The sequence below is a fragment of the Rhinichthys klamathensis genome, unplaced genomic scaffold (genome assembly GCF_029890125.1).
Source record: "Rhinichthys klamathensis goyatoka isolate OS25496 unplaced genomic scaffold, OSU_Roscu_1.1 h1tg000207l_1, whole genome shotgun sequence".
Lineage (NCBI taxonomy): Eukaryota > Metazoa > Chordata > Actinopteri > Cypriniformes > Leuciscidae > Rhinichthys > Rhinichthys klamathensis.
In genome coordinates this window covers 242,436-314,524 of record NW_026606732.1, presented here as the reverse complement: position 1 = coordinate 314,524, position 72,089 = coordinate 242,436, and the positions used below count along the sequence as shown (strand labels likewise).

The following is a 72,089-nucleotide window of genomic DNA, read 5'->3' as shown; positions in this document are numbered from 1 at the left end:
ATCATCCTATACACTGCAATATCATCCTATACACTGCAACATCCTCCTATACACTGCAACATCATCCTATACACTGCAATATCATCCTATACACTGCAACATCATCCTATACACTGCAACATCATCCTATACACTGCAACATCATCCTATACACTGCAACATCATTCTATACACTGCAATATCATCCTATACACTGCAATATCATCCTATACACTGCAACATCATCCTATACACTGCAACATCATCCTATACACTGCAACATCATTCTATACACTGCAACATCATCCTATACACTGCAACATCATCCTATACACTGCAACATCATCCTATACACTGCAACATCATCCTTGACACTGCAACATCATCCTATACACTGCAACATCATCCTATACACTGCAACATCATCCTATACACTGCAACATCATCCTTGACACTGCAACATCATCCTATACACTGCAACATCATCCTATACACTGCAACATCATCCTATACACTGCAACATCATCCTATACACTGCAACATCATCCTATACACTGCAATATCATCCTATACACTGCAACATCATCCTATACACTGCAATATCATCCTATACACTGCAATATAATCCTATACACTGCAACATCATCCTATACACTGCAACATCATCCTATACACTGCAAAATCATCCTTGACACTGCAACATCATCCTATACACTGCAACATCACCCTATACACTGCAACATCATCCTATACACTGTAACATCATCCTATACACTGCAGCATCATCCTATGCACTGTAACATCATCCTAGACACTGCAACATTCTCCTATACACTGCAACATCATCCTATACACTGCAACATCATCCTATACACTGCAACATCATCCTATACACTGCAACATCATCCTATACACTGCAAAATCATCCTTGACACTGCAACATCATCCTATACACTGCAACATCATCCTATACACTGCAAAATCATCCTTGACACTGCAACATCATCCTATACACTGCAACATCATCCTATACACTGCAACATCATCCTATACACTGCAACATCATCCTATACACTGCAACATCATCCTATACACTGCAATATCATCCTATACACTGTAACATCCTCCTATACACTGCAATATCATCCTATACACTGCAATATCATCCTATACACTGCAACATCATCCTATACACTGCAACATCATCCTATACACTGCAACATCATCCTATACACTGCAAAATCATCCTTGACACTGCAACATCATCCTATACACTGCAACATCATTCTATACACTGCAACATCATCCTATACACTGCAACATCATCCTATACACTGCAACATCATAACATCATCCTATACACTGCAACATCATCCTATACACTGCAATATCATCCTATACTCTGCAACATCATCCTATACACTGCAACATCATCCTATACACTGCAACATCATCATATACACTGCAACATCATCCTATACACTGCAACATCATCCTATACACTGCAACATCATCCTATACACTGCAAAATCTTCCTTGACACTGCAACATCATCCTATACACTGCAACATCATCCTATACACTGCAACATCATCCTATACACTGCAACATCATCCTGTACACTGCAACATCATCCTACATCCTATACACTGCAACATCATCCTGTACACTGCAACATCATCCTATACACTGCAACATCATCCTATACACTGCAAAATCTTCCTTGACACTGCAACATCATCCTATACACTGCAACATCATCCTATACACTGCAACATCATCCTATACACTGCAACATCATCCTATACACTGCAACATCATCCTATACACTGCAACATCATCCTATACACTGCAATATCATCCTATACACTGCAACATCATCCTATACACTGCAACATCATCCTATACCCTGCAACATCATCCTATACACTGCAACATCATCCTATACACTGCAACATCATCCTATACACTGCAACATCATCCTATACACTGCAACATCATCCTATACACTGCAACATCATCCTATACACTGCAACATCATCCTATACACTGCAACATCATCCTATACACTGCAAAATCATCCTATACACTGCAACATCATCCTATACACTGCAAAATCATCCTTGACACTGCAACATCATCCTATACACTGCAACATCATCCTATACACTGCAACATCATCCTATACACTGCAACATCATCCTATACACTGCAACATCATTCTATACACTGTAACATCATCCTATACACTGCAACATCATCCTATACACTGCAACATCATCCCATACACTGCAACATCATCCTATACACTGCAACATCATCCTATACACTGCAACATCATCCTATACACTGCAACATCATCCTATACACTGTAACATCATTATATACACTGCAACATCATCCTATACACTGCAACATCATCCTTGACACTGCAACATCATCCTATACACTGCAACATCATCCTATACACTGCAACATCATCCTATACACTGCAACATCATCCTATACACTGCAACATCATTCTATACACTGCAACATCATCCTATACACTGCAACATCATCCTATACACTGCAACATCATCCTTGACACTGCAACATCATCCTATACACTGCAACATCATCCTATACACTGCAACATCATCCTATACACTGCAACATCATCCTTGACACTGCAACATCATCCTATACACTGCAACATCATCCTATACACTGCAACATCATCCTATACACTGCAACATCATCCTATACACTGCAACATCATCCTATACACTGCAACATCATCCTATACACTGCAACATTATTCTATACACTGCAACATCATCCTATACACTGCAACATCATCCTAATCCTATACACTGCAATATCATCCTATACACTGCAACATCATCCTATACACTGCAATATCATCCTATACACTACAACATCATCCTATACACTGCAACATCATCCTATACACTGCAACATCATCCTATACACTGCAACATCATCCTATACACTCCTATACACTGCAACATCATCCTATACACTGCAACATCATCCTATACACTGCAACATCATCCTATACACTGCAATATCATCCTATACACTGCAACATCATCCTATACACTGCAACATCATCCTATACACTGCAACATCATCCTATACACTGCAACATCATCCTATACACTGCAACATCATTCTATACACTGCAATATCATCCTATACACTGCAACATCATCCTATACACTGCAACATCATCCTATACACTGCAACATCATTCTATACACTGCAACATCATCCTATACACTGCAACATCATCCTATACACTGCAACATCATCCTATACACTGCAACATCATCCTATACACTGCAACATCATCCTTGACACTGCAACATCATCCTATACACTGCAACATCATCCTATACACTGCAACATCATCCTATACACTGCAACATCATCCTATACACTGCAACATCATCCTATACACTGCAACATCATCCTATACACTGCAACATTATTCTATACACTGCAACATCATCCTTGACACTGCAACATCATCCTATACACTGCAACATCATCCTAATCCTATACACTGCAATATCATCCTATACACTGCAACATCATCCTATACACTGCAATATCATCCTATACACTGCAACATCATCCTATACACTGCAACATCATCCTATACACTGCAACATCATCCTATACACTGCAACATCATCCTATACACTGCAACATCATCCTATACACTGCAACATCATTCTATACACTGCAACATCATCCTATACACTGCAACATCATCCTATACACTGCAACATCATCCTTGACACTGCAACATCATCCTATACACTGCAACATCATCCTATACACTGCAACATCATCCTATACACTGCAACATCATCCTATACACTGCAACATCATCCTATACACTGCAACATCATCCTATACACTGCAACATCATCCTATACACTGCAACATCATCCTATACACTGCAATATCATCCTATACACTGCAACATCATCCTATACACTGCAATATCATCCTATACACTGCAACATCATCCTATACACTGCAACATCATCCTATACACTGCAATATCATCCTATACACTGCAACATCATCCTATACACTGCAACATCATCCTATACACTGCAACATCATCCTATACACTGCAACATCATCCTATTCACTGCAACATCATTCTATACACTGCAATATCATCCTATACACTGCAATATCATCCTATACACTGCAACATCATCCTATACACTGCAACATCATCCTATACACTGCAACATCATCCTATACACTGCAACATCATCCTATACACTGCAACATCATTCTATACACTGCAACATCATCCTATACACTGCAACATCATCCTATACACTGCAACATCATCCTATACACTGCAACATCATCCTATACACTGCAACATTATTCTATACACTGCAACATCATCCTTGACACTGCAACATCATCCTATACACTGCAACATCATCCTAATCCTATACACTGCAATATCATCCTATACACTGCAACATCATCCTTGACACTGCAACCAAGTGGCAAGTGTGTGTCGATTTTTCCCCCATCCAAACCAAGATGGCCAATGTTCAGTCAGAAATGCCAAGTTGCTCCGGAATACTATGATATATAATATTGCAGCATCAAGCAATATCTAATGAGTCATGTCACAGTTAAATTTTCCAAGTTTTGATTTTAGATTGGGAGAAAAATCTGATTAATCACCTATTCTGTCAACTATAGTGGACCTCATGCATCAATGGCTATATTTCATGTACAATTCATACTTGTACTGTGAATATTGTTTTTGAAAATACTTAATTTGCAGTAACTTTTTTTTTACTGTAAATAAATGTATTTGTAATATTAGAATGTAATTTCCATTGACATAAAAAAAAGTAATGTGATTACATAATGTATGTGATTTGTAATGCGTTTTTTTACTCGTAACATCAAAAAGTAATCTGATTACGTAATGCATGTTACTTGTAATAAATTTTACTCGTAACATAAAAAAAAAACTGATTACGTAATGCACGTAACTTGTAACATCAAAAAAGTAATCTGGTTACCCAACACTGCTCATTTCAGATGATACACCTGATCGCTAGGTTTTCTCAGAGGAAGGCTATGCCAGAAGTGTGTCCATCTCTAACATAATCAGAATGATCAGCTAATAAGGGTAATTGGCATCCTCTGGTACACTGAGCATCTGAGTGGTTTCCACAGTTGTATATTGACAGAAAACAGAAATTTCTGATGAAATCGTGTCCTCATGTACTGATATCAAAGATAAGCGAAGTTCAACTTGTATGAAGTTAAATTGCCTTTGCAATATTTCACATTTATATTTTTTGTATATATTTTATAGTTTTCATATGATTTGATATAATTGTATTAATTAGTTTGTTAAATACACCCACTTATCTGTTTGATTATTGTATTATGTTTAACACAGTATCTCTTCAGTTTAAACCATAAACGCAAGTGCACATCTGAAAATCTCTATGAAAAATGTGTAATAAATAAATAAATAAAATCTTGTTTTTTATGCACTAAGAGCAATAAAAACAGGGAAAAATCCTGACTGAGGTTATCATAATTCATGCATGAAAGGGTTAAAGCAAACGTTTTTCAATAATGGAAGAATATGTAAAAGTATGGTATTTGGGGCGAAAGACAATAATTAACATGATAATAAACAGCTGACTGACTTTTACATTTCATGACATGGTTATGCAGATGGGAAATATCATCAAGACTTAGAGATAATCACCGTATTTAAAATGAAACCATCATATTTAGAAATATGATATTAATCATATCATATAATCAAATATCATTTGTTGTCACTAAAGTAGTTTGTCATAATTATATATTAAATTATTATGGCATATCATTCAATCCTTTCAGAATCTTTAATTCTTATAATTCTTACAGTAATAATTTTGTTTCTGTATTTTTTTAAATGAACATTTGAATGACAGTATAGCCTATTTATTGAACAAAAATTAACAAAATAAAGAAAAAAGTACAAACTTTGCTAAAGTGATTGTTTTGAACAAGTATTAACTTAGACATTTTATAAAAACACATTATTTTAGTATTTGTGTCTTTTGCCCCGTGTGTCTGTGGGCTAAAAGACCTCGACGCCTCAAATGCAATGCACAAGCTGGTTGATTTTTTAAATTTATTTTTTATTTTTGTTCAGAATTATACATTAAATAATACAGTAGCTACAAACGTTTCTCATATAATGTTCTCCCAAGCTAGTTGATGTCAAGCATGTTTGTGTCAGGCATCCGCTTCAGCAAAAGATTTATAGTGGGAGAGCGCCACCAAGTGGTGACATTCATTTAATTTCTCAATCAATGGTTAATGGGTTACTACAATTATGATGCTAATAAAAAACATATTTTTAAACATTACATTTCACGTGACGCCCGGACTTTTGCCTTCTTGATTGGAGCAGTTTGCATTTGAAATAAATTATAAAAAACAAAGAGTCTGCGATTAATGTATTTGTGCTCATATTTCTTATTTTGTGGGTATGTGTTGTTATTGTTGTTTTAGTTCAGTAAAGTAACCCTAACCCAGTGTGGGAAATGAATGAAATGAAATAGGTTAAGTATAACAGGTCACACTAGGGGACAGTCATTGTAATGTTTATATAAATTTCAAATAATTTTTTGATTTGAAATTAACCCCCCCCCCCCCCCCCAGCTCTCTCTCTCTCTCTCTCTCTCTCTCTCTCTCTCTCTCTCTCTCTCTCTCTCTCTCTCTCTCTCTCTCTCTCTCTCTCTCTCTCTCTCTCTCTCTCTCTCTCTCTCTCGCTCTCTCTCTCTCTAACGTTGCTAGTTGTGTTGTAGTGTCAGGTTGTAATTTATTCAGGAAACATGGGTTGAAACCTATTCAATGCTACAATAGCTCTCAAAGTTTTTCCCACGGTGGCCACAAGAGGATCCTCGCTGTCCCAAACCATACAAACAGTTAAAGAGGAAGACTTTGTTGAATTGAAGTAAGTAGCATAAAACAAAGAACAATTCCTAAACACTGAGTTAAATACTAGGATTAGTTAAGCTCTCTTAATACTGCATTAGTATTCTTACACTAGCCTTTTCACATCAAGACATTTGAGTTGCATATTTTGCTCCAATACGTGTTAGTGTTTCCCTTACACAAACGCCCACACACACACACACACACACACACACACACACACACACACACACACGGTGGTAGGCTGTGATCACGCGCGCGCATGCGCAGTGGACTCGCCTCTGCAGCGCAGAGCATCTAGCGACGCTTCCAAGGCAACGCGCGCGTGCATCTCCTCCGCGTCCGTCGCTCTACACACAGCGTGATGATGATGAGGATGATGAGGATGATGATGCGCGTCAACGCCATGTAACGGTGAACAGCTCTTCGGAAACCACGACCGCGTAACAGAAGACCTACCCAACTACAATAGGTAAGTAAATGCCAATTACGCGTGTGTTTTCACACATTCTTGTGTCATAATGACTTGAAGGCAAGACTCGTAGATGTTACGGTGCTCTAATATGGGCTTTAGAATATGCTGACAGATCGAAAATAATAATGACCGCAGCAATTTCATTCATGTCCCTTATAAATTCACCTGTTATCGCATCACATGCCAGCACAGTGCTCTGGGGGATGACGTCATGCGCGACACCGTGTTATGGAGGATGAGTGACGTCATGGCAATCAACAGCCACTCTATTGAGAGTCAATAGATCATGGAATTCTCGTGGAATTCTAAACTTTGAAATTCTCTCTGCCAAAATGAACATTTAAAACAGCCACAAATGACATGGAGCTAAAACGAATAGAGCTCGGGTTGCTTGATGAGAAATCAAACAACTTGAGCTTCTTATTGATATCTTGAGCATATTTTAATTTAGACATAGTTGAGTCACTGAAATTTGTCTTATTTCAAGCTGAAAACACACAACGTCAAAGCTTTGTGAAGCAGTCATGTGATGTCAGACTGATGCGTATACACTTATTAATGACTAATTGTTTGTTGAAATGTGATCCAGTATAAAAAATTACTAAACCCTGCTTGATTGATTCACTCCTGAACTGATGAGCATCTGAGAGCACTCAATAGTCAGTTTAAATAGCACTATTATCATTATTAAATGCCAGTGTGTGAAAAGACATCAGTGAAGAGTGCACAGAATCTTCATCGTCTTTGATTTTATTGATAAACAACGGTTTTTTTTTTGCCTGGGATTTGGAAATGAGGTATAATGTGGCATTTCCTTCTTTTCTAGAAGATGCCTTTATCCCGAGCCTTAACCCTGCCCTGTTCCCACAGATCTGAGATGGGAACGCTGAGCTTGATTACGTAACCGTGTGTTTCCACCAGTATAGCTGAGGCGTTGCCATGGTTTCCTCTCACAGGACTATAGAGGCGGGCTGAGAAATGATTCAGCTGCGCACACACATCACTTTGGGTTTTTAAGTCTCCAGTAACAAATCCTGTTTTATTTCACATTCTAGAACGCAGATATGATGCAATACGTAATGCAACACTTTATTCTATATTCGGTTTTCAATTTGATTCACGCATTTCTTAACAGTTTAATTTATTTATTTCATTGTATATTCAGTTATGCATCTGTGACTCTCTGTCGGGTCTGTTTGCACTGTGGGACGACACCGCATCACTGTGTATGAATGAATGTGACACTTTATATGAGCCTCGAAACACTTACCAGATCATTTTCCTAAATCCTAATAGGATTTTATGATGTGCTAATTAAAACCTCGTTCTCGTAAATGGAAGAATAAATGACCTGGATGATTTTGAGATGTAACTTGAAATCTGGGCTGCATCCAAAATCATAAACTTCTCTATAGAGTAGGGGTGTAACGGTACATGTATTTGTCCCGAACCGTCACGGTTTGTAACGAGCTCCACAAACTTTACAGAAAGGAATCCTGTTTGTTTCCTTTACTTTACAGAAGCACAATGTTTTGTATTTTTTTATGTGAGTGAGTGTAAGAAATAAAAATAGACCCTTTACAGTTTCGAACGATGTCTTACTCTTATCGGTATGACCATGAATGACGGAGTATTTTAAGTTGTTTCCGCTGTTTTAATGGGGGGGGGGGGTGACATCATCCAGATGTGCCAATCACCAAAGATAGGCGGAAAACAGGAGTGCAAAAACTAGTTGTTAAAGTTTTATTTTTCATTATTCTATTTATTGTGTACCGCTACATCCCAAATATACAGTAGGCGAAAAACAGTATGTGACAAAAGAAGTATATCATAATTTACAGCACTCATCATAAAAGAGGATGACCTATTACTTCCGGTGGGATTCTGAAGTGTGAAAACCATAGATAGCCATAATAAAGGCTAGATATCTGGAGGTCGACGTCCACACTGGCGGCCATCTTGCCACAGGCAGCTCGCTCACTCGTAACATTGTGTTTTAATGGTGCATGTACTTTTTAAATAACCATAACTTGCTCAATTTTCTACCGATTTTCAAACGGTTTGGTTTGTTATAAACGTCAGATGTAGTTATGACACTGCACACGTATGAATAATAAGTGTATCAATAAATAATCATCCAGAATTATAGCCACGTGAATAACGTTTGTAAGAAACCAAACCATTTGTAAATCCGTCAAGATTTCAACGAGATAAGAGTATTTGTGTTCGTGCTGATCACTCATCTTACATCAGGCACCACAGAGCCCGCCAGAACGCTTGCCTGTGACAAGATGGCCGCCGGTGATGACGATAGAGACTCCGCCGTGAGACATCTAGCCTTTATTATGGACATCTATGGTGCAAACGATGGACACGTTACTGTCCCATGAGGCCACGGGAGAGGATGACAGCACGAACACAAATACGCTTTGGATAAAAGCGTCAGCTAAATGAATAAATGTAAAATGTAAATGTAAATGACACTGACACTGGTTGATCACATGATAATGAGAGCATGGCGGATGTAGTACGTCCAGATTACATTCATACTGTATAGAACATACTTATTTAGCGGTCGTGAAGTAATTACTTATTCAAAAGAACCCAGCAAACATCCCAGCAAGCAATTTTGCATCTAAAATACGTCTAATAGCCGTCCAAACGCAGCCTAGACGTCTAAAACAAGGCAAAATTTGGGCTGTCAGCGAAAATTTAATAGACGTCTAAACCACATCCCAAGAATAGACTAGTTGCTTAATTTCATTTCTTTATTATCTAATTGATAACTAGTCTATTCTTGGGATATGGTTTAAACATCTATTAAATTTTCGCTGACAGCCCAAATTTTGCCTTGTTTTAGACGTCTGGGCTGCGTTTGGACGGCTATTAGACGTCTTTTAGACGCAAAATTTGGGCAAAGATTTTCTGGGAAGTATCTACTCAGGAGAGTATGTGATTTCGGACGCAGGCCTAGTGTCCGTCAGGCTTAAAACTCTCCATGGCAGCAAGGTTGGATAAAACATTGATATAAACAGAGAAATACACGCAGAGGAAAGATCTCAGTTGTGGAGTAATCGCCTTTGACTCTAATTACTTTGACTTGAAATTAATGTGAAGTGCGTCGAATTTCATTATTGGGGGGGGGGGGGGGGGGTGCGACGTTGTTTGAGAAACTTGTGAGTTTAGTATCTGGATGATGCAAACACTTTTTATGACATAATTCTAGACTGAATATTGTTCGAATACCAATAGCAAATTCTTCTTTGAGGAGAGTTGTGGGCTCCTCACACAAACAGATGTGTGTTTGGTTGGAAAGGGCTTCGTTGAATGCGATCACAGTGTGATGAGCGCCACAGATCGAGGTTCCCCTTCAGGGTGTTTATGTGCACATCTTGTTGGATGATTATCACAATAGCTTGTTTTCATATGACGTCACGCCACTGCGTTGCCATGGCGCGAAATGCAAATGGAGGGCAGGAAGTGATTTGCTGTATTTAGAAAGCACTATAACAAACTCAAAATGCCTATGTTTTGCGTTGTTTATGGTTACTTAAATCGATCAAACCACGAGGAGTTTTTATCGTGTACCAAAAGTTGTTGTTCATAAAGGGAGGAAATGCAAGAAATTGACCGAAAAACTCCGGAAAAACGGCTTGCAAACCTACGTCTGCGGTCGGGAGGAGCCGAATGGGAAAATGCCCGTTTGTGCAGTGATCACTTCGTCAATGGTGAGTTAATACAACTTAAGTGGCTATGTTTGTGTAACGTGTAACATTTACGAACTTTGTAAAGTCAAAGTATGTCTGTAAGACGAGGTAGTTGCTGATATCTACCACCTCGATGGCAGGAAAATCTTTCAATTCAGTTGAAAATCGCTTCTCTTCATAACGTAAGGATCACGTCCAACATATGTTTGATTTTTTGTTTATATCTTTCTCTTGTAATAGCGTGTAAAGTAGTACAGTACGGACTTTCCTCCATCTCGTCCATTGCGCTCTTCACTCCCCTGCCCTCCATCTGAATTTCGCGCGTCATCATAATCACGTGACTGAAACCCAGCTATTACAACAGCTGCAAAAGAGGGTTCACAGCCTCAGGGAGCATTGTGCCCTATTTAAAACAAATACAATTATTATTATTTTAAAATTTTTTTGGGGGGGTGGCAAAACAGAAGAAAGCTGAGCCTGAAAATAGAGTTTGCGTTCAGAGTTGCATTACAAAGAGATTGTCTCTGACTAACAGACGAAGCTCTCGCACTCACCGGAGCATGAGAGGGGCCTCGGATGGTTGTCATGGAAATGGCCATAGGCTTCAAGGCAAACTGTCTGTCTGAGTGAACCCATAAGACATGAAGTGGCTATATGTATTGCTTATACATATTTAGAAATGGATTTTCATATGGAATTATATTTTACACACATTTGCATAAAATGAATGCATACATTTGCATTTAAATCTATAATGTATTTTGATATTGGAAGTGTGCTTTCTTACTTTTTGTAATCTATTTGTAATTTTGAACCATTAATTTTACAATGTTTCAAATGTACACTCCTGGTAAAAAAAAAAATTGTTTTAAACCCTAAGGATTGGTCATGAAATTAGCAATATTTAAGCAAATGCACTACGTAAAGATCCATTGCAGTCTCAGAAAAACATCAAAGATATAATTAAGTTTTTGGCAGATTTTGCGAAGTTGCATGGTGATCGCTGCCGTTATTATTGATGATGCTGCTGCTCTGATTGCTGCTGCTGCTGCTGCTGCTGTATTTGCTGCTGCTGCTGTTATTGCTGCTGCTGCTGCTGTTGTTATTGCTGCTGCTGCTGCTGCTGTTTTTGCTGCTGCTGCTGTTATTGCTGCTGCTGTTATTGCTGCTGCTGCTGTTATTGCTGCTGCTGCTGCTGCTGTTATTGCTGCTGCTGCTGCTGTTATTGCTGCTGCTGCTGCTGTTATTGCTGCTGCTGCTGTTATTGCTGCTGCTGCTGCTGCTGTTATTGCTGCTGCTGCTGTTATTGCTGCTGCTGCTGCTGCTGTTATTGCTGCTGCTGCTGTTATTGCTGCTGCTGCTGTTATTGCTGCTGCTACTGTTATTGCTGCTGTTATTGCTGCTGCTGTTATTGTTGCTGCTGCTCTTATTGCTGTTGCTGCTGTTATTGCTGGTGCTACTGCTGCTGCTGCTGTTATTGCTGCTGCTGCTGCTGTTATTGCTGCTGCTGCTGCTGCTGCTGCTGCTGGTATTGCTGCTACTGCTGCTGCTGTTATTGCTGCTGCTGCTGTTTTTGCTGCTTCTGCTGCTGTTTTTGCTGCTTCTGCTGCTGTTATTGCTGCTGCTACTGCTGCTGCTGTTATTGCTGCTGCTGCTGCTCTTATTGCTGTTGCTGCTGTTATTGCTGGTGCTACTGCTGCTGCTGCTGTTATTGCTGCTGCTGCTGCTGCTGCTGTTATTGCTGCTGCTGCTGCTGCTGTTATTGCTGCTACTGCTGCTGCTGTTATTGCTGCTGCTGCTGTTTTTGCTGCTTCTGCTGCTGTTATTGCTGCTGCTACTGCTGCTGCTGTTATTGCTGCTCTTATTGCTGCTGCTGCTGCTGTTATTGCTGCTGCTACTGCTACTGCTGCTGTTATTGCTGCTGCTACTGCTGCTACTGCTGTTATTGCTGCTGCTACTGCTGCTGTTATTGCTGGTGCTACTGCTGCTGCTGCTGTTATTGCTGCTGCTGTTATTGCTGCTGCTGCTGCTGCTGCTGCTGTTATTGCTGCTGCTGCTGCTACTGCTGGTACTACTGCTGCTGTTATTGCTGCTACTACTGCTGCTACTGCTGTTATTGCTGCTGCTGCTACTGCTGCTGTTATTGCTGGTGCTACTGCTGCTGCTGCTGTTATTGCTGCTGCTGCTGCTGCTGTTATTGCTGCTGCTGCTGTTATTGCTGCTGCTGCTGTTATTGCTCCTGCTACTGCTGCTGCTGCTGTTATTGCTGCTGCTGCTGTTATTGCTGCTGCTGCTGCTGCTGTTATTGCTGCTGCTACTGCTGCTGCTGTTATTGCTGCTCTTATTGCTGCTGCTGCTGTTATTGCTGCTGCTACTGCTACTGCTGGTACTACTGCTGCTGTTATTGCTGCTGCTACTGCTGCTACTGCTGCTGTTATTGCTGCTGCTTCTGTTATTGCTGCTGTTGCTGCTGATGTTATTGCTGCTGCTGTTATTGCTGCTGTTGCTGCTGATGTTATTGCTGCTGCTGCTGCTGTTATTTCTGCTGTTGCTGCTGTTATTGCTCCTGCTGTTGCTGCTGTTATTGCTGCTGCTGTTGCTGCTGTTATTGCTGCTGCTGCTGCTGCTGCTGCTGCTGTTATTGCTGCTGCTGCTGTTGCTGCTGTTATTGCTGCTGTTATTGCTGCTGCTGCTGCTGTTATTGCTGCTGCTGCTGTTATTGCTGCTGTTGCTGCTGCTGCTGTTATTGCTGCTGCTGCTGCTGCTGCTGTTATTGCTGCTGCTGCTGTTATTGCTGCTGTTGCTGCTGCTGTTATTGCTGCTGCTGCTGCTGTTATTGCTGCTGCTGCTGCTGTTATTGCTGCTGCTGCTGTTATTGCTGCTGTTGCTGTTATTGCTGCTGCTGCTGTTATTGCTGCTGCTGCTGCTGCTGCTGTTATTGCTGCTGCTGCTGTTATTGCTGCTGTTGCTGCTGCTGTTATTGCTGCTGCTGCTGCTGTTATTGCTGCTGCTGTTATTGCTGCTGTTGCTGCTGCTGTTATTGCTCCTGCTGTTGCTGCTGTTATTGCTGCTACTGTTGCTGCTGTTATTGCTGCTGCTGCTGTTGCTGCTGTTGCTGCTGTTATTGCTGCTGCTGCTGTTATTGCTGCTGATTGCATGCATGTGCTTGCAAGCAGATTGAGTTAAGGACCTTTCAGCCTGTGCCATCTAGATTTTCATGACAGAACTTTGTAACTCTACCACAGTAAAGTATGGAGGCCTTTTTAGCTGCTGGTATTGGTGAGCTGCTTCACTGTGAAAAGTAATTTAATCCTTTGGTGTACAGGGGAATATTGCAGAATGGCTTGCTTCCAAATGAAAAGTTGTTATCTAAAGAGGAATGATCAGATGTTATTTTTCAACGAGACAATGTTCCTGCACACACTGCAAAAACAACCAAGGAGTGGCTTGAGAACAAGTCCATTGGGCTCATGTTTTGGCCTGGTGGTCAGAGTCCAGATTTAAACCCTATAGTGAATATTTGGTCTCACATTAAACTCAAACGACCTGGGAGACATTTTTTTAACTACTCGTGAACTGTTTGAAGCTATTAGCATTGAGTGGAACAACACTGTCTGCAAGTTGTCAGGCTATTCCGTGCTAAGTTACTTTATCTACAGTATTTGTGCAATTCTTGCTAATTTCCTGACCAGTGATTTGTGATTAAAATGGTTAAGACCATTAAAAGGCCACTCAGACAATATCTTGTGATTCTTATTAACTCAATAATTAATGTAGTGTTGTTTTTCTATTTATTTGTACAGTCATGCCGTATTTAATCTTCTTATTGTTGTGTATTCTTACAATCCCAATCCAAATTTAAATTATTGAGCCAGTAAATGTAAAGCCTGATGTATGTTTGCCAATACTCACCTATAGTGCAAGTTGTCTCTCCATTTACAATTATGACTCTAAACATATTTTGGAAAATTAATCATGAATCATGGCAAAAATATTTGGCTGAATTTATTTATTGGCTGTAAATAATGGCTGAGAAATTTCATGAATAAATAAGATATGGTAAATATATATACTTTATATCAAAGGATATCAGTATACTACTTTAAAGCACAACAAAAGATAAGTAAAACATAATTATTAAAAATGTAATTTAAAGTAAAAATTTAATTTGACATTATTACAAAGTGCACTTTTAAAAAGGTGTCATGAAAGTGTTGTCTTTAAGGACAATTAAGTGGCCTTTGATTTTGTTAATATTGTCTGCAATTAAGTTTTTTAAAATAAGCTTTTTAAGATTTGAAGTGCACATTCAATACAGTTAAGCTTTTCTTTTGCACAAGTGACATACAATTATTTTTGTTTGATGGCAACTCAGTTTTTGACTATCAAAAACACTCACAAACATTTAGAAAAACGTTTTAGGAAATGCAAGAGCAACATAATCAATCCTGGGGAACTGGCATCTGTGGGAAGAAAACTGTAGGCAGTGCAATAAATGACAATCTATATTAATATTGTAAGGGTTTTTGTTTAGTTTCATTGTGTTTTAGTTTGGTTTTCCCAGTTCTCATTCAGTGTTTGTTGCCATGGTTACTGATTGCTTTGTGCACCTGTTTCTTGTTCAGTTCGTTTTCTCCTGTGTATTAAGGGTACGTTTACAAGACACGTTGATAACACTAAAAACAGAAACGTTTTATATTTGTGTTTTTCGCTTAGAGACGACAACATTGTCAAAACAATCGAAAACTAAACTAAAAACGCTGTATTATTTATGCCAGGCCAGTGGTTGGCAATGTCACTTTGTAAAGAAACACTACGTGCGTATAGACTGAACATGTAATACGCATGCACATGATGTCACCGTTTTCACAAATTCGCTTTTTTGTAGTTTACACAGAGATAATAACCGTATTGTTTTCAAAAACATCTGCCATCTTTGATTGCTACTTAGAAGCAGTGTTGTGCCTGCGAACGCGTTCAATGAACGATAGTTCATGAACTCGTTCATATTTTGGGCGAACGTGAACTGAACGTATTGGATTACTGCCTGATGAACGTTACTGTGAACGCACGCGCTCTCAGTTTAACTTCGGGTGCCAGATTTATATAGAGCCTTCCAGGCAAAAACCCGGCTAAAACACACGTAAACAGGCCTTAACATGTAGCGAAAAAAACACCCAATCTGGCAACACCAGCCACCAGTGTCGCACGCACCGCCACATGCGTCATCAAAACAAAAAGCAGCATGTAGTCAACAAAGCATCGAGGAGGCGTCGTATGGTCATTTAAACGAGTTTTATGACAAGGTCGGTGAGGATGGAAAAAATCTTTCATTTCTGTGCAAACTTTGCCCGTCGATAAAATAATTGCTGTCTGTGGTTGTATATTGGCTGTGGCAATAATATATATATATTTTTAAACTCTATGAACTAGTTAATTTTTTTAAGTATGAACTATGAACTGAACTAGTTCATTTTTAAATTTGTGAACTGAACTTTGAACTAGTTCATGTAGAAAATGAACTTTCCCAACACTACTTAGAAGGCATCTTGAGTAAAACATCCCTATATTTAACAAAGCACAAAAGACCAGGGGCCTCATTTATAACCGTTGCGTACGCACAAAACAGGCCCTGAAAGAGGCGTACGCCACTTCCGACGCATAAGATGTGATTTATAAAAACAAACTTGACGGGAGAATGTGCGCACCTGCACGCAAACTCTGACCCATGCGTACGAACGTTTTGGAGACGGAGCAGTTTGGCGACACCGATGGTGAGCTGTAGTTAAATGTCTTTTTGGTCACTTTTAGACAGAAAATCTAAAGAAAATTATACATAGGCTATACAGAAAGATAATACAAATATAATTCCACTCACTAAGCATATCACTTGAGGCAAATATTCATCCCTTCTTAAATGTCCGCGCCAGCGAGCGCGTTGGGCCGTTTAGTGAAACTAACGCCTATCTAACGACAGAGTCCTAATCATAAAAACTGTGCATGTTCACAACAGTTTAAATAAATAAAAGAATGATTTAAACTGTTTTACTTCTGATATAAACATTTAGATTAAATATGCCATTGTCATTGATGGAGTTAAACACTTAAACATGAAACCATTACTGAGAAGTTACAACATTTTTTATATTCAATAAATATAAATATTTGTTGTGGATGCAATGCTTTTGAACACTTTTCCTCTGGCATGCTGTGTTTTAATGTTTTAACTAAAGAGATAATTGCTTATCATGATAATAGCAGATTGTCTGAGAAAATAGTTTCGTGCAAATAATGCACAACAGTCTATCTGTTTCCATTAAAAATATAAATCAATTAAAAATAGGCTATTTGGTCAGTGGAAAAGATTGTGAAAACTTTCTCTGAAATGTATTTTACACTATTTGATTTATTTATATTTAAAAACAAGGCAAGGATAGGCTACTAAATTATTTTTATTAATGTAATGTGACGGCACATCCGTATTAGGCTATTTCATATTTTCCTAATGTCTTGTACCGTTAAACATGTTATCACGTGGATGAATAATCATATGCAAATGATATGCAGATGAGGATATGCATAGTAAAACTAGGCGTTGTAAGCTCCATATATGGTTATTTCGGGGAGGAGACGCATGTGCGCACAATCTTCCGCTGACTGAGATTTATCGGGATTTATAAAGTGAATTCTGCGCAGGTTCTGGCGTACGCACGGTTTTATAAATCTGAAAAAAAATTTGCGTATGCCATTTTTGGCTTTCGGGCGCACGTACACTTTTAGTAAGTATCCTACGCATAGTTTTATAAATGAGGCCCCAGAACTGGAAGAGATGCGACCTGTTTACAAGTTAAGTCCTCAGCATTTCATCATTGTCCTGTGAGTACATTTAAACAAATGAAGGACACTGTATAGTGTGAGACTGGATGTTTTACTGTTTGTATATGAATAATTCAGGACATTTTCTCTCAGGACAGAATACAAAATGACTGTTGACAAACTGATCCAGTTGTTCTCAGCTCTGGGTTGGTGTGTGAAGGGGAGCATCATTTATACTGTCAGTAAGGTTGATTCAGCAGTTTAAATGGTTATTCACCGCTGGCTAAATGGGCTTTTAATGAAGCTTGGCTAGTGTAGAAAGGCTCAAACTAATTTGAAATCAGTGCTACCTGAAAAAAACAGAGGGAAAAGGCTGTTGTCTTCCCTTTCGCCAAATAGGTAGGAAAACTTCAACACCCATAATGCACTGGGCTTGTGCTGTCCAAGGCCACGCCCACCAGTCTGTTATTGATACGCTTACAAGAGTCAAACACCGCCTTGCTTTAGTAGGAAATACTTCTTAGCAAACTTTTAGTCATAATGATATCGACTTGTATTGTTTGAGTAAACATTTAGCGGGAGTGAGTTACTTTCGCTTTCCGGTGTCGTTTCAAGAATCGTTATATATAGAGAAGGCTGCGACGGACAATCTGAAGGCGAACCTATTCATGAATTACGATTTCTGTGTGAAAACGTTTGTACATAGATTTTATATGAAAATATGCATGTATTGGCGGTTAGTGAATGAGACCCAGTGTTGTGTGTGTTCCCACGACTGATATAGTTAATATGTAATCCGACACTGACCTTAGTTAGATTATTTTGATTTGACTAATGTGTAGTGTGAAAAAATATAGTGATCAGTTGTTTATTTTAGTCTCCCTGTGGTGAAAATCCAGCTTTTAATATTGTTTATATGTCCATGTGGTGTTTTTAATACGCTTTAAGACAAATCATGTGTAAGTTCATAAGTCGACAGCATTGCTGAGTATTTTCTGCTTAAAACTGCAGTGAACCAAAGACAGTCTCAAAAACACGGTTTGAAATCGCTGGTGTTTCTGACGTCACAAACGACCTTGTAACCAATCAGATCAACGTGTGATCGTCAACCAGTGGATCTCTGAGCCGAGTGAGTGAGTGGAGGCGGGGCTCATTTGCATATTCATAGAGCCGCGCATACTAAATGAGGCAAGGGTGTCGGGTTACATTCAAGATATTTTAAGGCATGAAGAATTGTTTTTGAAGGAAAAAAATGTTTAAATATGTAATTTTGGTGATCAAAGATGAGTTTTAAGGGATTAAATGATCGACTACAGCGGGACTTTAAGTACTTTGAAAGACTGTAGGATTGGAGGTGGAAGTCTAAACATTATCTAGAGTTTGCTATCTCAGACCATGTTGTGTAAAATCACTTGTGTGTCCTCACAGGTCAGTGTTTGTAGTCGAGGACAGCCATGCCTCTTGTGAAGAGGACCATCGAGCCCAAGCACCTGTGTCGGGGCGCGCTGCCTGACGGGGTGACCAACGAGCTGGAGTGCGTCACGAACAGCACACTGGCGGCCATTATCAAACAGCTGGGAGGACTCAGTACGTTTCTCACTTCTACTGTTGACCCACAGTCATTTTAACCCTTCAGTTATCAAATCATAAAGGTCTGTGATTGAATTAAATAAATATGCACTGTGAAGAGCTGCTCAATCCACAGTAAATGCTGCTCCACACAAACTTCATCTGAGATTGAGTCGTTTTAATGTATATTTGTGAATGCAATATGCGCCAACAATCTTCATATACTTGTAATGAGAATCTCTCCCTGTGGTTTTCTGTCAAAATAGCAATTTCATTGTTCAGCATTTGAAACAGCCATACATATTAGTATTGTAATTTTACTGTTATGATGTATAAAGTGATTTCCGGAGGGGATATTTGTTTTTAATGACCTTACAAAACATGAGGTAATTTTTTTTATATATATATATATTTTAAATATGAAGAACAAAACACTATACTTGGTTAAGGTATTTATCTGATCTGACAAAATTATTTGGTAAAAAAAAAGAAAGGGGAAAGAAACTACAGCTACAGGTTTTATTTTACAATGCAAAAAAATGCATAGAAAAACAAAAAGCTGATGGGGCAAAGAATACATATCAGTTATTAATATTTCATTTGTTTCTCTCTTGTTTTTGCATGTTCTTTTCTTTGTATTGCAGCCTGGCCAAAATTATGGCATGTTTCATTGCGTTACTATAACAAATAAAACAATCGACTCCAAACACAACTACATAATATGACTACAAAATCTGTAATCTTTAATAATTTTTTTATAATATTGGAATTAAGAGTAAAGATGTCAATTTTACTAGGCCGGACATCACTTTTGACTACTGTATATATATATTATATTATATATTTTGAAATAAATGCTCAATATTTATTTTTAATTTTATTTTAAGGTAAAATGTTAAAATAGTTTTACAAATATTATAATCTTATTTTGTTTTATAGTTTTATTGAATAATAATAGTAATAATAATACAGTTTTATTAATAATTATTATAATAATATGTTATTATAACAATGCATTATTATAATATATTATTATTATAGCCATATTGATGTATAATCACAACTTTACAGCTAAACAATGCAGTCCTACATGCAAACTCAGAAAACCTGGAATTCCTTTTAAAATCACTTTTTAAATCGCAATCATTATTAGAAAAATTACAATTCGCTTTTCTCCCTAAATCGTGCAGCCCTATTTTTTTGCTTGTTCTTATTTATTTATTTTTAAGGATCTTTAACATTTCCCACTCCAACATATTGATCATTTTTATAGTCACATTCAAGTCTTTTTAAAAGAAACGACATTAGAACAAGACAGAAAAAATGCAAGTCGATTTCTCTGCATTGGGTCTCTTATTAATAAATGATGTTGTATATAAATTCCTGTGTTTGCCTATATGTGTGTGTGTGTATTCAGGTCGACACGCAGAGGACATCTTCGGCGAGCTGTTTAATGAGGCCAACAGCTTCTGCGTGCGCATGAACGGTTTGCAGGAGCGTGTGGACCTGCTGGCGGTGAAGGTCACGCAACTGGACTCCACCGTGGAGGAGGGTGCGTAAGAGTGAGCGTGCATTAGCAGAAACTGACCCACCGCTGACCCCATCCTGGAGAACAGCACAATGCAAACACAGGGCTGTTGTCAGGCACAGGTACTCAGTGTAATAGAGAGAGATGAGAGCGCAGTCCTGCATGTCAGTGTAGCCTAGAAGTCGTCTATTCACAAACTAACTAATGCATTTTGTCAGAATGAGTGCATTTATAAGTTAAGATTTTTTACCTTAAAATAATGTTTCCAAAATGGTTTCAGTGGTTCATTAAGTCGTAACAGGGTGAAAGGCACTTCTGGATTCGCTTTGCGGTCCTATATCTGCTATAACCACGCTGTGTAAGATTGCCAGATCGGGTCGCGTTTCTGTAGTTCTAATGTGACAAAAGAAAACTACAAATTTGACTTGCTTTACGGCAAGCGTTACAATAGTCATTATTTAGTTTTTCTTCATTTCTGATGTCGCAATACATCATACAGTCATGAAATCATGCATCATACTCTACCTTGTCTGTGCACATCGTTCATTCCAAAGCTGGCGCTGGATAAATAGCGAGTGTGTGTGCGACAGTAGGCAATATTATTTACGACAGCGGTAATGGACAATTCCACTTCCAACCTGTAGGGCGACCGCAGAGGAAAAGCTACTTGGTGTTGCTTTATGAGCGTTCATTGTACACTGTAAAAAGCGACAAAACCGTATCATTCATTTAAAGTGCATTTTTATATTGGTCTAGCTGAAAATCATGGATTAAACCTTCAGAACAGAATTTCCAATTTTAAAAAAAAAATTAAGTGAAACAATTTCGTTTGAATAGACATTTGAAGAGAATATTCCTGTCTTTATTTACAGTAAGTACACTAAATTGAACATTGACTAACACAATGTTTTTAGTTTTATCTTAAAGGGACACTGTAACTTTTATTGTTAAAAATTAACACGCTTTTGTTTCAAATGAACACAAAGTCCTTCATGTTGCACTGATGTCGAGACACTAGCTGAGTTATTGAACAGCACAGTGAAATAAGAGGCAGTTGACGAGGAAACATAATTAATAGAGTGGTAAAGTAATGCTGCCTTAAAAGCTTAAAGACTGTATGATGTAATGTGCTTCGTTGTCTAATATGAAATGTGTGATCGTCAACCAGTGGATCTCTGAGCTGAGTGAGTGAGTGGAGGCGGGGCTCATTTGCATATTCATAGAACCATGCATACTAAATGAGGCAATGGTATCGAGTTACATTCAAGCTATTTTTTAAGGCATGAAGACATTTTTTGAAGATACCAAAAATTTTGGTGAGTTTTAAGGGATAAAATGATTGACTACAGGGGGACTTTAAGAGATATAATCAGTTTAGATGGAAAGGATCTCAAGCTGACTAACTGTAGACGTGACTGTAGCTTTACCCAATAATAGACACGGTACTTCCTTAAAAAAAAAAAACTCCAGCACAGCGTTACAACAACCATAATTAAATAATCTTCACAATAGATAATGCTTACATGAAGATCTGTTAGAGAGATACATATATGACAGTGTATCTGTTCAATAAAACACTTTACTCTCATGTTGAGTAAAAAAACACCATCATCTCCGCGTCGCTTTACAACGCTTCAAATCCCTCAGTTCTTCATCCCCTAAACACAAGCTGATGTTGATTCTTGGTTTATTACAAGCTCGGTCTCGTTCTCTTTTCTCCAGCAGACGCTCCTCTGTTCAGCGTTGGGTTATACGGGGGATTTCCCGGAGGTTGAAGATTTAGCGGCTCAATGGCAATCTTTCTCTGTCGTTGTGACAACTAACCTACGCCACTGCCCTAAACACACACACACACACACACACACTAGACATGCGGCAAAGCAGCCGGAGAAACTTTACTCTATTTATTGATTTATTGATATGACGAGACACACGGGCGAGTGCCATCCCGACAGGTTTCATTTATAAACACTTATAGGCTTACAGTGTTTTATCTACAGTGTACCTTTACGTACCTTTAACACTTGTGTTAGTCAATGTTCAATTTAGTTTACTTGCTTTAAATAAAAACAGGAATATTCTCTTCAAATGTCTATTCAAACGAAATTGTTTCATTTCATATTTTTTTTTCAATGGGGAATTCTGTTCTGAAGGTTTAATCCATGATTTTCAGCTAGACCAATATAAAAATGCACTTTAAATGTGGTTTTGACGCTTTTTGACGGTGTATAATGAACGTTCATGTGTGTCTAACTTATAAATGCATTCATTCTGACAAAAAACATTAGTTCGTGAATAGACAACTACCGGATAAAGTCTGATTCACTGGTGCAGCCAAAAACTTCAACAGGAAAACACAATCAACGGAGTTCATTTAGTTTTTATGTCTCTTATATCCCAGTAATAAATTGGTGCTGGTGTTTGATGGTGTTTGATGGGTCTGTCTGCTTGCTCTTCAGTTTCCTTACAGGACATCAACATGCGAAAAGCCTTCAAGAGTTCCACTATCCAGGACCAGCAGGTGGTGTCCCGAAACTCCATCCCGAACCCTGTGATGGAGGTGTACCAACGCTCCGACAAACCCCCCCCCCTCAACATCCTCACGCCATACAGGTCAGTGCACGCTCCAGCCGGGGACATGCACACAAACTGCACATCCGGATCAAAAACAAGTCATTTTCAGATCATATTCACCTCAAAGTCAAACTTTTTTACAGGTGAAACTGGAAAAATTTGAATATCGTGCAAAAGTTCATTTATTTCAGTAATTCAACTTAAAAGGTAAAACTAATATAATATATAGACTCATTACATGCAAAGTGAGATATTTCAAGGCTTTATTTGTTATATTTTTGATGATTATGGATTACAGATATGAAAACCTTTTCACAATATTCTAATTTTGAATTTGGGGTTTTCATATCTGTACGCCATAATCATCAAAATTATAATAAATAAAGGCTTGAAATATCTCACTTTGCATGTAATGAGTCTATATAATATATTAGTTTCACCTTTTAAGTTGAATTACTATAATAAATCAACTTTTGCCCGATATTCTCATTTTTTGAGTTTCACCTGTATTTCTATATTTGTAGGACCTAATAGCCTACAGTATATATCAATCTTATATATCATAAAGTACAGTATTGATTGTACAATCATGATAGTATCTGTTGTAGTACATTTCAGTTAAGCTTAATTAGATGAAATTCTAATTAATGGTTAAAAACATGCATTACCGTTACGTTACTAACCAAGCTCTCAGTACGATAGCCACTACTATTGCACAGAAAGTATTACTTTTCCATTTGAACATAAAATTATCATTTTGGTGAACAGAATATAAAGTCATGTGTTCATTGTCACTTCTCTCTTGTCATTATTAGCATATGACCTTTGATAATCCAGAAGTCACTTTGGTAACCCTTTACTTAAAGCCCTTATGTATTACGCATTATTAAAGGTATTCATGATAATGTATATTATAATGCATTAAATCTTTTCATAAATAATTGTAACCAAAGTTAAAATGCATAATATTTGCAGATTCCTTTTTACATCTGAAATTGGATGTTCGTCATGTGTTTTAATGCATTATACATTTATATTTGCATTATACTATTATATACAGTATATATATACTTATAATGCATTATATGATGGCATAAACATTTGTAAAAAAAAATACAATTGTTCATGCCATCATATAATGCATTTTAAGGTGCATTACAAGGCATAATTAATGCATTAAATCACTTTTATAATGCATTATACATAAAGGCTTGAAGTGTTACCGTAACTTTATCTATTAAGTTAAATTTCGGTTAATTTCTTAGTTTATTAAAAAATATATAAATAAAAAAGTGCATGAAAGTGCCCTCCCATCTCAGCTCTTTAGTAATGGTAATTGGTGGTTGAGCGAAAAAACATAATGGCTGTTAAAATAGACTTCATTCCCTTCATGCTAAATAATTACAAATAAAATTGATTATAAAAACTAATGTTAAACAAAAGGATTTAATATCTAAGCGTCGTGTTGTGTTGCCTTACAGGGATGACAAAAAAGACGGGCTCAAATTCTACACAGATCCATCCTACTTTTTTAATCTTTGGAAGGAAAAGATGCTGCAAGCTACAGAAAATAAGAGGAAGGAGAAACGCCGGCAGAAGGTGTGTGTGTGTCTGTGTGTGTGGCCAGAAAAATACTTTATATACTGTATAAGTACACTAACACAGTCTTAATCCCTCGCCCAACACATAACTAAACTAAAAGTCCAAATAACAAAAGTCATTCTTCATACAGTTCCAAAATCACACCTGTTATGAAATAAAGTCGTCAATCCCAAACACTGACTGAGGGAACTTTACTGCTCAAATATCCCGCATTTCTACCAATCCCAAACACTGGCTGAGGGAACTCTACTGCTCAAATATCCCTCATTTCTACCAATACCAAACACTGACTGAGGGAACTCTACTGCTCAAATATCCCTCATTTCTACCGATCCCAAACACTGACTGAGGGAACTCTACTGCTCAAATATCCCTTATTTCTACCAATCCCAAACACTGACTGAGGGAACTCTACTGCTCAAATATCCCTCATTTCTACCAATACCAAACACTGACTGAGGGAACTCTACTGCTCAAATATCCCTCATTTCTACCAATACCAAACACTGACTGAGGGAACTCTACTGCTCAAATATCCCACATTTCTACCAATCCCAAACACTGACTGAGGGAACTCTACTGCTCAAATATCCCTCATTTCTACCAATCCCAAACACTGACTGAGGGAACTTTACTGCTCAAATATCCCGCATTTCTACCAATCCCAAACACTGACTAAGGGAACTCTACTGCTCAAATATCCCTCATTTCTACCAATCCCAAACACTGATTGAGGGAACTTTACTGTTCAAATATCCCTCATTTCTACCAATCCCAAACTCTGACTGAGGGAACTCTACTGCTCAAATATCCCTCATTTCTACCAATCCCAAACACTGACTGAGGGAACTTTACTGCTCAAATATCCCTCATTTCTACCAATCCCAAACTCTGACTGAGGGAACTCTACTGCTCAAATATCCCTCATTTCTACCAATCCCAAACACTGACTGAGGGAACTCCACTGCTCAAATATCCCACATTTCTACCAATCCCAAACACTGACTGAGGGAACTCCACTGCTCAAATATCCCTCATTTCTACCAATCCCAAACACTGACTGAGGGAACTCTACTGCTCAAATATCCCTAATTTCTACCAATCCCAAACTCTGACTGAGGGAACTCTACTGCTCAAATATTCCACATTTCTACCAATCCCAAACACTGACGGAGGGAACTCTACTGCTCAAATATCCCTCATTTCTACCAATCCCAAACACTGACTGAGGGAACTCTACTGCTCAAATATCCCTCATTTCTACCAATCCCAAACTCTGACTGAGGGAACTTTACTGCTCAAATATCCCACATTTCTACCAATCCCAAACACTGACGGAGGGAACTCTACTGCTCAAATATCCCTCATTTCTACCAATCCCAAACACTGACTGAGGGAACTCTACTGCTCAAATATCCCTCATTTCTACCAATCCCAAACTCTGACTGAGGGAACTCTACTGCTCAAATATCCCACATTTCTACCAATCCCAAACTCTGACTGAGGGAACTCTACTGCTCAAATATCCCTCATTTCTACCAATCCCAAACACTGACTGAGGGAACTCTACTGCTCAAATATCCCTCATTTCTACCAATCTCAAACTCTGACTGAGGGAACTCTACTGCTCAAATATCCCTCATTTCTACCAATCCCAAACACTGACTGAGGGAACTCTACTGCTCAAATATCCCTCATTTCTACCAATCCCAAACACTGACTGAGGGAACTCTACTGCTCAAATATCCCTAATTTCTACCAATCCCAAACTCTGACTGAGGGAACTCTACTGCTCAAATATCCCTCATTTCTACCAATCCCAAACACATGACTGAGGGAACTCTACTGCTCAAATATCCCACATTTCTACCAATCCCAAACACTGACTGAGGGAACTCTACTGCTCAAATATCCCTCATTTCTACCAATCCCAAACACTGACTGAGGGAACTCTACTGCTCAAATATCCCTCATTTCTACCAATCCCAAACTCTGACTGAGGGAACTCTACTGCTCAAATATCCCACATTTCTACCAATCCCAAACACTGACTGAGGGAACTCTACTGCTCAAATATCCCTCATTTCTACCAATCCCAAACTCTGACTGAGGGAACTCTACTGCTCAAATATCCCTCATTTCTACCAATCCCAAACACTGACTGAGGGAACTCTACTGCTCAAATATCCCTAATTTCTACCAATCCCAAACTCTGACTGAGGGAACTCTACTGCTCAAATATCCCACATTTCTACCAATCCCAAATTCTGACTGAGGGAACTCTACTGCTCAAATATCCCTCATTTCTACCAATCCCAAACACTGACTGAGGGAACTTTACTGCTCAAATATCCCTCATTTCTACCAATCCCAAATTCTGACTGAGGGAACTCTACTGCTCAAATATCCCTCATTTCTACCAATCCCAAACACTGACTGAGGGAACTCTACTGCTCAAATATCCCTCATTTCTACCAATCCCAAACACTGACTGAGGGAACTCTACTGCTCAAATATCCCTCATTTCTACCAATCTCAAACTCTGACTGAGGGAACTCTACTGCTCAAATATCCCTCATTTCTACCAATCCCAAACACTGACTGAGGGAACTCTACTGCTCAAATATCCCGCATTTCTACCAATCCCAAACACTGACTGAGGGAACTCTACTGCTCAAATATCCCTCATTTTTACCAATCCCAAACACTGACTGAGGGAACTTTACTGCTCAAATATCCCTCATTTCTACCAATCCCAAACTCTGACTGAGGGAACTCTACTGCTCAAATATCCCTCATTTCTACCAATCCCAAACACTGACTGAGGGAACTTTACTGCTCAAATATCCCTCATTTCTACCAATCCCAAACTCTGACTGAGGGAACTCTACTGCTCAAATATCCCTCATTTCTACCGATCCCAAACACTGACTGAGGGAACTCTACTGCTCAAATATCCCTTATTTCTACCAATCCCAAACACTGACTGAGGGAACTCTACTGCTCAAATATCCCTCATTTCTACCAATACCAAACACTGACTGAGGGAACTCTACTGCTCAAATATCCCTCATTTCTACCAATACCAAACACTGACTGAGGGAACTCTACTGCTCAAATATCCCACATTTCTACCAATCCCAAACACTGACTGAGGGAACTCTACTGCTCAAATATCCCTCATTTCTACCAATCCCAAACACTGACTGAGGGAACTTTACTGCTCAAATATCCCGCATTTCTACCAATCCCAAACACTGACTAAGGGAACTCTACTGCTCAAATATCCCTCATTTCTACCAATCCCAAACACTGATTGAGGGAACTTTACTGTTCAAATATCCCTCATTTCTACCAATCCCAAACTCTGACTGAGGGAACTCTACTGCTCAAATATCCCTCATTTCTACCAATCCCAAACACTGACTGAGGGAACTTTACTGCTCAAATATCCCTCATTTCTACCAATCCCAAACTCTGACTGAGGGAACTCTACTGCTCAAATATCCCTCATTTCTACCAATCCCAAACACTGACTGAGGGAACTCCACTGCTCAAATATCCCACATTTCTACCAATCCCAAACACTGACTGAGGGAACTCCACTGCTCAAATATCCCTCATTTCTACCAATCCCAAACACTGACTGAGGGAACTCTACTGCTCAAATATCCCTAATTTCTACCAATCCCAAACTCTGACTGAGGGAACTCTACTGCTCAAATATTCCACATTTCTACCAATCCCAAACACTGACGGAGGGAACTCTACTGCTCAAATATCCCTCATTTCTACCAATCCCAAACACTGACTGAGGGAACTCTACTGCTCAAATATCCCTCATTTCTACCAATCCCAAACTCTGACTGAGGGAACTTTACTGCTCAAATATCCCACATTTCTACCAATCCCAAACACTGACGGAGGGAACTCTACTGCTCAAATATCCCTCATTTCTACCAATCCCAAACACTGACTGAGGGAACTCTACTGCTCAAATATCCCTCATTTCTACCAATCCCAAACTCTGACTGAGGGAACTCTACTGCTCAAATATCCCACATTTCTACCAATCCCAAACTCTGACTGAGGGAACTCTACTGCTCAAATATCCCTCATTTCTACCAATCCCAAACACTGACTGAGGGAACTCTACTGCTCAAATATCCCTCATTTCTACCAATCTCAAACTCTGACTGAGGGAACTCTACTGCTCAAATATCCCTCATTTCTACCAATCCCAAACACTGACTGAGGGAACTCTACTGCTCAAATATCCCTCATTTTTACCAATCCCAAACACTGACTGAGGGAACTTTACTGCTCAAATATCCCTCATTTCTACCAATCCCAAACTCTGACTGAGGGAACTCTACTGCTCAAATATCCCTCATTTCTACCAATCCCAAACACATGACTGAGGGAACTTTACTGCTCAAATATCCCTCATTTCTACCAATCCCAAACTCTGACTGAGGGAACTCTACTGCTCAAATATCCCACATTTCTACCAATCCCAAACACTGACTGAGGGAACTCTACTGCTCAAATATCCCTCATTTCTACCAATCCCAAACTCTGACTGAGGGAACTCTACTGCTCAAATATCCCACATTTCTACCAATCCCAAACTCTGACTGAGGGAACTCTACTGCTCAAATATCCCTCATTTCTACCAATCCCAAACACTGACTGAGGGAACTCTACTGCTCAAATATCCCTCATTTCTACCAATCTCAAACTCTGACTGAGGGAACTCTACTGCTCAAATATCCCTCATTTCTACCAATCCCAAACACTGACTGAGGGAACTCTACTGCTCAAATATCCCTCATTTTTACCAATCCCAAACACTGACTGAGGGAACTTTACTGCTCAAATATCCCTCATTTCTACCAATCCCAAACTCTGACTGAGGGAACTCTACTGCTCAAATATCCCTCATTTCTACCAATCCCAAACACATGACTGAGGGAACTTTACTGCTCAAATATCCCTCATTTCTACCAATCCCAAACTCTGACTGAGGGAACTCTACTGCTCAAATATCCCTCATTTCTACCAATCCCAAACACTGACTGAGGGAACTCTACTGCTCAAATATCCCTAATTTCTACCAATCCCAAACTCTGACTGAGGGAACTCTACTGCTCAAATATCCCACATTTCTACCAATCCCAAACACTGACTGAGGGAACTCTACTGCTCAAATATCCCTCATTTCTACCAATCCCAAACACTGACTGAGGGAACTCTACTGCTCAAATATCCCTCATTTCTACCAATCCCAAACTCTGACTGAGGGAACTCTACTGCTCAAATATCCCACATTTCTACCAATCCCAAACACTGACTGAGGGAACTCTACTGCTCAAATATCCCTCATTTCTACCAATCCCAAACTCTGACTGAGGGAACTCTACTGCTCAAATATCCCTCATTTCTACCAATCCCAAACACTGACTGAGGGAACTCTACTGCTCAAATATCCCTAATTTCTACCAATCCCAAACTCTGACTGAGGGAACTCTACTGCTCAAATATCCCACATTTCTACCAATCCCAAACTCTGACTGAGGGAACTCTACTGCTCAAATATCCCTCATTTCTACCAATCCCAAACACTGACTGAGGGAACTTTACTGCTCAAATATCCCTCATTTCTACCAATCCCAAATTCTGACTGAGGGAACTCTACTGCTCAAATATCCCTCATTTCTACCAATCCCAAACACTGACTGAGGGAACTCTACTGCTCAAATATCCCTCATTTCTACCAATCCCAAACACTGACTGAGGGAACTCTACTGCTCAAATATCCCTCATTTCTACCAATCTCAAACTCTGACTGAGGGAACTCTACTGCTCAAATATCCCTCATTTCTACCAATCCCAAACACTGACTGAGGGAACTCTACTGCTCAAATATCCCGCATTTCTACCAATCCCAAACACTGACTGAGGGAACTCTACTGCTCAAATATCCCTCATTTTTACCAATCCCAAACACTGACTGAGGGAACTTTACTGCTCAAATATCCCTCATTTCTACCAATCCCAAACTCTGACTGAGGGAACTCTACTGCTCAAATATCCCTCATTTCTACCAATCCCAAACACTGACTGAGGGAACTTTACTGCTCAAATATCCCTCATTTCTACCAATCCCAAACTCTGACTGAGGGAACTCTACTGCTCAAATATCCCTCATTTCTACCAATCCCAAACACTGACTGAGGGAACTCTACTGCTCAAATATCCCTAATTTCTACCAATCCCAAACTCTGACTGAGGGAACTCAACTGCTCAAATATCCCACATTTCTACCAATCCCAAACACTGACTGAGGGAACTCTACTGCTCAAATATCCCTCATTTCTACCAATCCCAAACACTGACTGAGGGAACTCTACTGCTCAAATATCCCTCATTTCTACCAATCCCAAACTCTGACTGAGGGAACTCTACTGCTCAAATATCCCACATTTCTACCAATCCCAAACACTGACTGAGGGAACTCTACTGCTCAAATATCCCTCATTTCTACCAATCCCAAACTCTGACTGAGGGAACTCTACTGCTCAAATATCCCTCATTTCTACCAATCCCAAACACTGACTGAGGGAACTCTACTGCTCAAATATCCCTAATTTCTACCAATCCCAAACTCTGACTGAGGGAACTCTACTGCTCAAATATCCCACATTTCTACCAATCCCAAACTCTGACTAAGGGAACTCTACTGCTCAAATATCCCTCATTTCTACCAATCCCAAACACTGACTGAGGGAACTTTACTGCTCAAATATCCCTCATTTCTACCAATCCCAAATTCTGACTGAGGGAACTCTACTGTTTAAATATCCCTCATTTCTACCAATCCCAAACACTGACTGAGGGAACTCTACTGCTCAAATATCCCTAATTTCTACCAATCCCAAACTCTGACTGAGGGAACTCTACTGCTCAAATATCCCACATTTCTACCAATCCCAAACACTGACTGAAGGAACTCTACTGCTCAAATATCCCACATTTCTACCAATCCCAAACACTGACTGAGGGAACTCTACTGCTCAAATATCCCACATTTCTACCAATCCCAAACACTTACTGAGGGAACTCTTCTGCTCAAATATCCCACATTTCTACCAATCCCAAACACTGACTGAGGGAACTCTACTGCTCAAATATCCCTCATTTCTACCAATCCCAAACACTGACTGAGGGAACTCTACTGCTCAAATATCCCTCATTTCTACCAATCCCAAACACTGACTGAGGGAACTCTACTGCTCAAATATCCCACATTTCTACCAATCCCAAACACTGACTGAGGGAACTCTACTGCTCAAATATCCCTCATTTCTACCAATCCCAAACACTGACTGAGGGAACTCTACTGCTCAAATATCCCACATTTCTACCAATCCCAAACACTGACTGAGGGAACTCTACTGCTCAAATATCCCTCATTTCTACCAATCCCAAACACTGACTGAGGGAACTCTACTGCTCAAATATCCCTCATTTCTACCAATCCCAAACACTGACTGAGGGAACTCTACTGCTCAAATATCCCTCATTTCTACCAATCCCAAACACTGACTGAGGGAACTCTACTGCTGAAATATCCCACATTTCTACCAATCCCAAACACTGACTGAGGGAACTCTACTGCTCAAATATCCCTCATTTCTACCAATCCCAAACACTGACTGAGGGAACTCTACTGCTCAAATATCCCTCATTTCTACCAATCCCAAACACTGACTGAGGGAACTCTACTGCTCAAATATCCCACATTTCTCCAATCCCAAACACTGACTGAGGGAACTCTACTGCTCAAATATCCCTCATTTCTACCAATCCCAAACACTGACTGAGGGAACTTTACTGCTCAAATATCCCACATTTCTACCAATCACAAACACTGACTGAGGGAACTCTACTGCTCAAATGTCCCTCATTTCTACCAATCCCAAACACTGACTGAGGGAACTCTACTGCTCAAATATCCCTCATTTCTACCAATCCCAAACACTGACTGAGGGAACTCTACTGCTCAAATTTCCCTCATTTCTACCAATCCCAAACTCTGACTGAGGGAACTCTACTGCTCAAATATCCCTCATTTCTACCAATCCCAAACACTGACTGAGGGAACTCTACTGCTCAAATATCCCACATTTCTACCAATCCCAAACACTGACTGAGGGAACTCTACTGCTCAAATATCCCACATTTCTACCAATCCCCAAACACTGACTGAGGGAACTCTACTGCTCAAATATCCCACATTTCTACCAATCCCAAACACTGACTGAGGGAACTCTACTGCTCAAATATCCCTCATTTCTACCAATCCCAAACACTGACTGAGGGAACTCTACTGCTCAAATATCCCTCATTTCTACCAATCCCAAACACTGACTGCGGGAACTCTACTGCTCAAATATCCCACATTTCTACCAATCCCAAACACTGACTGAGGGAACTCTACTGCTCAAATATCCCACATTTCTACCAATCCCAAACACTGACTGAGGGAACTCTACTGCTCAAATATCCCTCATTTCTACCAATCCCAAACACTGACTGAGGGAACTCTACTGCTCAAATATCCCACATTTCCACCAATCCCAAACACTGACTGAGGGAACTCTACTGCTCAAATATCCCTCATTTCTACCAATCCCAAACACTGACTGAGGGAACTCTACTGCTCAAATATCCCACATTTCTACCAATCCCAAACACTGACTGAGGGAACTCTACTGCTTAAATATCCCACATTTCTACCAATCCCAAACACTGACTGAGGGAACTCCACTGCTCAAATATCCCACATTTCTACCAATCCCAAACACTGACTGAGGGAACTCCACTGCTCAAATATCCCTCATTTCTACCAATCCCAAACACTGACTGAGGGAACTCCACTGCTCAAATATCCCACATTTCCACCAATCCCAAACACTGACTGAGGGAACTCTACTGCTCAAATATCCCTCATTTCTACCAATCCCAAACACTGACTGAGGGAACTCTACTGCTCAAATATCCCACATTTCTACCAATCCCAAACACTGACTGAGGGAACTCTACTGCTCAAATATCCCACATTTCTTCCAATCCCAAACACTGACTGAGGGAACTCTACTGCTCAAATATCCCTCATTTCTACCAATCCCAAACACTGACTGAGGGAACTCTACTGCTCAAATATCCCTCATTTCTACCAATCCCAAACACTGACTGAGGGAACTCTACTGCTCAAATATCCCTCATTTCTACCAATCCCAAACACTGACTGCGGGAACTCTACTGCTCAAATATCCCACATTTCTACCAATCCCAAACACTGACTGAGGGAACTCTACTGCTCAAATATCCCACTATTCTACCAATCCCAAACACTGACTGAGGGAACTCTACTGCTCAAATATCCCTCATTTCTACCAATCCCAAACACTGACTGAGGGAACTCTACTGCTCAAATATCCCACATTTCCACCAATCCCAAACACTGACTGAGGGAACTCTACTGCTCAAATATCCCTCATTTCTACCAATCCCAAACACTGACTGAGGGAACTCTACTGCTCAAATATCCCACATTTCTACCAATCCCAAACACTGACTGAGGGAACTCTACTGCTCAAATATCCCACATTTCTACCAATCCCAAACACTGACTGAGGGAACTCCACTGCTCAAATATCCCACATTTCTACCAATCCCAAACACTGACTGAGGGAACTCCACTGCTCAAATATCCCTCATTTCTACCAATCCCAAACACTGACTGAGGGAACTCCACTGCTCAAATATCCCACATTTCCACCAATCCCAAACACTGACTGAGGGAACTCTACTGCTCAAATATCCCTCATTTCTACCAATCCCAAACACTGACTGAGGGAACTCTACTGCTCAAATATCCCACATATCTACCAATCCCAAACACTGACTGAGGGAACTCTACTGCTCAAATATCCCACATTTCTACCAATCCCAAACACTGACTGAGGGAACTCTACTGCTCAAATATCCCACATTTCTACCAATCCCAAACACTGACTGAGGGAACTCTACTGCTCAAATATCCCTCATTTCTACCAATCCCAAACACTGACTGAGGGAACTCCACTGCTCAAATATCCCACATTTCTACCAATCCCAAACACTGACTGAGGGAACTCCACTGCTCAAATATCCCTCATTTCTACCAATCCCAAACACTGACTGAGGGAACTCTACTGCTCAAATATCCCACATTTCCACCAATCCCAAACACTGACTGAGGGAACTCTACTGCTCAAATATCCCGCATTTCTACCAATCCCAAACACTGACTGAGGGAACTCTACTGCTCAAATATCCCTCATTTTTACCAATCCCAAACACTGACTGAGGGAACTTTACTGCTCAAATATCCCTCATTTCTACCAATCCCAAACTCTGACTGAGGGAACTCTACTGCTCAAATATCCCTCATTTCTACCAATCCCAAACACTGACTGAGGGAACTTTACTGCTCAAATATCCCTCATTTCTACCAATCCCAAACTCTGACTGAGGGAACTCTACTGCTCAAATATCCCTCATTTCTACCAATCCCAAACACTGACTGAGGGAACTCTACTGCTCAAATATCCCACATTTCTACCAATCCCAAACACTGACTGAGGGAACTCTACTGCTCAAATATCCCACATTTCTACCAATCCCAAACACTGACTGAGGGAACTCTACTGCTCAAATATCCCACATTTCTACCAATCCCAAACACTGACTGAGGGAACTCTACTGCTCAAATATCCCACATTTCTACCAATCCCAAACTCTGACTGAGGGAACTCTACTGCTCAAATATCCCTCATTTCTACCAATGACAGACTAAGCGGGCGTTCTGGAAACCTGTTTGAAAACAGCTATTATTTTGCTTTTCAGGGGTGTGTTTCCCGTACAATGATGTAACTCGCTGCTTCACTATCACAGTACGATGCATCGTTGAAGAAATCAACTTGCTAGTCACGACTGTTTCCCGAAACCATATTGTCGCAAATTGGTCGTTCAACCGTGTTGGTTTATGACGTCACGCACGTGGTGGAGTAATAACTTATTTTAATGAAACTTTATTGAGATCGAATTAATGCGAGATGTTTTGATATAAATTACAGACATGGCATCTGAGGAATATTTCTAATTTTTATCAATTATTTTGCTTTATTTCCAGATTCAATCATAGTCTCATTCTCACACACTAGAGCTCGTTCACACATGCGCACTCTTCAAAAACTACACTTTAAATCTCTTTACAAACTCAAAGACGTAAATGACATTTGTACAGTATGTGTTCTAGATTAAAGACACAGGTTGCACTGAATGTCAGCTTGCTTATTTTGCTCAAAATCAGGATTTATTGAGTCCACATGTCATGAACACTAGAAACTCTGCTTCTAACCACAGCTCGAGATCTGTCGCTCACACACACCACTCTGAGATGCTGTTTGCGAATGTTCGTTAGAACGATGGTTTCGGGAAACACCGACTTGTTGAACTGCTGATAATGACGGAACTTGCGACCATAGTTGGCTAACGAGGCTTTCGGGAAACACACCCCTGTTTGGTAACACTAGAGGCGTAGAAATGACACACTCCTCTGGTCAGTATTCATTTACAGACCTACCTGTTCCTTCTGCACAGTTAAATATTACTCAGACTTATAGAAACATTTCCTTTTTTTCTGCCTTAGCAAGAGCAAAAACACTCGGAGGATCCCTCTCGCGAGGTAAAGAAGGTTCGTAAAGCTCGTAACCGGCGTCAGGAGTGGAATATGATGGCGTACGATAAGGAGTTTCGTCCGGACACTCGTCTAACACCGTCTCCTTACCATGGCATGTCCTCTGAGGGATCTCTGTCTCCAGATCGGTGGGTACTACGGCCTGTTCTCTGTGGTCGAGCCACTTTAGTGTTTTGAAGAATGCAACGTATTTAGCGATAGTTCACCCAAAAATTTAAATTCTGTCATTAATTACTCACCCTCGCGTCGTTCCAAATCCGTAAGACTTTTGTTCATCTTCAGAAGACAAATGAAGATCTTTTTGATGAAATCTGAGAGCTTTCTGTCCCTTCGTTGACAGGCTACGCAACTACCACTTTGACGCTTAAAAATGCTTATATTGAGATCGTAAAACTAATCCATATGAATTGAGTGGTTTAGTCCAAATTTTCTGAAGGGACACGATTGCTTTATATGATGAACAGATTTAATTTAGTCTTTTATTCATATAAACAATCATGTTTGAACTTCTGAAAGTTCAAAGCGCGTCAAGCTGGTTCGATTGAGCTTCTGTTTATGTTCACTGATCAATGTTTGTATGTGAATAAAAGCCTAAAGTCTCTTCAGAAAATTTGGACTAAACCACTCAATTCATATGGATTAGTTTTATGATCTCTTTGTGAACGTTTTGAAGTGGTAGTTGCGCAGCCTGTCAATGGAGGGACAGAAATCTCTCAGATTTCATCAAAAAGATCTTCATTTGTGTTCAGAAGATGAAAGGTGAGTAACGAAACGAAATGAAGGTGAGTAATTAATGACAGAATTTTCATTTTTGGGCGAACTGTCCCTTTAAATTAATAGTTTACCAAAAAAATTAATTGTTCATCGGCAGCTCTCATGAACTGATGGCTCTCTATTGTGTCTTGCTCTGATCTGAAGCTGAATAAAGTTACTCATTTGCTTATTACTTATTCCGCTTGACTTTGCGTCAGTTGATTAGAAACTTCATTACACCCAATGGGTGCGTCAACTTTATTTGCATTGTATGTTTAAATCTATATCAAATGCACTTATTTATTAAAAACATAAGATGGCAGTTGAACTGTTAAGTACATTTAAGAAGTGTGTTACTCTCTTTAAGTTCCATAACTTACTCTCTTTAAATACACTCTCTTTACTGACACTTACTCTCTTTAAGTACACTTAAGTGGCCTTTTAATTCATTATTAATATATGATCTGCAAGGACTGTTTTTAAAAATATGCTTTTAAGGTTTGAAGTACACTATAAGTGCACATTTGATCCAATTAAGTGCCCTTCTTTTTCACAAGGATAATTAAAATGCCATCTGTTTGTGTATAGGTGAACTAGCAAACTGAAGTATAAACAGCTGAGAATGGTGTGTGTTGTGTTCATGATGGCACCAAGAAAAAAAGCTTTTTAAAAGAGACTTAAAGATAGTCAGGGAAGGATCTCTGATCTCTAAGGCCAGGTTGATCCACAACCGAGGACCAACCACAGAATAGACTCGATCCCCTTTATGTTTGAGTCGTGAGTGTGGGACTAGAAGGAGGCTTTGGTCACTTGCGTCTAGAAGGGGAATAGGAAAGAAGCAATTTTGATAAGTAGATAGGAGCATGGTTATGCAGACATTTACAGTTTACAAATAAAAGAATCTTAAAGGGAAAAAAAGAAGAAAAAAAAAACCTTAAAAAAATGGTGCCCACTCACTCCAATTATAAAGCTTGAAAGAGCCAGGACATTTAAATATAACTCCGATTGTATTCGTCTGAAAGAAGAATGTCATACAGGTGAAACTCGAAAAATTTGAATATCGTGCAAAAGTTCATTTATTTCAGTAATTCAACTTAAAAGGTGAAACTAATATATTATATAGACTCATTACATGCAAAGTGAGATATTTCAAGCCTTTATTTGTTATAATTTTGATGATTATGGCTTACAGCTTACAAAACCCCAAATTCAAAATTAGAATATTGTGAAAAGGTTTTCATATCTGTAATCCATAATCATCAAAAATATAACAAATAAAGGCTTGAAATATCTCACTTTGCATGTAATGAGTCTATATAATATATTAGTTTCACCTTTTAAGTTGAATTACGGAAATAAATGAACTTTTGCACCATATTCTAATTTTTCGAGTTTCACCTGTACACCTAGGATGACTTGAGGATGAGCAAATCATGGGCTAATTTTCATTTTTGGGTGAACTATCCCTTTAAAGTCAATTCTATACTGAACAGGCAGCCATAATAATACTTGTGTGCTGTGTGTCTGTATATTGTGTTGTTTGATTGAACGCAGATCTGGTATGTCAGACGAGCACTCGTACCCAGCGAGTCCAAACCACCCACCGGAGGCTGGCGGAGCAGGGGCTGATGGGAAAGACGGCGGCCCCACGCAGACGCAGTCCCTGGACCGAGCGCACCGGCCCCCGGGCTCCACCAGTTCTGCTGGGGCCCGACAGCACTCTCTGGGACGCCTCCAGGTCCACCACGGGCCCCCAGTGCCAGAATCAGCTCTCAACGGGCCCCGGCCAACAGCTGCGAAAGAATACAGGCATGTCACTTCTCTCTCGAAAGTTACAGACTATAATGCTATCGATTACTGGAATATTTTTGGGGAGTAAACAACTAGCAGTGCTACTTTTATCATTAAAGTAACGTTGTGATGTCCAGATGTATTTCATTCAAGTCATTGTTTTTTTGGGTAACACTTTATTTTGATGGTCCCTTTTAAACATTGTGTTGACTATAAGTAACTTTGCAACAACATGTCAACTAACTCTCATTAAAGTATTAACAGACTGTCTTCTTAATATCTGCTCACACTTTATTTTGATGCTCCTCCAACAGACATTATACTGACTATAAGTAACTTTGCAACTACGTCAACTTATTCTAACCCATTTCAGTTTACTAATACTCTACGAATACTCTAATGAGAGTTAGTAGACATGTGGCTGCAACGTTACTTATAGTCAACAGAATGTGTTAAAGGGACCATCAAAATAAAGTGAAACCGTTTTTTGTAGTGTTTCATCTCTATGTGTGAGAAAGTAATAGTTCACCCAAAAAGGAAAGTTGTCAACATTTACTCATTTACATCATGAGGGGGATTTTTTTTATGTCAATATGTTCCTTCAGGTTCACTTATAACGTTAAAGAATTTTGCACTAAACAAAATTAATTATTTTCAACCCTCATTCTGAGCCTTTGTTTTTAAGGTGCGGCTCCTTTAAGGCTTGTCAGTAAACGCCACTGTTATGATTGGCTAACGTCTCTGCATAGGAAAAAGTATCAACGCTTTACCGTTATGAAAACATTATCCATATAAAACCATTATTTACAGTTAAAGCAAAGCATTATGAAATCATTCACTAGGGTTTGTGATAAAGCTGCTGTCAGATGTAATGCAGTCGCTGCTTCATCTTTCAACAAAAGCTTCTTTGTGAACTCTCCATTACACTGTGCCTCGATTACAAAATAAAATGCTCTGGACAAACATATAATCCTGTGACGCGATCCTAGACGCCATTAAAATAAACATCCACTTGTTCCTGATGCTGAGATCTTCTGAAGTCTGAACAGAGACTCAAACCAGCTGTTTAAACTGGACGATCAAAGCAAGCTTTCTTTCACTCTTCCAATTGCCCTGTTGTTGAATGTCAGTAACTGAACACACATCTGTATACTGTATCAGTGTAGACAGAGTCAGTCATTATAATCTGAACACACATCTGTATACTGTATCAGTGTAGACAGAGTCAGTCATTATAATCTGAACACACATCTGTATACTGTATCAGTGTAGACAGCGTCAGTCATTATAATCTGAACACACATCTGTATACTGTCTCAGTGTAGACAGCATCAGTCATTATAATCTGAACACACATCTGTATAATGTATCAGTGTATCAGCGTCAGTCATTATAATCTGAACACACATCTGTATACTGTATCAGTGTAGACAGCATCAGTCATTATAATCTGAACACACATCTGTATACTGTATCAGAGTATCAGCATCAGTCATTATAATCTGAACACACATCTGTATACTGTATCAGTGTAGACAGCATCAGTCATTATAATCAGAACACACACCTGTATACTGTATCAGTGTAGACAGCGTCAGTCATTATAATCTGAACACACATCTGTATACTGTATCAGTGTAGACAGTGTCAGTCATTATAATCTGAACACACATCTGTATACTGTATCAGTGTATCAGCGTCAGTCATTATAATCTGAACACACATCTGTATACTGTATCAGTGTAGACAGCATCAGTCATTATAATCTGAACACACATCTGTATACTGTCTCAGTGTAGACAGCATCAGTCATTATAATCTGAACACACATCTGTATACTGTATCAGTGTATCAGCGTCAGTCATTATAATCTGAACACACATCTGTATACTGTATCAGTGTAGACAGCATCAGTCATTATAATCTGAACACACATCTGTATACTGTATCAGAGTATCAGCATCAGTCATTATAATCTGAACACACATCTGTATACTGTATCAGTGTAGACAGCGTCAGTCATTATAATCTGAACACACATCTGTATACTGTATCAGTGTAGACAGCATCAGTCATTATAATCTGAACACACATCTGTATACTGTATCAGTGTATCAGCATCAGTCATTATAATCTGAACACACATCTGTATACTGTATCAGTGTAGACAGCGTCAGTCATTATAATCTGAACACACATCTGTATACTGTATCAGTGTAGACAGAGTCAGTCATTATAATCTGAACACACACCTGTATACTGTATCAGTGTAGACAGCGTCAGTCATTATAATCTGAACACACATCTGTATACTGTATCAGTGTAGACAGCGTCAGTCATTATAATCTGAACACACATCTGTATACTGTATCAGTGTAGACAGCATCAGTCATTATAATCTGAACACACATCTGTATACTGTATCAGTGTAGACAGCGTCAGTCATTATAATCTGAACACACATCTGTATACTGTATCAGTGTAGACAGCGTCAGTCATTATAATCTGAACACACATCTGTATACTGTATCAGTGTATCAGCATCAGTCATTATAATCTGAACACACATCTGTATACTGTATCAATGTAGACAGCGTCAGTCATTATAATCTGAACACACATCTGTATACTGTATCAGTGTATCAGCATCAGTCATTATAATCTGAACACACATCTGTATACTGTATCAGTGTAGACAGCGTCAGTCATTATAATCTGAACACACATCTGTATACTGTATCAGTGTAGACAGCGTCAGTCATTATAATCCGAACACACATCTGTATACTGTATCAGTGTAGACAGCGTCAGTCATTATAATCTGAACACACATCTGTATACTGTATCAGTGTAGACAGCGTCAGTCATTATAATCTGAACACACATCTGTATACTGTATCAGTGTAGACAGCATCAGTCATTATAATCTGAACACACATCTGTATACTGTATCAGTGTAGACAGAGTCAGTCATTATAATCTGAACACACATCTGTATACTGTATCAGTGTAGACAGCGTCAGTCATTATAATCTGAACACACATCTGTATACTGTATCAGTGTATCAGCGTCAGTCATTATAATCTGAACACACATCTGTATACTGTATCAGTGTATCAGCGTCAGTCATTATAATCTGAACACACATCTGTATACTGTATCAGTGTATCAGCGTCAGTCATTATAATCTGAACACACATCTGTATACTGTATCAGTGTAGACAGAGTCAGTCATTATAATCTGAACACACATCTGTATACTGTATCAGTGTAGACAGCGTCAGTCATTATAATCTGAACACACATCTGTATACTGTATCAGTGTAGACAGAGTCAGTCATTATAATCTGAACACACATCTGTATACTGTATCAGTGTATCAGCGTCAGTCATTATAATCTGAACACACATCTGTATACTGTATCAGTGTAGACAGAGTCAGTCATTATAATCTGAACACACATCTGTATACTGTATCAGTGTATCAGCGTCAGTCATTATAATCTGAACACACATCTGTATACTGTATCAGTGTAGACAGCATCAGTCATTATAATCTGAACACACATCTGTATACTGTATCAGTGTATCAGCGTCAGTCATTATAATCTGAACACACATCTGTATACTGTATCAGTGTAGACAGAGTCAGTCATTATAATCTGAACACACATCTGTATACTGTATCAGTGTATCAGCGTCAGTCATTATAATCTGAACACACATCTGTATACTGTATCAGTGTAGACAGAGTCAGTCATTATAATCTGAACACACATCTGTATACTGTATCAGTGTAGACAGCGTCAGTCATTATAATCTGAACACACATCTGTATACTGTATCAGTGTATCAGCATCAGTCATTATAATCTGAACACACATCTGTATACTGTATCAGTGTATCAGCGTCAGTCATTATAATCTGAACACACATCTGTATACTGTATCAGTGTAGACAGCGTCAGTCATTATAATCTGAACACACATCTGTATACTGTATCAGTGTAGACAGCATCAGTCATTATAATCTGAACACACATCTGTATACTGTATCAGTGTAGACAGTGTCAGTCATTATAATCTGATCACATATCTGTATACTGTATCAGTGTAGACAGTGTCAGTCATTATAATCTGATCACATATCTGTATACTGTATCAGTGTAGACAGCGTCAGTCATTATAATCTGAACACACATCTGTATACTGTATCAGTGTATCAGCGTCAGTCATTATAATCTGAACACACATCTGTATACTGTATCAGTGTATCAGCGTCAGTCATTATAATCTGAACACACATCTGTATACTGTATCAGTGTAGACAGCATCAGTCATTATAATCTGAACACACATCTGTATACTGTATCAGTGTATCAGCGTCAGTCATTATAATCTGAACACACATCTGTATACTGTATCAGTGTATCAGCGTCAGTCATTATAATCTGAACACACATCTGTATACTGTATCAGTGTATCAGCATCAGTCATTATAATCTGAACACACATCTGTATACTGTATCAGTGTAGACAGTGTCAGTCATTATAATCTGAACACACATCTGTATACTGTATCAGTGTAGACAGCGTCAGTCATTATAATCTGAACACACATCTGTATACTGTATCAGTGTAGACAGTGTCAGTCATTATAATCTGAACACACACCTGTATACTGTATCAGTGTATCAGTGTCAGTCATTATAATCTGAACACACATCTGTATACTGTATCAGTGTATCAGCATCAGTCATTATAATCTGAACACACATCTGTATACTGTATCAGTGTAGACAGTGTCAGTCATTATAATCTGAACACACATCTGTATACTGTATCAGTGTATCAGCATCAGTCATTATAATCTGAACACACATCTGTATACTGTATCAGTGTAGACAGAGTCAGTCATTATAATCTGAACACACATCTGTATACTGTATCAGTGTAGACAGCGTCAGTCATTATAATCTGAACACACATCTGTATACTGTATCAGTGTATCAGCGTCAGTCATTATAATCTGAACACACATCTGTATACTGTATCAGTGTATCAGCGTCAGTCATTATAATCTGAACACACATCTGTATACTGTATCAGTGTAGACAGCGTCAGTCATTATAATCTGAACACACATCTGTATACTGTATCAGTGTAGACAGCATCAGTCATTATAATCTGAACACACATCTGTATACTGTATCAGTGTAGACAGTGTCAGTCATTATAATCTGATCACATATCTGTATACTGTATCAGTGTAGACAGCGTCAGTCATTATAATCTGATCACATATCTGTATACTGTATCAGTGTAGACAGCGTCAGTCATTATAATCTGAACACACATCTGTATACTGTATCAGTGTATCAGCATCAGTCATTATAATCTGAACACACATCTGTATACTGTATCAGTGTAGACAGTGTCAGTCATTATAATCTGAACACACATCTGTATACTGTATCAGTGTAGACAGCGTCAGTCATTATAATCTGAACACACATCTGTATACTGTATCAGTGTAGACAGTGTCAGTCATTATAATCTGAACACACACCTGTATACTGTATCAGTGTATCAGTGTCAGTCATTATAATCTGAACACACATCTGTATACTGTATCAGTGTATCAGCATCAGTCATTATAATCTGAACACACATCTGTATACTGTATCATTGTAGACAGTGTCAGTCATTATAATCTGAACACACATCTGTATACTGTATCAGTGTATCAGTGTCAGTCATTATAATCTGAACACACATCTGTATACTGTATCAGTGTAGACAGCGTCAGTCATTATAATCTGAACACACATCTGTATACTGTATCAGTGTATCAGCATCAGTCATTATAATCTGAACACACATCTGTATACTGTATCAGTGTAGACAGCGTCAGTCATTATAATCTGAACACACATCTGTATACTGTATCAGTGTATCAGCATCAGTCATTATAATCTGAACACACATCTGTATACTGTATCAGTGTAGACAGTGTCAGTCATTATAATCTGAACACACATATGTATACTGTATCAGTGTAGACAGCGTCAGTCATTATAATCTGAACACACATCTGTATACTGTATCAGTGTAGACAGTGTCAGTCATTATAATCTGAACACACACCTGTATACTGTATCAGTGTATCAGTGTCAGTCATTATAATCTGAACACACATCTGTATACTGTATCAGTGTATCAGCATCAGTCATTATAATCTGAACACACATCTGTATACTGTATCAGTGTAGACAGTGTCAGTCATTATAATCTGAACACACATCTGTATACTGTATCAGTGTATCAGTGTCAGTCATTATAATCTGAACACACATCTGTATACTGTATCAGTGTATCAGCGTCAGTCATTATAATCTGAACACACATCTGTATACTGTATCAGTGTAGACAGTGTCAGTCATTATAATCTGAACACACACCTGTATACTGTATCAGTGTATCAGTGTCAGTCATTATAATCTGAACACACATCTGTATACTGTATCACTGTAGACAGCGTCAGTCATTATAATCTGAACACACATCTGTATACTGTATCAGTGTATCAGCGTCAGTCATTATAATATGAACACACATCTGTATACTGTATCAGTGTAGACAGCGTCAGTCATTATAATCTGAACACACACCTGTATACTGTATCAGTGTATCAGTGTCAGTCATTATAATCTGAACACACATCTGTATACTGTATCACTGTAGACAGCGTCAGTCATTATAATCTGAACACACATCTGTTTACTGTATCACTGTAGACAGCGTCAGTCATTATAATCTGAACACACATCTGTATACTGTATCAGTGTATCAGCGTCAGTCATTATAATTTGAACACACATCTGTATACTGTATCAGTGTATCAGCGTCAGTCATTATAATCTGAAAACACATCTGTATACTGTATCAGTGTAGACAGCGTCAGTCATTATAATCTGAACACACACCTGTATACTGTATCAGTGTATCAGCATCAGTCATTATAATCTGAACACACATCTGTATACTGTATCAGTGTATCAGCGTCAGTCATTATAATATGAACACACATCTGTATACTGTATCAGTGTAGACAGCATCAGTCATTAGAATCTGAACACACATCTGTATACTTTATCAGTGTATCAGCGTCAGTCATTATAATCTGAACACACATCTGTATACTGTATCAGTGTATCAGTGTCAGTCACTATAATCTGAACACACATCTGTATACTGTATCAGTGTAGACAGCATCAGTCATTATAATCTGAACACACATCTGTATACTGTATCAGTGTATCAGCGTCAGTCATTATAATCTGAACACACATCTGTATACTGTATCAGTGTAGACAGCATCAATCATTATAATCTGAACACACATCTGTATACTGTATCAGTGTAGACAGAGTCAGTCATTATAATCTGAACACACATCTGTATACTGTATCAGTGTAGACAGCATCAATCATTATAATCTGAACACACATCTGTATACTGTATCAGTGTATCAGCATCAGTCATTATAATCTGAACACACATCTGTATACTGTATCAGTGTAGACAGCGTCAGTCATTATAATCTGAACACACATCTGTATACTGTATCAGTGTAGACAGCATCAGTCATTATAATCTGAACACACATCTGTATACTGTATCAGTGTAGACAGCGTCAGTCATTATAATCTGAACACACATCTGTATACTGTATCAGTGTAGACAGCATCAGTCATTATAATCTGAACACACATCTGTATACTGTATCAGTGTAGACAGCGTCAGTCATTATAATCTGAACACACATCTGTATACTGTATCAGTGTAGACAGCGTCAGTCATTATAATCTGAACAAACATCTGTATACTGTATCAGTGTAGACAGCATCAGTCATTATAATCTGAACACACATCTGTATACTGTATCAGTGTAGACAGCGTCAGTCATTATAATCTGAACACACATCTGTATAATGTATCAGTGTAGACAGCATCAGTCATTATAATCTGAACACACATCTGTATACTGTATCAGTGTAGACAGCATCAGTCATTATAATCTGAACACACATCTGTATACTGTATCAGTGTAGACAGCGTCAGTCATTATAATCTGAACACACATCTGTATACTGTATCAGTGTATCAGCATCAGTCATTATAATCTGAACACACATCTGTATACTGTATCAGTGTATCAGCGTCAGTCATTATAATATGAACACACATCTGTATACTGTATCAGTGTAGACAGCATCAGTCATTATAATCTGAACACACATCTGTATACTGTATCAGTGTAGACAGCATCAGTCATTATAATCTGAACACACATCTGTATACTGTGTCAGTGTAGACAGCGTCAGTCATTATAATCTGAACACACATCTGTATACTGTATCAGTGTAGACAGCATCAGTCATTATAATCTGAACACACATCTGTATACTGTATCACTGTAGACAGGATCAGTCATTATAATCTGAACACACATCTGTATACTGTATCAGTGTAGACAGCGTCAGTCATTATAATCTGAACACACATCTGTATACTGTATCAGTGTATCAGCGTCAGTCATTATAATCTGAACACACATCTGTATACTGTATCAGTGTATCAGCGTCAGTCATTATAATCTGAACACACATCTGTATACTGTATCAGTGTAGACAGCATCAGTCATTATAATCTGAACACACATCTGTATACTGTATCAGTGTAGACAGCGTCAGTCATTATAATCTGAACACACATCTGTATACTGTATCAGTGTATCAGCATCAGTCATTATAATCTGAACACACATCTGTATACTGTATCAGTGTATCAGCGTCAGTCATTATAATATGAACACACATCTGTATACTGTATCAGTGTAGACAGCGTCAGTCATTATAATCTGAACACACATCTGTATACTGTATCAGTGTAGACAGCATCAGTCATTATAATCTGAACACACATCTGTATACTGTATCAGTGTAGACAGCGTCAGTCATTATAATCTGAACACACATCTGTATACTGTATCAGTGTAGACAGCGTCAGTCATTATAATCTGAACACACATCTGTATACTGTATCAGTGTAGACAGCGTCAGTCATTATAATGGCTTCTATTTGCTTTTGACGCAACGCTCACATCCAGTGTAGGCAAATGTCGACTGAACGCCAGTGGGCGGAGCCTATGATGAGATGATGTACAACTATTGGTCGATGTCTTGCTCTATATTTGCCCAGATCCTGCAATATCAAAACAAGCAGTTTTTGGAGCTTCATTAAATGAATGCTTAGTTTATAATGAGGACGTTTTATGCTGTGTAAACATTCCAATAAAGTGTGCAAACATTTCAATAATTATTTAGGTTTAAAAATGACTGTGGGTAAGTAAACTACTCATCTTTATTTTTGGGTGAACAGTTCTTTTTCAGGCAATAATAGGAAATGACAAATATTTTTCAATGCAAAAAACAGTAGTCAACATTTAAAGTGGATCAAAACACGTCATCAAAGTTATACATGAATTTGGAACAATTCCCGGTCTTGTTTTAGGACACCTTTGATGAACTTTTCAAAACACTTCAAATTTGGACTACAGTAGTTCCTTAAACAACTTTCCCTTGTAATCACTTGTTTTAAGCTGTGTAAACATTTCAATAATTATTTAGGTTATTTAGGAAACTACTCATCTTTATTTTTGGGTGAACTGTTCCTTTGAGGCAACAGTAGGAAATGACAAAAAAAATTCAATGCAAAATAGTTCCTTAAACAACTTTCCCTTGTAATCCCTTGACAGCGGCCATCAAATCCTCGAGCACCTCATCCCACCCGCCCCCCCGCCCCCTCCTCCCCTCATCCCTTCATCTCAGACTGCGTTTGACAGCACATCTGGCCCTCCATCACTGGCTCCGGGGACAGTGATCTCCCTGTCACGGCCCTACAGCCCCTCTCCTCCACCGGCCCCCGCCTCGGCCTACACCGGCTCCCCTTCGCATGCTGTGATGGGTGGCCCACCGATGGCCCCGCCTCCCCCCCCACCGGGACCCCCCACCCACGCCCCGTCCCCGTCCCGAGGAACACACACACCTGGAGAGTCTACTCTTCCCAGAAAGGGCCAGGTGCCCCTCGTCCCCATCAGTGATGCCCGGAGCGACCTGCTGGCCGCCATCCGCAGAGGTCAGTACGCAAAGCAAAGGATTTTGAGTTCAGGATACCCGGCAAACATCCCAGCAAGCAATTTTGCGTTGAAAAGACGTCTAATAGCCGTCCAAACACCGCATAGACGTCGAAAACAAGGCAAAATTTGGGCTGTGAAAATGTAATAGACGTCTAAACCATATCCCAAGAAGAGACTAGTTGTTTCATTTCTTTGTTATCTTATTGATAACTAGTCTATTCTTGGGATATGGTTTAGACGTCTATTAAATTTTCTATTAAATGACTGCGGTTACACACACTGAGTGGCAGAAACACTGAGCGGCAGCATTAGTTTGCAGTGTGAATGACACGAAAAACACATCTAAAACGGAAAAGAGCTTTGATTGACTGTACATCTAGATTTGACAAGAAATCTGAGGTATATTTTTTACAGACTGCTGAAAGCTACATCAATTAAATATTTACCATCATATATTCTGCATAATTGATTGTTTTTAAATAACACTGACAAAAAACGATACTGTAAGTTTTAGGGCTGGACGATATAATGATATATAAAATTACATTGATATAAGTCATCACATGGATTTAGACCTATATTGTATTTATATAAAGCGTAGTCAAATTTGCTTTATGTATTTCCTCAGCGTTGAAATCAGGCTCATATAGATGTCAGGAAACACGATTCCTGCTGCATGTCAATATCCATGATCACTAGATTATAAGGTTATTATTAGATTATTAGGCTATTAGGTCCTACAAATATAGAAATACAGGTGAAACTCGGAAAATTAGAATATCGTGGCGCAAAAGTTCGTTTATTTCAGTAATTCAACTTAAAAGGTGAAACTAATATATTATATACCGTAGACTCATTACATGCAAAGTGAGATATTTCAAGCCTTTGTTTGTTATAATTTTGATGATTATGGCGTGCAACTTATGAAAACCCCAAATTCAAAATTAGAATATTGTGAAAAGGTTTTCATAAGCTATATAAGATTAAATTAACTTTTGCACGATATTCTAATTTTTCGAGTTTCACCTGTATTTGGTAAGTTGTAGGGAACACTATATCGAGTCCAACCTTTAGTTTAAACTGATAATCGTTCGTTTTACTCACGTTTCCCCTATTAAATCCAGTCACTCATCAGCTCTTCTGCCACCCAGTCCGACTGAGGGAGTGTGTTCCCGCGGGGAATTACGTCATAGCCCCAATCCACCCAGGCTCAATTATGTGTTTTCTAGAAACCTACTGTCCTAGGACGTAGGCATTATCTTTTATTGACTGCTGATTGTCCTCCAGGTATCCAGCTTCGTAAGGTGCAAGAGCAGAGAGAGCAGGAGGCCAAGAAAGAGCCCGTGGGGAACGACGTGGCCACCATTCTGTCCCGACGCATCGCAGTGGAGTACAGCGAGTCAGACGAGGACTCGGAGCCGGAGGAGAACGAGTGGTCCGACTGAGCCCGGGCCGGAGAGAACTGCGAACACCAGCAGAATGCTGCTATTTTACATTCCTGCACACACACACTCGTCCTCATGCGCTCAGATGGTCCATGGATGAGGCTACTGAGGAGATCAGAAACTGAATCTGTGCAATGCAAAGTGGAAGGACACGGTGCAAGTGCACAATTAGAGAGATGACAATGACAAAAGAGACAGTTCAGGCACTTTCGGAAAACTGTGTTTCATAATTACAATGCCAATTCAACATGCTAGCTTTTGCAAGAGTTGCCAAGAAAATACTTGTTGAGAAAAAATATTCGTTCTGTGATTTTTGATTATCTTTTGATCTTTTGTTAGCCGTCCGGAGAATATAGTGAAATATCTATCCATATCTTGTGATACACAAAAACGATGGTCAACAGTGGTATTAGCACTTGTATTCATTTTACGTTCAAATCATTGCCACAGTATTGTTACGCAAACACATTTGTTGTGATATCTCAGGCTTGCTTCACGCGAGATGCCCTGAATACAGTATATGGACAATCAAATCATCGCTACAGTAGATATTTAAAGTTGCTCTAATCAAAGTATACGTTTCTCCTTCAATATCACAACTCTCCATTATCCAACATTTGTCTCTTTGTTCAATCGTGGACAGTGTTGTGATGATTAATACGCCCCAGTTTAGCAGTGAGTGAATTTCTTAATGCTTTTATTATTTGCTTTTTTTTTTTGTCTTGTGGCCAATAATTTATTACTGCTCGCAGTTTACTAATAGTGTGTGTTTGTGTGTTGTGTGTGTGCTTTAATGTGTCAGACGAGGTGATGGAGTACGAGACTGTGACATCATTTGTAACAATACTCTGTACTGTATCATTAATGTGTTTTACAATGTATTGTTGTATAGATTTTTGTAACACTGTTCAAAAGACGGAAATGGCATCTTATGTTTAAACTATCATGTTGTAGGAATAGAGTCTAAAATGCATGTATGAATAATAAATGAAATAAAACCTCTAATAAAATTGAGCTTTTACTGAAATTGAAATTTGCTTTTTAGTGCACACCTCTAGAACCACAAGGGCCAAGACTATTTTTTTTTTCCCCTCTGAATACTTGAGTCAATCCCTAAAATAAATCATTTCCAAGATTTTATTGCATGTTGTAAATGTTCAACCATTGACAACCTTTTTTTCTTTCAAACTCCCCCTAGTTGTTCAACTCAACTTAAAAAACACTATCGTCTGACATCATGACAAATAGTTATCAAAATAATTTTGATACATCAACACTAGGGTTGCAAAGGGGCGGAAATGTTCCAGAGGCTTTCCATGGGAAGTTAAACTGGGGGGATTTTGGAAATATTCCAAGTGGGAAATTTAACGGGAATTAAATGGACAACAGACAAAGGACTGAACCAAACGGGTTATACGTAGATATATAAACACAGAACGAATGAGGGAGAAAACAAGGAACAGGTGGGACTAATCAATTGATTAGCAACTAAGGAAATGGGGAGTCATGGGCTATAAAAACATGTAATGAAACTAAACTCAAATAATCCAAACACAGATGATCCACGACAGCAAATCTGTAAGAATGTAAGTAATCATACACAGTCCCTTCTCTTATAATAACCTTATAAGTTGGCCGCAGTTTCAGTAGCGCAAAACATTACACATTAGAGTTTAAACAACAGCTGACAAAGTTTTAAAAGGTTAGAAGGCCACACATATTATAGAAATAAATAATAAAAAAGATAAATATTTCTGGACATACAAGCTGCAAATGAAAACTTCACACTCATTTGACATTGACCTTTTAATGTTTCCTCGTGAGTTCACACACCCCACATATATTGTGATCACATCCAGTACCTTAAGACAGTTAAAGTGTTGGACTTCTCTTCTTATAACAGTAAGAGGGAATGATTTCATTTGATAGCCGCTCTTGTTACAAGTGTGTATTGCAGTGACCTGTGTCATCAAACCCTAACTATCAGTGAAGATTCAAGATGGACTTTACTGTAAAAACCACATCATATTTGAAAAGGTACTATTTCAACTGGATCTCCAATCATCCACGTGCCAATGGTGATCCAACCCTGAAGATTGCCATTTGTGGCTTTATTTCAACCTTGTCCCACATCGCAGCGAGCGATCTTGGCCCGAATGCGGCCTCAAGCTGGCACTGCTGGCGTCCTGTCAGCCAGACCTGGACCAATGATGGCACAGCAAGTACAGCAAAAAACATGATCATTTAAAAAGAAAAACAAAATGTATATACACTGTAAAAAATGATCAGTGCTAATGCTACAGTGAAAAACTGTTAATTGGTTAACAGAAAGTTTCCTTACTATATACGGTAAATAACTGTGATAGATCTAATGGTACATTTTGTGTAATTTTACAGTAAAATACCGTTAAATTTACAGTTTTTGAAAGTGAAAGTGAACAACTCATTGTATAATTCACATTGAAAAAAACGTAAATTGACATTCCTACAATTCTCTGCGTGACACTTCACATTTGATGTATTTTTGTTGAAATGACTGTTTCTTCATAGTTTGCGTCTTTTCCAATCAGTTACGTACATCAGGGTTTTATGTGATATTTCATGTTGTTAAATTAATGTTTATTGCCTTTTTAAAATTTCATATGTGTTACCATGATGGTGTTTCATGTTTGTGTGAATGACACTGTGCAGCTTCTGTATATCAGTATTAACTGTCTTGTGGAAGATTTGCTTATGATAAGCTGTGATTGATCATGTGACTCTCATCACTGCTGTGATTGTTGGCTGTCAGTGTATTATAATGGTATAAAACAGATATTAATACTTCAATAGGTCGGTAAATTAACATTATATCAGATAATGAAATATGTTTTATTTCTGTAAATTTTAAGTTAAGTCTGTAAAACCTTGCTACTGTAAAGTCTTGCTACTGTATTTTATACAGTAAATTTCTGGCAACCACAGCTGCCGGTAATTTACCGTAAATTGAACAGATTTTTTTTTTTAAATGTAGAGAGAACGTCCGCCGAACGCTGTAAGTGTGTGTTAGAGATCAGGAATGGTGAGAAATCGGCCCAGATCTGGTACAAGTGGACTCCACACACACCAGACGTGGGCCGAATCTGGGCCGACACTATGTTGCTGTCTGAGGTGAGTCAGTGATGCATGTTTGAATGAGAAATGCACGCCTTTTAACCTAAACTCTTTACCTCACACAATACTAATGCATATACGACACCGGACTGCGACGGTACTGCTTTTTGTAATTTCTGCAATAAATAAATTATATTGATTACACTTGCATGTCTATCTGTTATGTTTCTTTTATAGTTTTTCCACCAGTAAATGTTCCGGACAAATATATGAGATTTGGCTGATAACACTAAAACCTATTCAGGCCCATTGCAGGGGCATTTATGGGTTATTAATTGGTTGAGACTCGGGCCAGTTATGGCACATGTGTGGGCCGAGGGAAAAGGGTTGTGTGGGCCAGAGCTAGGCCAGAAAAAACATTGCTATGTGAGGTTCTGCTGTAACATTTCTCTATTTAAAGCATGCTAAATAGATGAGAGAGAGCGAGAAGGATTTTGTTTATATATCTCCAGCTTTCCCTCCGAGTCTCTGACGTCACTGTCCTCCTGCATCAGCGAGCCTCCATCTGTCCCTTACATCTCCGCCAGCTCTCCAGTGGCTCTTTGTGGAGAAGAGGAGACCATGGCAAACAACAGATGCACTCTCCTGTTTGTGTACCTCTAACCCTTAGTGTGTGTGTGTGTGTGTGTGTGTGTGTGTGTGTGTGTGTGTGTGTGTGTGTGTGTGTGTGTGTGTGTGTGTGTGTGTGTGTGTGTGTGTGTGTGTGTGTGTGTGTGTGTGTGTGTGTGTGTGTGTGTGTGTGTGTGTGTGTGTGTGTGTGTGTGTGTGTTTGATACAGGATTAAGCAGTTCTGCTGAAGCACTAAAAATAACTTCCTCAAAAATGTTCAGTGTGACTAAAGAACTCCAAGTAATATCTGAATTTTAGCATCTCATTCTTGACTACAAACATGCAATGTATTAAAGGGGTGGTTGATTATGATTTCACTTTTTTAACTTTAGTTAGTGTGTAATGTTGCTGTTTAAGCATTAACAACATCTGCAAAGTTACAATGCTCAAAGTTCAAAGCAAAGGGAGAGATTTTCTTTTAAAGAAATCGCTTTATAAGGACTACAACAAACGGCTGGTTTGAGTTACACGAGCTTTTTAGTGACATCACAAACCCTAGAATTTACATAAACCCCGCCCCCGGGAACACGATTTATACACGAATCCGACGAGCGTTCTGTGTAGGCTGCCATCTTGTGGCGACGCCATTACTGAGCTGTTACCGGTATGTTAGTCTCGCGTAGCCAGACCTTCAGACTGACGGCTGAAGGTCTGGAATTCATGGCAGCTTTCTTTGGCCAAGGCCCGCCCATAAGGCCGTTTGACCGACATATCAAACGACCAATTACAGTTCTTTTCGTTCAGCGTCACGTTTCGGGGCGTGGAAATGTCCCCACAACAACAGACCGGCGTGCAACCATGCGTGCAACAAGTCAGTCAGCATAGAAAATCAAAGAAGGAGAAGAAAACAAGCAGTAAGACATTGATCTGTTCGTGCACGTATAACAACAATGGCGTGCACTTCATCAACAGCCATACCGATGAGACGCTCGCGGTAAACATCTGTTTGAAGCATATCTCTCCACTTTTTAACACCCACAAGCAATTCTGGAGAACCGAACACAATACTGAATCGGCCAGCTACGATGTCAGCGTCTGTTGTTTCATGTTTGCCCGCAAACGCGGCTGATATCCCCTTCGCAGTTAGGTACTTCACTTGATCTTCCATAAAAGATAAGAGGGGACACACACTGCTGGGAATCCTTCTAAATGCTGACAAAGGGTCGGCCAGGCTTGGAAAATAATACTCTTCCCAAATCCCGTCGGCAAACAGGCTAAAATATCTCTTTTTGTCTCCACTAAGTGCCTCAAACAAAACTCCTGGACATCTCTTAAAGAGTCTGTGCCGTGAACCTCGCATACTTTTGAGAATCCTACGTTTAGCTGATCTGGATAAATGCTCATTGTCACTCATGTAAACACAACAGTTTTTCTTCCGCAATCACACGTCTGCGCTTTGTTTCCCGGCAGACCGAAAATAAACGCGACACTCGCACCCCCCGGAAATCCGATAAAATTCAACCAATCAGATGACGACTTCGACATTCCTGAAGTGTTTCCAGTTAAGTGCCATATGCATCAGACGTTTAGCCAACGATCCGTGGGCGTGACGTCTGAGGCTGAGACTACCGGTATGTAAACAAACCTCCGTAATAACGCACCCTCGATGACAGCTACAGCCAGGCAGAATAACTTGTTGGGTTGATGATGTTAGACAGTGGCCTCCAGTCACAGATGAAGGTACAAACGATCTTACAGATTATTTATGAAAATAGCTTGGCAAGCCAGCTAGGCTAACGTTAGCTAACGAGGAAACTATAAAAAGATCTGTCCATTTGGCAACAATAAATAAATGAATGACATCAAATAAACGAATTAATGTTTTTCATTTGTGTCCATTATTTATCTCATTTTCACATTGCAAAAGGCAAGGGTAAGGTGCAGCTAGAAAGTATACATAATATCGACAAATTAGTGTTTTTAAACCATGGAAAGAGGTCAATATAACAGCAGGAGAACAATTATGTCACATAACGTTACATTTAGCTCAGGAAAGCCATTTAATGACCATAGCATGTTAATTGAATAGAAAAAATAGCTAGAGAGGAGATTTTGCTGAGCACTATACTACTTTTTTTTTTTTTTTTTTTTTCTTATGTCATTAAATAATTGTTATTATAACAAAAACTGCATTATATTTAATTTAATTTGTTATTTTAATTTGTTATTTAAAAAAAATTCTGTCACAGTCAAGCAAATCAAACATTAACAACAGACATAACAGTAATGTTACTAACGTTACTGCCCCAATGCGCCCTTTACTGCCGCCACTGAAACAATTTAAAACGGAACATGTTTTCCCACTCGACATTATAAAAGTTGTAACGTTAGTGACAGTCGTAAATCGCGGGCTGTTTATTCCAGTGGACGCAAGTTGCAACTAAAACAATAGGAGGCAATGGCAACGCTACCCAGCAACAGCTCAGTAATGGCGCCCGCTTACTTCCGGTAGTTTCGCCGGATTCGATTATTATGACAGAATATGCTAATCAATGACTAGAAGATAACTACACATAAGCTACATAAATTCATCAACTAACCATTCAGAAATGTCCTGTTGAATTCTACATGTTGTCACTTCTTCTTGAGTCTCTCCATCTTTGTCTGACTCCAGTTTGAACATAAAAGACTAAAAGATGTTGAAATGTTCAGTGCATGTCTGTGTGAGGTAAAATGACACGAGCTCTTGTAGCTCCGCCCCCTGTGCCGGTTGCAGCAGCTCATTTGCATTTAAAGGGACACACACACAAAAACGGTGCGTTTTTGCTCACCCTCAAAAAGTGACAATTTTAACATGCTATATAAACATATCTGTGGGGTATTTTGAGCTAAAACTTCACATACACACTCTGGGGACATTAGAGATTTCTTTTACATCTTGTGAAAAGGGCATTATACCACCCTTTAAGGTAGCATATAAGTGTCTGAAACATTTTTCCCGTGTACTGTTTTACACACTTCCCCCCAAAAAGACGGTATACAGTGGTTCTCCACCAGGGGGCCTCAGCAAACTTCCAGGGGTTATAATGGTTTAAATTTAGTAATATTAAAGGGTTAGTTCACCCAAAAATGAAAACTTTGTCAGTAATTACTCGCCCTCGCGTCGTTCCAAACCCGTAAGACTTATCTTCAAAACACAAATGAAGATCTTTTTGATGAAATCTGAGAGCTGTCTGTCCCTCCATTGACAGGCTACGCAACTCCCACTTTCAAGCCCCAGAAAGGTAGTAAAGACATCTTTAAAGTCCCCATGAATTCAAAATTGACCATACTTACTTTGTTTGCCTAAATTGATCGTTTTGTGGTGAACAATTCATCCATGCAAGTCAATCCACACAAAAAAAATTTTTGGCTTCGTAATCTTTAATCAAAATCTGAAATTTCCCCTCCCCTCTTGGAGGACCTTGCCTGATGACGTAGGTTTCACGGTTTGGGCGTCTTCTTAACATCCATAATCACGCCCCTCCAACTGACAGTAGACAGGCTGAATGAAAACACCTACTTTTCTAGATCCAATCAGGTGCTAGTTGGGAAAAAAGCCACGCCCACCATTTTGCCTCATTTAGTATTCCGTTTCTCTCGGGAATACGTCAAACACTGGAGAAAAGTCGTTTGCAACTTCCGGTTCACGGGGACTTTAAAGTAATCCATGCGACTCCAGTCACTTTGTTTGAGCAAAAAAAGCACTTTATTTAAAAAATATGAATCTCAAACACTCAAATGACTGTCAATGGAGGGACAGAAATCTCTCAGATTTCATCAAAAATATATTTATTTGTGTTACGAAGATGAACAAAAGTCTTACAGGTTTGAAACAAAGTGAGGGTGAGTAATTAATGATAGAAATTTTATTTTTGGGGGAATTAACCCTTTAACAATCTTAATTAAAATGCAAAAAAAAATATAAGTGTAGGAAACCGGGGGCAATTGTAACAGGGGGCGATTGTAACACACTCAATTCCTCCAATCAGAAACAAGCTAGAGTGATGACACTTAATCTGTACATGCCCAGTAGGATTCTCTCTCTATCCGTGGAAAAGAAGCAAGAAATTATCAACTTTAGCAGAAGTTGTTAACGACAAACTGATTTTGAGGTATGAAAGTTATTTTTTGGATGTACAGTATTTTTCTTCTGCTGTCTAAAGTTTAGATGTCTGTGAATTTAAACCTATATACATTTTATCCCTAGGTTATTGATTAAAAACGAACATGAACAACCTTTGCTAATACAGGTTGGGCTAGCTAGCATATAAGATTTTGTCATGGCTGCAGTAGCGGGGGCAATTGTAACACTGTGTTACAATTGCCCCCGAGCCACAAGGCCCATTGTAATAAGCTTGTTTGTGTGTGTTGACATACTTTTCTGTTAAAAAATGAACATATTTCACTAAATTCTATTGTAAAACTTCATTTTAAAAGGGTGTATTAAAATAAATGTCTGTTCCAGTATTAACAAATCATCAATTAACATACATTTTTTTATATAATGCGTGTGATGCCTGACATCTAAAAAAATTTTAACCATATACAAAAAAACTCTTAAGGAACATTATTAAATACAACAGCAGTAAAGTGATTACTTTGAGGTAGGCTTTTATTTGAGATAAAGTGGGTTAGTAGGAATTATTTCTCAGTGTTACAATTGCCCCCTTGGTGGGGGCAATTGTAACACTCTGACTTCTTGCATTTAATTAAATATTTTAGTCTTGTTTTTATAAGTGAAAATATATAAATTGTATTATTAATTAGTGCACATATATATGTTTCTTGTATCAAAAGATGACTAGTCTATCTCAAGTAGTTTGTGAGTTATTGAGGAAAATGTAAAATATGTTACAATTGCCCACCGTCTCCCCTACAACATTACACCGAGATCATGTTTTTTTTTTTTTGTATGAATTTTTATTACTACTGAAGTATCAGAGGTACAGATCAGGCCTCCGGGTGTTTTCCTGGACAAACCGAGGTCAGAGAGGTTGAGAACCAGTGCCAGTCGGACGGTCTCACACTGCAAACATAGGAAGACAGCCGTGTTTCTGGGCTGAATGTTACACACGCTATTTATAGATTCAATCTGTGATCTCTCAACACACAAGGAGGGAAACTTTCTAAGGAAGTACAAAAATATACGTCTATATAAATGTTACACTGAAAAAAAAAAAAAGTAATGTGACATTATTGTGAATGAAGACCAGACCAACGTTTTATGTTAGACTGGGTGATTGTAATACAAAGTTGGACGTCTGAGACAATCACAGCACTCTTGGCAACAGACGGTACATTCAGAAATCTTATATATTATTTAGAATAACACAGTCGTTTCATTCAAGTTCAGTAAATCCAACATGACGAATCTGGTTCTTTGGCTGCCTTCACCAGAAATGAATTGCAGATTTTGTCTCAGGGGAACTGATGACATCCCATCACACACGCTTTTAGCAGATGATACCGAGATGTCTTCACACACAAACGTAGTCTAGTGGGCTCCTACATACAACTGTTCTGTAGTAAATGATTGCAAAACAACTTCAAGCTTAATACATCAAATCAAGTGCAAATAAGGCATAATGCACCACACATTCACAGTTTCACACAACATTCAATTGATAGCAGCATCAAATAAAAAATGAAAACAATCAACAGTGTACAACAGAAAACGATTATGTCTGCTCGTCGTACAGTACATGACTAGGTGTGACGACACACCTGGAAGATCAGCGTCGATATATATCAGTATATTATAAATAACGTACACAACTTCAACTGAAACATAATGCATTTAATAAGCGTCTAGTTTAACTTGTCAGAGACACATGTTCTGGTATCTGAACGAATCACTGGAGGATGAGAATAGCACAACACACACTTCAGTGCGCCATTGGAATAATTGTACAGGGGTTAGTTTGATGGCAAAGAAATAGTATTGACAAGAAATGTAAAGAATTCAGGCATACCAGCCGTGCTTGCAGGCAACAATGCAAAGTGTATGCTACATTTGGATAATTATATACCCGTTTGATGATGATGATTCATATTTGGACACCACATTACTAGTTGATTATCTGTGTAAATGCATATATCCACTTATATCACTACAGAAATTGCAGGTCTATCTTTACCTTACAGCGCTCATGTTACTGTGCGTTCACATTCTGATTATAATGGACAACATGTATTTAATGTGTAATTATTTGGTGGTGCTGCTGAGTTTGAGTTTGATTGACAGGCGAGCGATCTGGCCAATCATAACGCTGAATCCGCCATTCCGCCGGAGAGTTAGTAGATTAACGTTGGTGGACTTGAACTTGAAAAATTGTGTGTATTTTGATGTCTTTCCATGGTTGAAACAACATACCTTCTGGTGTTTATTTGGTGCTATAACTAGTAGTAAAGAGGAAGAGATGATCGTTTTACCAGGCGACACATTAAAGAGCCACAAAACGGTATTTATTATATGAATTACTGTCCTGAAGTGCAATGGTGTTTTTCTGTGGAAAACGTTTGTTTGTGTTGTTGTTGCACTCAGACTTTTCTGTGATGAAAATGTGTGTTCTTCATAAGGCGTTTCTGTAGTTTGACTGATTTTGAAATCACTGCATGTACTGGATATTATTATTTAGCTATAACTATTGTATTCTTTGCCTCAGTATTTCATAAATATTAGGATTTTTTTTGTCCTGTGTTGTTATCAGATTTTATAAATGATCAGAGATTGTAGTTTTACTGTGACTACACCATTACTGTGGTAACAAACAACAACTATAGTTGTACATCCATCTTCTACTCCTGCTTTATAGGGCCACAAAGGATTGCTGGTACATGTCCCAGCATGCCTCACACCGACGGCAGGGAAACACCCTAATTGTACAGTACAGTATGTTGTAAACCACTATAGTTAGTTTTACAGTACAGTTGTATTCTGGTATGAAGCAGCTTGCACAGAGAATGAAGCCCTAACAAGGTGATGGAAAAAAATATGAGATTGGGAAGAAAATTAAATATTTGTAAAATGAATATTTGTGTTCGCTTGCAAAACTATTGCATTCCCCTGAGAAACATTGCGTTTACAACTTTGTGCACTGAAATATAGTTTATATACACTCACCTAAAGGATTATTAGGAACACCATACTAATACTGTGTGTGACCCCCTTTCGCCTTCAGAACTGCCTTAATTCTACGTGTCATTGATTCAACAAGGTGCTGAAAGCATTCTTTAGAAATGTTGGCCCATATTGATAGGATAGCATCTTGCAGTTGATGGAGATTTGTGGGATGCACATCCAGGGGACGAAGCTCCCGTTCCACCACATCCCAAAGATGCTCTATTGGGTTGTGATTTGGTGACTGTGGAGGCCATTTTAGTACAGGGAACTCATTGTCATGTTCAAGAAACCAATTTGAAATGATTCGAGCTTTGTGACATGGTGCATTATCCTGCTGGAAGTAGCCATCAGAGGATGGGTACATGGTGGCCATAAAGGGATGGACATGATCAGAAACAATGCTCAGGTAGGCCGTGGCATTTAAACGATGCCCAATTGGCACTAAGGGGCCTAAAGTGTGCCAAGAAAACATCCCCCACACCATTACACCACCACCACCAGCCTGCACAGTGGTAACAAGGCATGATGGATCCATGTTCTCATTCTGTTTACGCCAAATTCTGACTCTACCATCTGAATGTCTCAACAGAAATCGAGACTCATCAGACCAGGCAACATTTTTCCAGTCTTCAACTGTCCAATTTTGGTGAGCTCTTGCAAATTGTAGCCTCTTTTTCCTATTTGTAGTGGAGATGAGTGGTACCCGGTGGGGTCTTCTGCTGTTGTAGCCCATCCGCCTCAAGGTTGTGCGTGTTGTGGCTTCACAAATGCTTTGCTGCATACCTCTGTTGTAACGAGTGATTATTTCAGTCAAAGTTGCTCTTCTATCAGCTTGAATCAGTCGGCACATTCTCCTCTGACCTCTATCATCAACAAGGCATTTTCGCCCACAGGACTGCCGCATACTGGATGTTTTTCCCTTTTCACACCATTCTTTGTAAAACCTAGAAATGGTTGTGTGTGAAAATCCCAGTAACTGAGCAGATTGTGAAATACTCAGACCGGCCCGTCTGGCACCAACAGCCATGCCACGCTCAAAATTGCTTAAATCACCTTTCTTTCCCATTCTGACATTCAGTTTGGAGTTCAGGAGATTGTCTTGACCAGGACCACACCCCTAAATGCATTGAAGCAACTGCCATGTGATTGGTTGATTAGATAATTGCATTAATGAGAAATTGAACAGGTGTTCCTAATAATCCTTTAGGTGAGTGTATATATGTCATACCTAAAGCTCTCATAAAGCGGCCTCTCTAACAGCTTGCGAGAACCAAATTGACTTATTTGTCATGGCTTATTGCGCTTAAATGGGCAAATACATGCAACATTTGGTTCAAAGGTAGTATTGAGGTAAATACATTCAGTTTTGGACCTTAATAGTTGAGAAAGAGGCATGTTGTGTATCAGTATGTTGGAATGGTGCATTCGCTCGGCCTATAACGCCGGCTGCCGTCTGTGTCATTAATGTTCAACAGAGGACAAAAGACAGAGAAAATCACTCACTGCTCTTGACTGAATAACTTTTGTAAGCATTAATCTGTTTTTAATATTTACAAGGAAAACTATCCAGTGTTATTTTACATTTGATTACTGTGGACCCACCTGAAAAACTTAAAGCCGTGTTTATTTTCATTCTTTGTTCTATTGTATTTATTTGTGCTATCGTTTGCAATTTGTTAATTTGTTCTTATGTTATTATTACTGGCTGTTTACTTTGTAAATGTAGTTCAACGATTCAAATAAACGACTTTTTGTGCTGTGTGTAAGTTGTTACAACTGATACAATTATCTGTATGGCCAACCCGATCACACTAAATGCGTCTCTAGAGCACGCAGTGTGTTTATCGTGCAATTTATACGCGAAAATGAGTTTTTACGTGCATAGGATACGCATGGGTTGGTTAGGGTAGGGTTAGTAGTGGTGTGGGGTGCGTGTGTATTATACGTTTGGGTAGGATTAGTGGTGTGGGGTGCGTGTGTATTACACGCAAATGAAATGCGTATCAAATGCACGAAAAAAATGCGTATCATTGCACGTAAAAACTCATTTTCGCGTATAAATTGCACGATAAAACACAATGCGTGCTATACAGACGCATTTACGTGAGAACAGGCTGGTATGGTGGTGTTATGCCAGTATGGTATCGAAAATGGTATCGAATATCTATATTTTTCATGGTACCAACACTATGTTGCTATCTGGGTCCAGTATCGTGACAACACTAATTTCTAATAACTAAAGTTTTTCTAAAGCGAATTTTCTCTGGGAAGACGAAATTTTTGCAAGCGAACTTTCGGTAACGCTTCCTTTTACAGTCCTGTTACCCATGTACTTACTATGTACTTATTATAGTAATTATAATTACTGGGTAATAACTAGGTACTAACCCTGAACCTACCCCTAACCCATGTACTTACCTTATATTAGCCAGTACTTTCTAAGTAAGTACAGGTAAGTACTGTAAAAGGAAGCGTTACCGAACTTTCTTGTGGGAATGAAAAAGCATTGAAATGAAATGTTCCTCCAATCTCATTTTGTCACTTTATGGGCTCCATAAGTAAGCTACTGTTGATGTTATACAGAATTATTCGATTTACTGAAGTGATTAATCACAGTAACATGTCATTACCGTACGTGTGTATCATGAAGTGCTACTAAATTCCCCAAATAATAAACATTTCCTCACTCCACTGGATTACAAAATGTGGATTCTGGTGTGCTTTAAAGATGTGGCATTACCGCGACTGCGCTGTAATCTGAAGACGCTACACATCGCTGGGTGTCCGTGGTCGCATGGGGAATCTGTAAGGCATGCATCCACAACAAGCGATCCTCAAAGACCTGAGTATTTCAGGGTTCCTGAAGGCATATATCATGGGGTTGATGATGGAGTGGCAGATTGCTGGAAGAGCCGTGGCGTAAGTGTAGATCACAGGGGATCGAGTGTCCGCCACCAGCGAGTACATGGCAAGAGGGATCCAACAGAAAGCAAAGGTTCCCAATATGGTGGTCAAGGTTGAGACGCCTTTCGTGGTGGAGGACGCGTGCGACGCAGTCATGAATTGACGCTGTACTGCGATTTGCTGAGCGTGCCGGAACGCGATCTTGCAGATCTGAAGGTACAACTGCAGAATCAGAGCGAATATCAGGAGGAAGGACACGGCGAGCGCGGCGGCGTTGCTTTTGTTGACCGGCCGACAGATGCTACACGTGCTTTCGTCGTCCAAACAGTTCCAGCCCAGGACCGGGAGCGATCCCATCAAAGTGCTGACGACCCACAACAGGACAAGCGTGACGCTCGGTGAACGTCACCGTGCTCTCGGTGTGGTACGACAGCGCGTTGTACAGCGACAGGTAGCGGTCCACGGTGATTGCCAGGGTGTTGAGCACTGAGGCCGAGAAGGCTGTGATGAGGAGCCCGGCTGATAGCAGCATAACGAATCCTGAGTCAATTATGTAGGTTACGATGAAATTGAGGATTAGGCTCAGGCCGGCCAGGAGGTCTGCGAACGCCAGACTCCCGATGAGGACGAACATGGGAGCTCTTAAAGTGGGCGTGTAGGAGATCAGAGCGATCACAACCGCGTTCTCGCACGACATGAGCGTTCCCGTCACGCACAGGAGAACATCCCACGGGTTGAGGATCACGGGAACCGGCTCCAGATCCCAGGATGGGACAGGCGACGTGTTTCTTCCCTCCAGTACATCCCAGTCGAACAGAGAAGCGTTCAGGAGGAGGTTACTCATTGCTACAGCAGGAGGGCGAATCACTGAAAAGGAGACAAGCGCAAGAGTCACACATAAGATCAAACCTGCGGGAGACACACTGTTACTGAAACCATTAGGCAAGGGCGTAGAATTACGTGGAGAATGAGGAAAACATTTTTATTTATTTTATTTATCCTTAATTTAACCAGGAGAATCACGTTAAGATACTGCTTTCTCTTCATCTAGAGAGACCAGACGGCAGCACACAAGGTTTCACACAAAATGACAATACCACAAGAAATTACACATTCAAAAATCGCAAATCAAGGAAAACAATTGCAAGTGTCCTTACACATAAAGATCAGAGCTCAAATCTGCGGGAAACACTGTTACTGAAACCATTAGGTGATGGTTTAATGGTTAACGCTTGATGGTTTGTAATGATGTTTTTACTGGAAACCATTAGAACTTGTGCGTTGACCTGAATAATGTCTTCTGTAGAGCTGCTTTACAGCTGAAATTGAATTTGATTCATAATTGATCAATGTTATTAATCTAATGTGAAACTGCTTTAAAGCAATCTGTATCGTTAGAAGCGCTACAGCAATGAATGTGACTTGCTTTACCTTGACTAAAAACATATACCAGACTCCACAACTGATCTGACACAGATTTCTTCAAAAGAGGCAGAGAGTGAGCTATTTTTAGCCCTTTGCATGTCAAATAAGAGGCTACTTAACTGAGGCATTTTACCGCTTCTGAGCTGATAATCAAGCTGAAGTGAGAATTTCATGCACACACACACACTGTTGTATAAAACACAGACTCGTTGTGAAATATGTCACAAACAAAGACTGGCACCGACCACTGAACGCGCGCGTGTCTCCATCCCTCGTCCATCCAGTGAAGATGAAGTATAGATGAGGCTCAGGAAAGCGTCCCGTGCAACGCGCATCTTTGTGGGATTGAGGGAGAATTGGGCTTCTGTTGTCGTGGTTGTTGTTATTTATCTATCGTTCATCCTCGGTGTGTGTTACCTGGGCAGCGCTCAGCCTCGGCTTGTCATTCTGATCAGAAGCGTTGGCAGTTCACAGACGAGCGCCTGCTTGTTCGCATCTGATTGGTCGCTGAGATGACTCGCGCTCCTCGCGCTGCTGACGTCAATGGCTACAGAAACACAGCAGAACAGACCTTTCTTTCTCATTCACAACACACACCTACACTGCGAACGCGACGCGACGCGGAAAGGATCCTGACGCGACGCGATGAAACGCGCGCGCTCCCGTTATCCCGGTTGCGCGCCATTCATCGAGGAGGTAGAGAATTCATTTTGAATTCCAGTCCAAAACTTAAGTGTAAGAAAGTAGAAAAGAAGTGGAATCAAATTAAACTGTTGTGGGTTTAAATCGGCTAAATTTCATTTTTCGGTATGAATTGTGTGAAACATTCACACACTAGCCTATTACAAGAAACATCAGATGACGAGTTTTCTGTTTAAATAGGCTATCATTTAAAATGTAATTTATTCCTGTGATCAAAGCAAAAAAATTTCATCATTACTCCAGTCTTCAGTGGTGTCGCACAAGGCTGTAACCAGGGTTTTAAAATTAGTGAGGTCCGTCCGGGGTGTTGTGTAAAGAATTGTGCAATAATAATGGTTAGGCCATTGGAACCACATTCCCCCATGGACATTAAGCTGCGACCCTTTAAAAAAAAAAAAAAAAAAAAGCAATTTGACATAGCCTATATATATATATAAATTTGGAGTTAAATTTGGATTTAATTATGTGTGGTGTAGGCTAGTCTCTAACTTGGGGGGTCCGGGGGTATGCCCCCCCAGGATTTTTTTTGAAAAATAAACCATTAAATGGCACTTTCTGGAGAGTTTTGTGCAAAGAAATATAGAAAAAAGTAGGTCTAGCAAGTCTTATATTTCTGTAATTCACACAGATCAAACACAAATATGCTGACTGAATAGATTGCTAGTTGAGAAACAGTAAAATGTTGCCAGATATTGCTACGAAAAACAAGCAAACAAAACAAAATATTAATAATAAGAATCCGAAATAAGTTCAAAGCTTGTGTTTTGGAAATAAGATTAATATATCACTAACCCTAACATGCAACTTTCCACTTTAATAACTTCCTAAAGTGTCACGTTAAATCAGAAAAACAGGTCCAGGAAACTATGACACCTTTCCATTAGGTGGATCTGGCAACACGGAGGCTGCACTCGCGCCCTCACTCACACAACGCGCTCAATCCCCGTTCACTGCGCTAGCTTCTCGCAGCAACATGAATTGCAAACACTCATATGAGGTGGTTTAAACACGGCTAATTAATCATTCAGAGAGCTTGACATTTTATTTTTGAATGTAAAAAAATGACCGAGGTCCGGACCTCGGTGACCTCATAGCTGGCTACGGCCATGGTGTCGCATGATGATCCTTCATAAAATTATAGGAAAACGCTGATTTTGTGCTCAAATATTATTGGTGCTCAATAATTAATAATGGTTCTAATCATTAATAAAAAAAAAATTATCAATGTTGAAAACCATTTGTGCATGCTTAATATTTTTGTAGAAACCGTGATACATTTCGGTCTGGATTCTAAAAGAACAGCATTTATTTGAAATATAAATATTTTGCAACAATTTAAATGTCTTTATTGTCTCTTTTGATCAATTTAATGCGTCCTTGATGAATAAAAGTATTATATATATATATATATATATATACCCCAAACCTTTGAATGGCGGTGTTTCATGGTTTCCACAAAAATAAACAAAACCAAAAAATAGCAGCATAACTGTTTTCAACATTGCTAATAGTATTAAATGTTTCTTGAGCATCAAATCCTCATATTAGAGTGATTTCTGAAGGATCATGTGACACTGAAGACTGGAGTAATGATGCTGAAAATACAGCTTTGATCACAGGAATAAATTACACTTTACTATATATATTTACATAGAAAACTGTTATTTTAAACTGTAACAATATTTCACAATATTACTGTTTTTACTGTATTTATTATCAAATAAATGCAGCCTTGGTGAGCACAAGAGATCAAAATCTTAATGTTTCCAAATACTGATACTGTATATGCGTGTATGGCTAAAAGTACTTTCTATATCGTCATTTTATAGCGTCAGAGACGTACAAGTTTTCCTATTCGCTCTTGACACATGCACTTGCATTATTTTAGTAAGATCAAACCCCCCATCATCTTACTTCACGTTTTGACAAAATTACCCAAATTTAGTCTTAGTCTCTAAATCAAGATTACCATACAGACAAATCCAATAACACATAATCAGAAGAGACATCCATACAACAACTATGAAGTTCCCCCAAGTAATGCAAATAACCTTAAAAAACATTGAAGCAATGAAGAACAGATGTTTGGTCTAAAGCGCGCATGCGCGGGTGCTGGCCATGGTGCTGATGCAGTTCCTGGGGTGTACGCCAGATGGCAGCACTCACACATTCAACTACAACAAGGCTCTCTGGTGATGGAGAATCTGCAAACGTGACCTTAGTTGCTTCTCCTTCTTTTCTTTTCTTTTCTTTTCTCAGCGATATTTAGGATGAATGCCCCATTGAACCTTTTTTCTAAGACGCCACAATCAACGTAAAAAGATATGAGTTTAATTCCCAAAGAAAGCATGAATATGAACATGCTTTTGCTTCAGATAAATGAGTCCACCAAATGCATGTGTAACACACTTTATCTACATTGTTAGTTATGTCATACTTTATGAAAAATGAAATATTGCAATTTCAGCTTAGCCTTTTCCAGCATTTGTTTGATGTAGCCTATCAGATGAATATTTTTAGTATACATTATTTTTGGATAGATTTCACACATCCCAAATATTGGGAGCAGAATTAATCCAGCTGAGTATATCCCACAATTGAACATGTTAAGTAAAAACACACGTTTGTCTTGAAACTGAAGTTGAGATCGTCTTTTTTTTTCCTATTGTGACGTATATCCCGAGTGAATCGGCTTCTGAAGTTAGAAAAAATGTAGGGCGGAGCTTGATTTCGTCCTTCGGGGATTGATTGGATCGATGGAGGTTGGGCATTGCTAACAAAATGGAGGCAGATTTGAATGCCAATTTACAGCCAGTTTACAGGATTTCTCTCCACCGGACTCCCCACCGTTACCCTCCCATGAAGCATTTTTAATTGAGGAACCCCACGATGAGAACGAGGACGAGCAGCTAAATTTTCCGGAAGGAATCACCCCATATTTATATGAGCCTCCCGCGAACCAAACGATGACATCACAATAGCCACGCCCTCTAGTAATAGTTTTTATCCAGAAGAGAAGAGAAGTCGTTTCGAGGGGGGAGGGAAGGGTAATGATACATCATTTATAATAAACACTACAATATTACATATAAAAAATACGAATGGTAAAATTTGATTTCATGACGACTTTAAAGGGATACTCCACTTTTTTTGGAAATAGGCTCATTTTACAACTCCCCCAGAGTTAAACTGTTGAGTTTTACCGTTTTTGAATCCATTCAGCCGATCTCCGGTTCTGGCGGTACCACTTTTAGCATAGCTTAGCATACATCATTGAAGTGGACAAGACCATTAGCATTTCTCAAAAAAAATGACCAAAGAGTTTCGATATTTTTCCTATTTAAAACTTGACTCTTCTGTAGTTACATCGTGCACTAAGACCGACGGAAAATGTAAAGTTGAGATTTTCTAGGCTGATATGGCTAGGAACTATACTCTCATTCCTGCGTAATAATCAAGAAACTTCAATGCCGTACCATGAGAGCAGCAGGCGTAATGATATGACGCAGCGCCTGTCAGTCGTTGCAGTGTCTCATCATCTTACAAGACTTTGTTTCTTACAAGCATCCCCTAATGATGCACAGACATCAATACATCAATACTACAAAACAACAATGGTGACACTCAAAAAAAAAATGAAAAAAAAAGGAGATAAACTCTGAATATTACAAAATAAACCAACAAAACAAACTGCTAAAAGTGAACCAAAAATATGTTCAGCAGCACAGATAATCTATTCATGCCGCATTGCATGCTGGGTACCTTCATAGTACATGCACTATAGAAATACAGTATGATATTGTTTGTTAACAGTAATTTTTTTGTGCTAAACTCGCAGTCAAACCAAGCTTTTTTTTACAGTACAATTGTAAAAACTTGACTAAAATTGTCAGTAAAGTACTGTAGATTTTACAATACATTTCTGAGAGTGCAAAAGAGAAGTCTTATATATTAGTGCAATTATTAACCTGGAATATACTGTAATTTCACACTAACATAATTTTAACAGTGTAAAGATTAAGAGCTCAGAGACATTTACAATCTGTTGATGCCCTGGATATTGATATTTTGTTATTTCTTTTTTATTGTAATGCAACTGTTTCATATAGTCATGAACATGTATCTGTATGTCAGGCCATAAATTCACAAAAACTTTGCATGAGCACTTGCTTTGGCATTGCCACACCTCGTAATCCTCATGCCAACCTATAAATAATTTTCTATATCTGCCCCTGAAAACAGGAAGGGTGTAATAAGTTCTGCATACATCGACTGATTTTGATGAAATGCCAGCTGTCTATTGTGAGTCAAAGTCCTGTTTTCTTCATGTCTTAAAATATCTTGAATGTAACTCGACACCCTCGCCTCATTTAGTATGCGCGGTTCTATGAATATGCAAATGAGCCCCGCCTCCACTCACTCACTCAGCTCAGAGATCCACTGGTTGACGATCACACGTTGATCTGATTGGTTACAAGGTCGTTTGTGACGTCAGAAACACCAGCGATTTCAAACCGTGTTTTTGAGACTGTCTTTGGTTCACTGCAGTTTTAAGGAGAAAATACTCAGCAATGCTGTCGACTTATGAACTTACACATGGTGTGTCTTAAAGCGTATTAAAAACACCACATAGACATATAAACAACATTAAAAACTTGATTTTCACCACAGGGGGACTTTAATTGTTTATTTCAATGTTTTTTATTCTTCAAAATGTCTGTTTCATTGTGTACTCTTTAATAAGCAAAAATAATTCAGGTATCATACAGTCAAAGATAAATAAACTAATTTCAAATTAAACAATAAATGAAATAATAATAACAAACACCCAAGGAGAAGTTGTCGTTGTTGGGTGTTGTCCTTATTTCACACTGTGTGGTTTCAGATCCTCTCCAGGTGCTTTCTTGACCTTCACCGTGACCTCAACCCGATGT

General features: G+C 39.0%; 2 protein-coding genes across 2 annotated transcripts; one reads left to right on the top strand and one right to left on the bottom strand.

The window, feature by feature from the left end:
• Positions 1-19,389: 19,389 nt before the first annotated feature.
• Positions 19,390-51,431, top strand: si:ch73-362m14.4 (actin-binding protein WASF3). The gene is made up of 8 exons (XM_056263535.1): positions 19,390-19,572; positions 20,972-21,106; positions 23,542-23,695; positions 25,138-25,255; positions 37,020-37,195; positions 39,375-39,629; positions 49,432-49,811; positions 51,100-51,431. Exons 1-8 carry the CDS (start codon positions 19,440-19,442, stop codon positions 51,255-51,257), a joined length of 1,509 nt encoding a protein of 502 aa, XP_056119510.1. The 5' UTR covers positions 19,390-19,439; the 3' UTR covers positions 51,258-51,431.
• Positions 51,432-64,890: 13,459 nt separating this feature from the next.
• On the bottom strand, positions 64,891-66,751 carry gpr185a (G protein-coupled receptor 185 a). Its single transcript, XM_056263533.1, is given in 3 exon segments — positions 64,891-65,424; positions 65,426-65,895; positions 66,699-66,751. Coding segments are annotated over 2 exon segments (981 nt in total). The 5' UTR covers positions 65,873-65,895; positions 66,699-66,751.
• Positions 66,752-72,089: the final 5,338 nt, after the last annotated feature.

What these genes read in the sequence shown, in the direction of transcription:
- si:ch73-362m14.4 (XM_056263535.1), top strand. Translation starts at nt 19,440, where the DNA reads ATGCCTCTTGTGAAGAGGACCATCGAGCCCAAGCACCTGTGTCGGGGC. An exon ending in AGGAGAAACGCCGGCAGAAG is followed by an intron (nt 25,256 to 37,019) that starts GTGTGTGTGTGT and finishes TTTCTGCCTTAG; the next exon opens with CAAGAGCAAAAACACTCGGA. An exon ending in GCTGGCCGCCATCCGCAGAG is followed by an intron (nt 49,812 to 51,099) that starts GTCAGTACGCAA and finishes ATTGTCCTCCAG; the next exon opens with GTATCCAGCTTCGTAAGGTG.